This window comes from Aegilops tauschii, chromosome 5 (genome assembly GCF_002575655.3).
Source record: "Aegilops tauschii subsp. strangulata cultivar AL8/78 chromosome 5, Aet v6.0, whole genome shotgun sequence".
Classification (NCBI taxonomy): Eukaryota; Viridiplantae; Streptophyta; class Magnoliopsida; order Poales; family Poaceae; genus Aegilops; species Aegilops tauschii.
This window is the reverse complement of record NC_053039.3, coordinates 445,821,698-445,893,786: the sequence shown is the minus strand read 5'-3', so window position 1 is coordinate 445,893,786 and position 72,089 is coordinate 445,821,698. Positions and strand designations below refer to the sequence as shown.

Genomic DNA, 72,089 nt, shown 5'->3' with positions numbered 1-72,089 from the left:
CGACCCCTTCTTGCCAGAGCAACCAGGCAAGCCCCCCCCCCCTTGATCACCAGATATCGCCTATTCCTTCTCTCTACTGCTTGCATTAGAGTAGTGTCGCATGTTACTGCTTTCGGTTAATCCTATTCTGTTGCATAGCCTGTCATTGTTGCTGCAGTTGTTACCCTTACCTGCAATCCTAAATGCTTAGTATAGGATGCTAGTATTCCATCAGTGGCCCTACACTCTTGTCTGTCTGCCATGCTATACTACTGGGCCGTGATCACTTCGGGAGGTGATCACGGGCATATGCTATAAACTTTATACTGTTACATTACTTATGATACTGTTCGGAGATGGGGGCTGAAGGGGCAGGTGGCTCCATCCCGGTAGAGGTGGGCCTGGGGTTCCTGACGGCCCCCGACTGTTACTTTGTGGCGGAGCGACAGGGCAGGCTGAGACCACCTAGGAGAGAGGTGGGCCTGGCCCTGGTCGGCGTTCGCGGTTACCTTAAAATAACACACTTAACGAGTTCTTGGTATTTGATACGAGTCTGGCCACTGGCCTATACGCACTAACCAACTATGCGGGAACAGTTATGGGCACTCGACGTCGTGGTATCAGCCGAAGCCTTCTTGACGTCAGCGACTGAGCAGCGCGCGCCGGGTTGGACCGCGTAAAGCAACTTCCTTTGAAATGGAGGTTGCTAGGTCTGCTCTCCGGCCGCGTACGCAACGCGCAGGTGTGCAATGGGCGATGGGCCCAGACCCCTGCGTGCATAGGATTTAGACCGGTGTGCTGACCTCTCTGTTGTGCCTAGGTGGGGCTGCGACGTGTTGATCTTCCGAGGCCAGGCATGACCCAGGAAAGTGTCTCCGGCCAAAGGGGATCGAGCGTGTTGGGTTATGTGGTGCACCCCTGTAGGGAAGTTTATCTATTCGAATAGCCGTGTCCCTCGGTAAAAGGATGACCCGGAGTTGTACCTTGACCTTATGACAACTAGAACCGGATACTTAATAAAACACACCCTTTGAAGTGCCAGATACAACCCGGTGATCACTCTGTCACAGGGCGACGAGGAGGGGATCGCCAGGTAGGATTATACTATGCGATGATACTTGGTGAACTTACCATCTACTCTCTTCTACATGCTGCAAGATGGAGGTTGCGAGAAGCGTAGTCTTCGACAGGACTAGCTATCCCCCTCTTATTCTGGCATTCTGCAGTTCAGTCCACCGATATGGCCCTTTACACATATACCCATGCATATGTAGTGTAGATCCTTGCTTGCGAGTACTTTGGATGAGTACTCACGGTTGCTTTGCTCCCCCTTTTCCCCCTTTTCCTTTCTTCCTGGTTGTCGCAACCAAATGCTGGAGCTCAGGAGCCAGACGCCACCGTCAACGACGACTCCTACTACACCGGAGGTGCCTACTACTACGTGCAGGCCGCTAACGACGACCAGGAGTAGTTTAGGAGGATCCCAGGCAGGAGGCCTGCGCCTCTTTTGATCTGTATCCCAGTTTGTGCTAGCCTTCTTAAGGCAAACCTGTTTAACTTATGTCTGTACTCAGATACTGTTGCTTCCGCTGACTCGTCTATGATCGAGCACTTGTATTCAAGCCCTCGAGGCCCCTGGCTAGTATTATGATGCTTGTATGACTTATTTTATTTTTAGAGTTGTGTTGTGATATCTTCCCGTGAGTCCCTGATCTTGATCGTACACGTTTGCGTGTATGATTAGTGTACGATTGAATCGGCGACGTCACAGTGTGCGCGATAGAAGATACCCCGAGAGATATTGAGATAGACGTATGGATGGAAGGAGACAATACGTGTGTTCTTGATGGCTAGTGAGAGATAATCATACTTAGGGGGGGAGTGCCTGCGCCTATGATGGAGTGAGGGATTATGATACTTATTAGGGGGGTGCGTGTCACATAGAGAGAGAACAAGGGCGGAGAGTGTTGGATGGGTCTATATGTATAGCACGAGCGAGACATGTGTATGTGTGAACCAGAGAGATATAAAGTTTGAGAGAGATTGAGGAGCCCCGATAAGGCTGAGTGGTGCGTCAGATAGCTGAGAGGGGGAAGAGATATTCCATCCGCTCGATAATGCAGTGCATGTAACTTTTTTAGAAGTCAAACTTTGGAAACTTTGATCAGGTTTACACAAATGTTATTTATATCTTCAATACCAAAGATACATCATACAAAACTACATCTCATGGTGAATCTAATGGTATATGTTTGCCATTCCAGATGTAATTGTTTTTCTCCACGTACATGGTCAAACTCTGTGATGTTTGACTTCTCAATAAATCAATATGTTATGGACCGAGGAGAGTGCCTAAGTCAAGAGGGATCAAGTGCGTGTGAAGGAGAATGAGTAAGTGTGCAAAAAGAGTATGTGTGTGAAAGAGAAAGTGACAACAAATGATAAATTAGAGAGAGTGTGTGTTTTTTCGTTTCTTAGGCGAACATATCACACATGCATCTCCGAGATAGAAAAGCGAGGCGAGGAGATACACGAAGATAGCTAGTGTGTGATTGTTTGCAACGGAGAGAGACACCCCTATAGCACATGTCCAATAGAGGTCTGGCCAACAAGGAACAAAGGTCGAGAGGGACACATGGAGAACATGGACGCACGGGGAGGGCGAGAGGGTGTGTTTGTGATAGAGAGACCCCCTCGAGATCGTGAGGGGACTATATGGGTGGGAGATCGAGGGAGGTGCGTGCGCGATAGAAAGATGCCCCGAGAGAAATCGAGATAGACCATGCACATGTTTGTGATGGAGACTAAGATTAGCTAGTCATATACATATAGGGGGGACTGCGTGTGCCTACAATTGAGTGAGAGACCATCATACTTGGGTAGCTAAGCATGAGATTGTGTGTGTGTGCGTGTGAGATGGAGAGAGAACGAGGGAGAGAGATAGAGTTTTAGATGGGCCTATCGAGTGCGAGTGAGATATGCATGTGTATGTGTGACCCAGGTAGATGGAGAGTTTGAGAGAGAGGGGGAAGAGCTCCAAGACGACGGAGTGGTGCATGAGAGAGTTACGGGCAACGAGCCAAGGAATTTGTGTGCGTACGATGAGTGCACCCAAGATATCTAGCTTGGACTAGAGAATCATACATAGTGTGCGAGAGAGACCTATAGATGGAGTATATATGCATGCGAACTAGAAAGACCCCCCACCCACGCACACACACACACACAAAGAGAGAGAGAGAGAGAGAGAGAGATGGAGAGAAAGAGAGAGGACCAACAAGGTTTGTGTGTTGGATGCGTGCGACATAATTGAAGATTGTCGGCGAGAGAGAGAGAGAGAGAGAGAGAGAGAGAGAGAGAGAGAGAGAGAGAGAGAGAGAGAGAGAGAGAGCAGGAGTCCGGGAGAGGGGGAGGTCGCGTTTTATGCATTAAAGACTGATATAAACCATTTTTCGATATAAACTTGTATTCAAATATTTAAATTGGAGAACATGTTGTCTGCAATCCACACATGAATAGATATATGCGTATATCAAACAAGTTCATTAATTTGACTTTCAACATGTTCATGGAGTACTATAATACTGTACAACATGCTATTCGATTGAGGTGTTCAATTTTGGATTTAGTTCACTATTTTGACCTGGTGAACGAGCTATTTCATTGAATCAAGATATTTCATTTTGGGTTTGATTCCCGTTTTTGAGTGGGTCAACTATTTGTCATATAGTAAATCGCTAGCAACGAGCATGTAAAAACACATTACTCCTGAGCATCATCTCTCCATCTAAAAAAGAAGTGGCAAGCTAATATTTCTAAATTTGATTCGAATCGACTTTTTTTTGAGCTTGATTCAAATCGACTTGGTAAGGTAGACGTGGATGCTCCTTCTCGCAAATTTTGAACGAACCGTTAAACATCCTCTGCTCGGTGGAATTCGCCCGAGCAAATAAATGGGAGACGCGAAATTACCGTCCTATGTGGGAGACGCATTAATTGGCCTATTGTGCATCGAGGGTAGGTTCGTAACTTCATCCAAGCGCGCCTTCTCCTCGGCCGAAATGACATGTGCCGAATAATTCATAAACCATGGTCGGCAAAACACGCTCTCCTCGCCCGAAATAGCTCGCGCCCACTATTTCAAAACACGCTCTCCTCGCCCGAAATCGCTTGCGCCCACTATATTTCAAAACACGCCCTCCTCGCCCGAAATCGCTCCCGCCCACTATTTGGGGAGAAGCAAAGTTACTCTATTATCCCCGACCCTCAGTACACAGACCCAAGCCGAGAAGCCTAAAGGCAGGGGTAGAACTGTAACTCCCTCTCACATTTCAGACAAATGCGTCCGTATCCCAATTGCCCCCCCCCCATTCATACCTCGTGGGCGCCAAATCACCTTCTGCCCGGAAGCTCCCTTCTCCCGAGCCGCGAAACCTCAGACCCTCCTCCATGGCGCCCCCACCGCACCAATTTCACAGCCGCCATCCTCCCTAATGCCGGAGACGCTCTCCATTTGCCGTTGTGCACTGGACCGTGTGCCTCTTACTGCGTGCTGCTGGAGCTGCCTCGACGACGGCCGCGTGAACCGTACCAGAGCCGATTCACCCCCGCCGTTGTTCACGGCGCCGGAGCGGATCCAACTTTGGATCCGTCCAGATTCCCGGCGCTGCTTTCCCGTAGCTGTCGACCATCGCGACATAGCTGTTTCCCTGCCGCCGGTGGCCACCGCAACCGCGCCGGCCTCACCGACTCGGCAGCTGGACCTGCCTACTTCACCATGCCGCCAGATAGGTCGCACCCTCATCTCAAATCACTTTATTTAGGCATCAGTTGTCTAAATTTTTATTCTGGGCCAATCGCTTCCCAATGGGAAGCAGCACCCCTCGAGGCGGCGGAGCTCCTAGGCTGCCGGTTGGCTGGTGTCTAACGTAAGGGTGCGGGGCCGCAAGTTCGCCACGGTAGCAGTGCTTAGATGGCTATCTTAGAGTTGCGTGGGTTCAAGGTACTGCCGCCGCCGGATCTGGATGACGGAGAGTCTTTGTGGATTGGCCCGGGGGCGACGCAACCACGGCAGTGCGGTGGGGCGGGGAGCGAGGTTTTGGCCGGGGCCATGGACGGCGGAGGCAAGCTGCTCTGCCGTTGGACGCTAGCTCTTCGGGGAAGATTCCTAACAGTGTCAGCCGGGAGGCACAAGACGGCTATCAAGCCATCCGGCGTAGATCGGACAGTGCCAAAATAAAATAAAATCGTGTGACCCCAATTTAGTCTAAGTCAACAGACGTGTGACCACTCTCGTACCTTGTTGTTGATCTCTTAGTGTATTTCTTCAGATCAAAGAGATGTGTCGTTCTTAACATTATGCGTTATCTGCATCTTCAGCCACACCGTCTTCTGAATCACCGCAGCTGCTCCAACAAGGGAAGCATACACCAGAAGGGAGCTATAGTCCCCACTCAACAGTTCCCTGCATCGAATGCGCGTGCCCGACATGGACAGCCACAACAACTGCAGGGCCATCGACAAGTCAGCACATGATGCTCACTCCTATGGATGGCGGCCAGTTAGGTTGTACCCTCATCTTACTTGTGTGCAACATTTATGGCTTTGTTATTCATCTAAGCATGGAAAATAGATTATCACATTTCACTGTATATTCATGCTGATCTCTTACGGGTCTTGTTCAGGAGTTGACGCTGTTCCATAGTTCAGCTAAGATACTTGTTCTTTAGGTAACGCTGTTCCATCACTAGTAGAAAAGGGGGCTTTTGTCCCGGTTGGTAAGGGCCTTTAGTCCCGGTTTTTGAACCGGGACTAAAGGGTCGTTACTAATGCCTTCCCCTTTAGTCCCGGTTCTTACACGAACCAGGACTAAAGGCCGCGGCCACGTGGAGCTCCACCTTTAGTCCCGGTTGGTGTTACCAACCGGGACTAAAGGTAATTTTATGATATTTTTTTTGAAAAAAAATTTTGCGAATTTTTTTTTAATTTTTTTTTTATTTTCAAACTTCTGAATTATTTTAACCTCTAATCTCTAATCACCACCCCTCATCACTGCTCAATTTATCCTCTAATCTCTAATCACCCCTCATCATTCCAAATCATCTAACTTCCCGAACGGTCACCCATCCTCTCACTACTCCAGCCTGAGCACGCTTAACTTTCGGGTTCTATTCTCCCTCGTTTCCAAGTCTGCACTTGTTGTTTTCCTGACAATAATAAGATGTCAATTCTATTAACCCTCAGGAATTTAGCTTGAGCATGAAGTGACACATTTCACTGTTTGAGTTTGAAACTATTGTTTTAAAAAACAATAATTATTTAGTAACACTAAAATTTCTGGAATAATTAGTTTGACCATTGTTTGACCACTGTTTGACCAGATTTGACCAAAATTCAAAAAAACTGAAATAATTATTTAGTAACACTAATATTCTAGAATAATTAGTTTGACCATTGTTTGACCACAGTTTGACCACAGTTTGATATTTTTTGAATTTTTTTGCCTCTCCAGATCTTAAAAGCCCCATAACTTTTTTCTGTTAGGTTTTTGAGGATTTTGAAAATGTTTAACGGGGTTCCCCCGGTTAAATTCGGATGTAACTTTTCGAGTAGATGATTTTTCATATAAAAAACTTTTTCATCCGAGTTCGTATGCAAAAGTTATGCCCATTTTAAGAAATTCTAGAGAGATTTTGCAAATAAAGTCGAAATTCATATTTGTTAATTTTCCCAACAACTAGAGCATATATCACATGGGAAACTTATTTTATTTTATTTTTTTGACATTTCCATCATTTTCTTTTGTTTTTTCTATAACTGAAAAGGCGGTCCACAGGGGGGAGGGGGGGTAGAGTTTGAAAATGGGCCCTTTAGTACCGGTTCATGTCATGAACCGGTACTAATGCCTCAAAGCCCATTAGTACCGGTTGGTGGCACCAACCGGGACTAATGGGCATCGCACCCTTTAGTACCGGTTCGTGGCACCAACCGGGACTAAAGGGCCCAGGTGAACCGGGACTAATGCCTTAGCCGCACGAACCGGGACCAATGCTCACATTAGTCCCGGTTCGTGACTGAACCGGGACTAATGTGAATATTGCCCTGTGACGAAAGCCCTGTTTTGTACTAGTGCATAGTTATCATCCATCGGCCAATGCTATCCCACATGCTGGTGATTATAGTATTATACCACTTCTAGTATTACCTCTGTTGTTATTTAATACTTTTGTGTGCCATCTAGTTAATCTCGAGTACAAACGATACATATTCTGTAGCTTTCATCTGTGTTCTCCCTTTAGTTTTTGAGACATGTTGCTGCTAGTTAACCCCAGTCCTACTATTTATGTCGTCTCCTACAGGCACTCATTACATAAATCTAACTACTAGTTGTCTTCCATGCATGTCAGATATAATTGCACACACTGATATATCCACGAGAACCTCACGGAGCAATGTAAAGGCCACTAAACTTGATGTCAATAATACCCAATATGATGGAACATGTAAAGGCAGTTCTTCAGAAGACTTGCAGAAAGATGTTGAATCCTCTTCACCCCACAAGGTCCTTACTCTAACTTGGCCCGTGATATGGGTACAACATGCATATAATGTCCTGGAGTGTATGTACTCTGTTGCAATGCCATGTGCTTAGCATGCTGATCATGCATGTAAATATGTCATGCCTTCCTATTTTTCAGTACCTATTCCATTCATGATAACATGTTTTCAAATTCAAGTATTGTCATTCTACTCTATCACAATGCCATCTTCTTAATTTGTACATCATGCTTCTGAATATCTTATGCATTGTTATTCATCAGTACGTACTTCATCTGTCTACCATACCATGTTTTTTACATTGAAGTGTTGTTCTAGTGCTCTGTTGCAATGCCATCTTAGTTTCCCAATCATACACGTGTATGCTGCCTTAGTTTTTTCTGTACGTATTCCGCTAGCATACAGTTTTTCATTCAACTAGTGTTTTTTTACTGTGTTGTCCTGTCGTATCCCTAGCTCTTACATGATACTCCCTCTGTCCGGATTACATGTCGCAGAAATGGATAAAACTGGATGTATCTAGAACTGAAATACGCCTAGACCCATCCATTTATTTCTGGATGGAGGGAATACATGTCAATATGTCATGCCTTTCTATTCTTCAGTACCTATTCCATCTCTGTTGTAGCATGTTTTATAATTGAAGCACCATTCTTCTATATAAGGCATGCAGGGGGAAGACGGCTATGTTAGAATCTGAAGGGTTACAAACCAGGTCTTTGCAAAAGATCCAAACGCCAGGAGATAATAAACCAACTCCATTTTTCATAGATACTGCTCCAGCACAGAGAAACCCAACTCCCACTGATAATAAGCAGATTCCAGTGGCCAAAGAACTAGTCCGCTCCAGTCCAGCAAAAGAATGTCAACTCCATTCTAAGAAGCGTGTGCGTATCCTCGCATCATGAAATTTAATAGCATTTTGATCATATTTTCTACATGTTTCTTACCCATCTCTCTTTTAGAAAATAAGGTTAAATGATAGAAGATTTTCTTCATTGAGATTGCATTCGAGGAAAATATCTTGCGGTAATTCTCTGTGCTCCAATGCTGATGTAAGTACCTGTTGTTATATCACTATATTTTTACATCAGCATGTATTTTGTTAATCGGCATGAATCCAACCTTTGTCTAATCTAAAATTTGTTGTAGCAAAATGTTAAAGGCGCCAATGTTGATTTTTGTAAAGAAAACTGCCTGGTAGTTGTGCATACTGAGCTGCATGAGTGTACTATCTCATATCATGCACATTACTGAATTGTAGTGCTGCTCTGCTTGCCCATTCATTCATTGTGTCAATGTTGCTTTCGTATTACCTTACCTGGCTGATGATAGCTGTGCCATATTGTGTTAATTTGGTGTTGGCTAGTTGCCCAAACGTTCGTTGTGCCAATCTTGCTTTCCTATTATCTGACTTGGCCAATGATAGCAATGCTAGTGTCTTAATTTGGTGCAGGCTGCTGAAGATAAGAAGACAAACTCTGAAAAGAGCAATGCAACCCCATTGTTTCTTTCCAATAAATCTAGGCCAGGTAATATGCCAATAACTCATGATTAATCTGTTTGGTTCCCCTCCTAATTTATATTATGATGCAGTGGTCGAGACACTCTCCACTATCAATAATACAAGCCTGCCAAAATCGCCATCTGAATCTGTTCAGTATCCTCTGTGTCGAATGCAACGGAAAAAATGTATGTTTGTGAACCAATTAATGGCTGAAGGAATGATGGAAATGGTGGAGGAATCAGAGGTGCAGAGTCGTGCGACACCACAACGGATCAATGTTTTCAGAGACAGTGTAGCAAAGCAGCAAGAACTTGCCCACATGCTTATGGGCATCATCCGTGCTGAGGTTGCAGATTGTGACGTTATAGATCGTTAGGTTCTGTTCATTTATTTGCACTGGCATCAATCTTTGATTGCCCAGTGGATGTAATTTCCTGTAATATATGCTCGATGTGCAACATTTTTCCCTGTATGCCGTACCTTTGCTTGATCGGTTTTGGTCATGTGCATAATTGCTCGTCCCATTGCCACGTTTCCTTCTCTGCATAGCAGAGACTGGCCAATGGTCCAGTTTGTGTGTGACAGAGATTATTGCCATGCTCTGCAAATTTGGTTGATCTAGAGTTACCATGATCAGATGTGGCTGATTGGGATTTTCCTGTGGTCCACCGATATTGTTCCTGTACATTTTGCCATGCCATGTTGTGTGTGCTCGAGGAACTTACCATGCTGTCCTGGTATTGTCATTACAGATTATGCCCTGGACTATATGTCTATTTTAGAGATTTGCCATGCTATATTTTTTCCTTTTGTTAATGCATATTGTCAAGGTCTCATGTGTTCTGTTGTTGGTGAATTTACCCCCTTTTTGCCGTGCTCTCATTATATCGTTACTTTAATTTTTCCATGGAATAATATGGCTGTGACACAGGTTTTCCAATGCTCTCCGATATGGTGGTGCAATGTAGATTTGCCATGGCTTCTTTATGTTTGTGACGGTGATTTTCTGCGTGCTTTCATTACGTACCTAGTTTTATATTTTTGCCATCGAGCATTTGTGTGCACTACATATTTTTGGCATGCACTATTTTAATTTAATCACCTGTTAACGCAGAATTGCCATCGTCCAGTTATGTGTGTTCGCACAGTTTCCATTATATGATTGTGGTTACAGAATTGTTTTATGTGTTGGAGACCTTTTGCCATCAACTAATTTGTGTTAATCTTTTGTGCAAATTTCATTTAAAGATGATTAGGAATGGCTCAGCTGACGATGATGACGATTTCATGGATATGAGAGGGAAGAGTGTCGCAATTGGCAGTCGGCCTCGAAAGGAGGCATTGATGCTTTTCACTCCCAATGTTGATGCTACTTTTTACCTACCTAGTTGTTTCATGGCAATTTTGTTGTTGGTGTTTTTGTATACACCATGGCAATTTTTAGCCCTCATTTGCACAACCCATATGCTATTGTTTTTGCCATGTCATCCTATGATATATCTGATAACTGCACCTATTTAGCCACATCATGACATTTTCAATTTACTAACACCTGGCAACTTGGTCTAACGACTGACGACAAATTGACCATTATTATCCTACCTTTTTCGGTTTTCTTCTTTCCTTTTCTTTTTCTTCCATTTTGGTCTTTTCTTCAGTTTTCTTCATTTTTCCTTTCTATTTGTTGTTTCTTTTTTCCCTTGTTTTCTTTGTTGCTTTCTTGGGTTTTTGTTTCTTTCTTCGTTTTCACCGATTTTCTATGTTTTTTTTCTTTTTCAACACATGCCTACATTTTTTTGTATGCATTAGGACCCTTTTTTACACACCTTTAACATTTTTAAAATACATGATTAAACAAATTTCTAATATATGTATTGATGTCTATTTTTTCATACACATTATACATTTTTTTCGTACACATGTAAAATAGTTTTTTAATAAGTGTTTCATATTTTCCAAATACATGTTTAACATTTGTTCAAAAACGTCTTTTGAACATTTCACCAAATACATGTTTGTCATTTTTTAAAATACACATTGGAATGTTTTTAATGATAAAAGCATTTTTTGTGAGCTATGCAAACTTTTTTTTGCATTGTACAATGATTTTTAGTGCGATGAATACACTTTTGAAACTTGTGAATATTTTAAAAATGTAACACACATTCTTTTAATGAACGAATCATATTTTTTAATTAAACAAATGTTTTTTACATTGTATAACCATTTTTTAAAATGTCACATACATTGTTTCATGGACATTGTACATATTTCATATACATCAGAAAATATTTCTATACATGTTGAACATTTTTCGAATACAAGATCAACACTTTTAGGGTTTATGTAAATTGTTTTTTGTAATATGTATATTTAGAATGTTTTGAAATATAAGAAAGGTTAAAAATAAGCAAAAAAATTGTGAACAAAAATTAAAAGAATAAACAAAATAAATAACATGACATCAGCATGATGATGTGACGCGGTTACTAGGCCGACCCAATACATGCACCCTGCAGGCGAGCCATGGTAGGGCTCGCAGCACGCGGAACTAGCCATGCCCCAGCTAGGCAAACCCTTGCCCCTACACCCACAGCCCGGCTACGCCGCCGGGCATACTCCAACGCGTGCGCCTCCCTCCTCCTCGTCCCAGATTGACGTTACTCGTCTTCGGCGCCATCCATGACTAGTACGTCGACCGTGGTAGCGCGACGGCGGGAGATCTGGAATGTATAGGAGGCTATGATAGAGGAAGGGCCGATTTGGCAGTGTTCGGGCAAAGCATCCACGGGAACATGAGGATGTGGGGTAGTGTTAGTTTTTAAAAGTAAATAAAATAAAATGTGGTAGTGCTAGTTGTTCAGCCCATGCAATGGGGGTCCAGAAATGAGCCTGCACCAGCGACTGGACTGAGAAGAAAAGCTTTCCTTCTTCTTTAGAATGAGCCCAAGCCCACACCCTCAGGAATAGTTAATTCCATGCAATTTGTCTAAAAAAAGTCAATTCCATGCAAGCCTTCATCTAGAAAGGAAAACTAATTCCATGTAATAGAAAAGGAAAAGTTTGGGTGATGCAGTAATAAAGTTCAGGTGTTCCACTAAAAAAACTAATTCCATGCAATAAAAAAGGCAAGTCCAACTGGATTTTCAACAGCTATGATTGATCCTCTCTCAAGTCTAGCTGGATTTTTAAGCGCTATGATTAATCATGTCTCTTTCTCCCATACTAGAAGGGCTAGGCGTGCTTTGCTGCATCGTTGTTGTTGTTGTTGTTGTTGTTGTTGCTGCTGCTGCTGTTGTTGTTGTTGTTGTTGTTGCTGTTGTTGTTGTTTTTTTTAATGATTACTCACTCTATTTCAAAATATAAGGTGTATTTTTAAGTCAAACCTTTAAGTTTAATCAAATTTATAAAGAAATATATCAAAATACATAATATCAAATCGGTATTTTTTGCTCTGAACTTGGTCAAAGCTAAATAAATTTGACTTTCCAAAAAAAATACCCCTTATATTTCGTAACTAATGGAATATTTAGTTTGACGGGTGGGGAGATGATGGAGTGTGTTTTGTTTCTATTTATAATGCAGTGATTTGATATGCCTTTTGTGGTGTGGTTCAGTGTTATCCGCTAACCAACATATATTTATATGGAGATATTTCTGCGTCGGTGACTGCATGTATTATATTGGTGCTATAGTATCACATGGTGACACTTATTTTCTCTAGGTGGTGAGAGGGTGCATGGGATTGATATGTTTTTATAGGCCATTTGCTGCTGATTGATTTGAAAAATCGTTTGCCCAGTTAAAATTATAAACCAAATCCAAAATTAAATGCATCAATTAAATGAAAGAGCTTCAGAACGGTAACACAAAGAATTAAAATAATTGAATGTGAGGGCCCTTGAGATATTATGGGCCCGGTCAAAATCGGGCTGAACCATTGAAGACTTCAATTTGTTTCTGTTGGGGAACATAGTAATTTCAAAAACATTCCCACGCACACGCAAGATCATGGTGATGCATAACAACGAGAGGGGAGAGTGTGTCCACGTACCCTCGTAGACCGAAAGCGGAAGCGTTAGCACAACGCGGTTGATGTAGTCGTACGTCTTCACGATCCGACCGATCAAGCACCGAACGCACGACACCTCCGAGTTTAGCACATGTTCAGCTCAATGATGTCCCTCGAACTCCGATCCAGCCGAGCTTTGAGGGAGAGTTCCGTCAGCATGACGGCGTGGTGACGATGATGATGTTTTACCGACGCAGGGCTTCGCCTAAGCACCGCCTACGATATTATCGAGGTGGATTATCGTGGAGGGGGGCACCGCACACGGCTAAGAGATCCAAGGGATCAATTGTTGTGTCTAGAGGTGCCCCCCTGCCCCCGTATATAAAGGAGCAAGGGGGAGGCCGGCCAGCCTTGGGGCGCACCAAGGAGGGGAGGAGTCCTCCTCCTAGTAGGAGTAGGACTCCCCTCTTTCCTAGTCCAACTAGGAAAAGGAAGGGGGAAGGAAGGAGAGGGAAAGGAGAAGGAAAGGGGGGCGCGCCCCCTCCCTAGTCCAATTCGGACCCCCTATAGGGAGGGGGCACAGCTGCCCCTTGTGGGCTGCCTTCCCTCTTCCCTATGGCCCATGTAGGCCCAATAGTCCCCCCGGGGTTTCTGATAACCCCCCGGCACTCTGATAAATGCCCGAATCACTCGGAACCTTTCCGATGTCCGAATATAGTCGTCCAATATATCGATTTTTATGTCTCGACCATTTCGAGACTCCTCGTCATGTCCATGATCTCATCCGGGACTCTGAACTACCTTCGGTACATCAAAACACATAAACTCATAATATAAGCGTCATCAAACTTTAAGCATGCGGACCCTACGGGTTCGAGAACTATGTAGACATGACCGAGACACGTCTCCAGTCAATAACCAATAGTGGAACCTGGATGCTCATATTGGCTCCCACATATTCTACGAAGATCTTTATCGATCAAACCGCATAACAACATACGTTGTTCCCTTTGTCATCGGTATGTTACTTGCCCGAGATTCGATCGTCCGTATCTCAATACCTAGTTCAATCTCATTACCGGCAAGTCTCTTTACTCGTTCTGTAATACATCATCTTGTAACTAACTCATTATTTACAATGCTTGCAAGGCTTACAGTGATGTGCATTACCGAGTGGGCCCAGAGATACCTCTCCGACAATCGGAGTGACAAATCCTAATCTCGAAATACGCCAACCCAACAAGTACCTTCGGAGACACTTGTAGAGCACCTTTATAATCACCCAGTTACGTTGTGACGTTTGGTAGCACACAAAGTGTTCCTCCGGTAAACGGGATTTGCATAATCTCATAGTTATAGGAACATGTATAAGTCATGAAGAAAGCAATAGCAACATACTAAACGATCAAGTGCTAAGCTAACGGAATGGGTCAAGTCAATCACATCATTCTCCTAATGATGTGATCCCGTTAATCAAATGACAACTCATGTCTATGGTTAGGAAACTTAACCATCTTTGATTAACGAGCTAGTCAAGTAGAGGCATACTAGTGACACTATGTTTGTCTATGTATTCACACATGTATTATGTTTCCGGTTAATACAATTCTAGCATGAATAATAAACATTTATCATGAAATAAGGAAATAAATAATAACTTTATTATTGCCTCTAGGGCATATTTCCTTCGGTTTTGAGGCTTTAAAAATTAAGAAGCATGGTGTATAGTATAAAAGAATTGAATGAGATAGCTTTGGATTGCATGCTGCTTTTTTTAAGAGGTTTTGGGTCATGTTAGAAGAGGACTTGGTTAAGGAGGTGTTGGAGGCCGTGAATAATTCTGTTATACCAGAAGGTTGGATTGACACGGTTATAGTGTTAATTCCGAAGGTGGATAATCCAGAGAAAATATCGCAATTTCGGCCAATTTCTTTATGTAACGTTGTGTACAAGGTGGTCAGTAAAATGCTAGCTAAAAGATTGAAAGCTATATTACCAGAGGTAATTGGAGAAGCCCAAAGTGCTTTTGTCCCTGACAGATTAATAACTGATAATGTTTTGGTGGCTTATGAGAGTGTTCATAGAATAAAGAAGAAAAAAGGGAATCATGGTCTTTGTGCGGTGAAACTAGATATACACAAGGCTTATGACCGTGTGGAATGGTGTTTTCTTGAAGGTATCATGCTGAAGATGGGATTTGATGTGAGATGGGTATATCTAATTATGGCATGCGTTAAATCTGTGACTTATTCAATGAGGTTTAATTCACTGGTAACAGAAAGGTTTACTCCATCTCGAGGCCTACGACAGGGCGACCCACTTAGCCCATATCTATTCCTATTGGTGGCAGAGGGTTTATCTATCTTACTTTCGGATGCAGAAGAGAGAGGAATGTTAGAAGGGGTGAAAGTTTGCCGAGATGCACCCTCGGTTTCACATCTTCTATTTGCCGATGATTCTTTGATTTTGATGAAAGTGGATGGGGTCAATGCAAATTCTTTAAGAGATGTTCTGCAATCATACTGTAGTGCGTCTGGACAATTGGTAAGTGAAGCCAAATGTAGTATATATTTTAGTCCAAATACAACAATTGAAAAAAGAGTTGAGGTGTGCACAACCCTTAATATTCTTGTGGAGGCTTTGACTGAAAAATACCTGGGTCTACCATTGTTGGTGGGGGCAGACAAGAGTGATAATTTCCAATACCCGGTGGATAGGATTTGTCAATTGGTGCAAGGGTGGAAAGAAAAAACTTTATCTATGGGGGGCAAAGAGGTTCTACTTAAAGCTGTAGCCCAAGGTCTTCCGACATATGCAATGTCTGTATTCAGGGTTCTGAAAAAAATATGCAAAGGAATCATGGATGCAATAGCGCAGTGTTGGTGGGGTGATGACATCAGTAATAAAAAGATGCACTGGTTTGCCTGGTGGAAGCTTTGTGTCCCAAAATCTCAGGGAGGGATGGGGTTTAGAGACCTTCATTGTTTTAATTTGGTGATGCTTGCGAAGCAAATTTGGAGATTACTAGAGGCACCAGATAGCTTGTGTGCAAGAGTTCTGAAGAGTAAGTATTACCCTGATGGTAAGATTCTTAATGCAAAACTTAAACCTGGTTCTTCCTTCACGTGGCAGAGTATATTGTCTGGTCTCAACACTTTAAATAAAGGGGCGATGATACATCTCCGTCGTCTCTATAATTTTTGATTGTTCCATGCCAATATTCTTCAACTTTCATATACTTTTGGCAACTTTTTATACTATTTTTGGGACAAACATATTGATCCAGTGCCAGTTCCTGTTTGTTGCATGTTTTTGGGACGGAGAATTATTTTGGAATTTTTGGGATTTTCCGGAGGAAGAATCAACTCGAAATGGTGCCCGAGGTGGCCAGGAGATAGGGGGCGCGCCCACCCCCCTGGGCGCGCCTGGCACTCTCCTGGGCCACCCGTAAGGCGGTTGACACTCTTCTTTTGCCGCAAGAAAGCTAATTTTACGAGAAAAATCTGGGCGAAAGATTCACCCCAATCGGAGTTACGGATCTCCGGATATAAAAGAAACAGTGAAGGGGCAGAATCTGAGAACGCAGAAACAAAGAGATAGATCCAATCTCAGAGGGGCTCTCGCCCCTCCCACACCATGGGAGCCAAGGACCAGAGGGTAAACCCTTCTCCCATCTAGGGAGAAGGTCAAGGAAGAAGAAGAAGAAGAAGAAGGGGGGCTCTCTCCCCCTTGCTTCCGGTGGCGCCGGAGCGCTGCCGGGGGCCATCATCATCACCGCGATCTTCACCAACACCTCCGCCATCTTCACCAACATCTCCATCACCTTTCCCCATCTATATTCAGCGGTCCACTCTCCCGCAATCCGCTGTACCCTCTACTTGAACATGGTTCTTTATGCTTCATATTATTATCCAATGATGTGTTGCCATCCTATGATGTCTTAGTAGATTTTCGTTGTCCTATTGGTGGTTGATGAATTGCTATGATTGATTTAATTTGCTTGTGGTTATGTTGCTGTCCTTTGGTGCCCATCATATGAGCGCGCGCGTGGATCACACCATAGGGTTAGTTGTATGTTGATAGGACTATGTATTGGAGGGCTAGAGTGACAGAAGCTTCAACCTAGCATAGAAATTGATGCATACGGGATTGAAGGGGGACCTATATATCTTAATGCTATGGTTGGGTTTTACCTTAATGAACGTTAGTAGTTGTGGATGCTTGCTAATAGTTCCAATCATAAGTGCATAGAATTCCAAGTCACGGATGACATGCTAGCAGTGGCCTCTCCCACATAAAACTTGCTATCGGTCTAGTAAAGTAGTCAATTGCTTAGGGACAATTCCACAACTCCTACCACCACTTTTCCACACTCGCTGTACTTACTTTATTGCATCTTTATCTAAACGGCCCCTATTTTTTATTTACATGTTCTTTATTATCTTGCAAACCTATGCTATCACACCTACAAAGTACCTCTAGTTTCATACTTGTTCAAGGTAAAGCGAACGTCAAGCATGGGTAGAGTCGTATCAGTGGCCGATAGGACTTGAGAGAGTATTTGTTCTACCTTTAGCTCCACGTTGGGTTCGACACTCTTACTTATCGAAACAGGCTACAACTATCCCGTATACTTGCGGGTTATCAAGACCTTTTTCTGGCGCCGTTGCCGGGGAGTCATAGCGTGGGGTGAATATTCTCGTGTGTGCTTGTTTGCTTTATCACTAAGTAATTTTTATTTGCTGTTCTAAGTTGTTCTCTATCTTTAGTTATGGATATGGAACACGAAATACCAAAAAAAATAGGTGTAGATGCTACTCATGGAGATGGGGAACCTCCTAAAACTTTCGATGCTCGTTACATGAAAGAAATTATGTACTACTTCAATAATCCTGAGAAAACCCCATTCAACTTTGTTATGGGAGACACATTGGATCAACGTGAATACTTTAGGGATTATCGCTTGACACAAAAAGGGAAAATATTATGGGATCAAATTTCTATATTACGTTGGTATGCTCGTCAACTATGCGTGATACATGATTATACTTGTTGCTCTAGGATGAAGGCTCCACACCTTCCCTTTTCATGCAAATTCAATGATAATAAAACCTTAGCTTCTTATGCTAATGGTGTATATGATTACTATGATGTGGAACAAATAGAAGAATTTGTTGCTTTTATGGGTGCTTATGAGATTGAATCTATGTTTAAAGTGTTTGACGATTTTGATGATTCAGTTTATAGACCAGAAAATTTTGCTATACTTAGATATTGCTATGAAAATTATGAATACAATTACAATATTAATGCATTTATTGAGAAAGGCTCCGCTGTCCAAGAAGAGACTAATATTTTGCAGGAAGCTATGGAGGAAGAAATTGATGAAACTGTGAGCTCATTGGATGAAAAAGATGATGAGGAGAGCGAAGAACAAAAGGAGGAAGAGCGGATTGATCACCCGTTCCCACCTTCTAAGGAGAGTAACTCTTCAAGTCATACATTGTTTAATTCCCCTTCGTGCTTACCGAAGGATGATTGCTATGATCCCGTTGATTCTCTTGAAATATCCCTTTTTGATGATGCTTGCTATGCTTGTGGCCAAGATGCCAATATGAATTATGCTTATGGAGATGAACTTGCTATAGTTCCTTATGTTAAACATGAAATTGTTTCTATTGCACCCACGCATGATAGTCCTATTATCTTTTTGAATTCTCTCGACTACACTATATCGGAGAAGTTTGTGCTTATTAAGGATTATATTGATGGGTTGCCTTTTACCATTGCACATGATGATTTTGATGAATATAATATGCATGTGCTTGCTGCTCCTACTTGCAATTATTATGAGATAGGAACTATATCTCCACCTCTCTATGTTTCCAACACGATAGAATTGCAAGAAACTGCTTATACTATGCATTGGCCTTTACTTGGTGTGCATGAATTGTTCTCTTATGACATCCGATGCATAGGAAGAGAGTTAGACTTCGTTGTTGCTTGATATATGTTACTTTGTGCTCACTACTAAATCACAAATCATTTTTAAATAAAATTGGCTTTGATATACCTTGGGATCCGGGTGGATCCATTAGTTGAGCACTATATGCCTAGCTTAATGGCTTTAAAGAAAGCGCTGCCAGGGAGACAACCCGGATGTTTTAGAGAGTCATTTATTTCTTTTGAGTGCTTTAATATAGTCTAAAAACAAAAAAAATAAAGAGGGGAACCCAAAACTTTTCAAAAAGGAAAGTGAAAGTGAGAAAGACAAGCATTGTTGAAGTGGGAGAGCTCCTTGAACTTTGTTCATGCTCACGGAAACTTTGTGAATCTTGATTACAGAAACTTTTCATCAAAAATAATTATCCCCTTATACAATTCCATTGTATTATAAAAATAATGTGCTAAGGTTTGCCTTTAGGATGTTTACAATGCTTGTTGGTTTGTACGGTGCAGGACAGAAACTTTGGCTGTAGTGCGAGATTTTACATTTTTAACGGGAACGTCAATTGGTTCTGATTCCTTTTGCACTGTATTGCTATACAACTTTTTTATTTTTCCTAATTTTGGTAGAATTTTTGGGGTACCAGAAGTATGGTGGATGTTCAGATTGCTACAGACTGGTCTGTTTTTGACAGATTCTGTTTTTGATGCATAGTTTGCTTGTTTTGATGAATCTATCAATTTATATTAGTGGATTAAGCCATGGAAAAGTTATATTACAGTAGACACAATGCAAAAACAAAATATTAATTGGTTTGCAACAGTACTTAGAGTGGTGATTTGCTTTATTATACTAACAGATATTACCGAGTTTTCTGTTGAAGTTTTGTGTGGATGAAGTGTCTAAACGAGGAGGTCTCGATATGAGGAAAAGGAAGAGAGGCAAGAGCTCAAGCTTGGGGATGCCCGAGGCATCCCAAGTAAATATTCAAGGAGACTCAAGCGTCTAAGCTTGGGGATGCCCCGGAAGGCATCCCCTCTTTCTTCAACAAGTATCGGTATGTTTTCGTATTCGTTTCGTTCGTGCGATATATGCAAGTCTTGGAGCGTCTTTTGCATTTAGTTTTCATTTTTATTTTTTGCACCATGCTGGTATGAGATAGTCCTTGGTTGATTTATAGAATGCTCATTGCACTTCACATAAATCTTTTGAGTGTGGCTTTATAGAATGCTTCTTGTGATTCACTTATATCTTTTGAAGTTTGGATTGCCTGTTTCTCTTCACATAGAAAACCGCCATTTGTAGAATGCTCTTTTGTTTCACTTATATTTGTTAGAGCGTGGGCATATCTTTTGTAGAAAGAATTAAACTCTCTTACTTCACTTATATCAATTTAGAGAGATGACAGGAACTGGTCATTCACATGGTTAGTCATAAAATCCTACATAAACTTGTAGATCGCTGAATATGATATGTTTGATTCCTTGCAATAGTTTTGCAATATAAAGGTGGTGATATTAGAGTCATGCTAGTGGGTGATTGTGGATTGTAGAGACACTTGTGTTGAGGTTTGCAAGTCCCGTAGCATGCACGTATGGTAACCGTTGTGTGACAAATTTGAAGCATGGGGTGTTTCTTTGATTGTCTTCCTTATGAGTGGTGGTCGGGGACGAGCGATGGTCATTTCCTACCAATCTATCCCCCTAGGGGCATGCGTAGTAGTACTTTGCTTCGAGGGCTAACAAACTTTTGCAATAAGTATATGAGTTCTTTATGACTAATGTGAGTCCATGGATTATACGCACTTTTACCTTTCCATCATTGCTAGCCTCTTCGGTACCGTGCATTGCCCTTTCTCACCTCGAGAGTTCGTGCAAACTTCGCCGGTGCATCCAAACCCCGTGATATGATACGCTCTATCACACATAAACCTCATTATATCTTCCTCAAAACAGCCACCATACCTACCTATCATGGCATTTCCATAGCCATTCCGAGATATATTGCCATGCAACTTCCATCATCATCATATACATGACTTGAGCATTCATTGTCATATTGCTTTGCATGATCGTAAGATAGCTAGCATGATGTTTTCATGGCTTGTCCGTTTTTTGATGTCATTGCTATGCTAGATCATTGCACATCCCGGTACATCGCCGGAAGCATTCATATAGAGTCATATCTTTCTTCTAGTATCGAGTTGTAATATTGAGTTGTAAGTAAATAAAAGTGTGATGATCATCATTATAGAGCATTGCCCCATGAAAAAAAAAGAAAAAAAAAGGAAAGGCCAAAGAAGCCTAAATAAAAAAGGGGGCCAAAGAAGCCCACCCAAAAAATGAAGAAAAGGAAAAAAGAAAAGGGGCAATGTTACTATCCTTTTTCCACGCTTGTGCTTCAAAGTAGCACCATGTTCTTCATATAGAGAGTCTCCTATGTTATCACTTTCATATACTAGTGGGAATTTTCATTATAGAACTTGGCTTGTATATTCCAACGATGGGCTTCCTCAAATGCCCTAGGTCTTCATGAGCAAGCAAGTTCGATGCACACCCACTTAGTTTCTTTTGTTGAGCTTTCATACACTTATAGCTCTTAGTGCATCCGTTGCATGGCAATCCCTACTCCTCGCATTGACATCAATTGATGGGCATCTCCATAGCCCGTTGATTAGCCGCGTCGATGTGAGACTTTCTCCCTTTTTTGTCTTCTCCATATAACCCCCACCATCATATTCTATTCCACCTATAGCGCTATATCCATGGCTTGCGCTCATGTATTGCGTGAGGGTTGAAAAAGCTGAAGCGCGTTAAAAAGTATGAACCAATTGCTTGGCTTGTCATCGGGGTTGTGCATGATGGGAGCATTTTGTATGACGAAAATGAAGCATGGCCAAACTATATGATTTTGTAGGGATAAGCTTGCTTTGGCCTTGTTGTTTTGAAAAGACATGATTGCTTTATTGGTACGCTCGAAGTATTATTGTTTTTATGTCAAATGATAGACTATTGCTTTGAAACACTCGTGTCTTAATATTCATGCCATGATTAGACATATGATCAAGATTATGCTAGGTAGCATTCCACATCAAAATTATCTTTTTTATCATTTAACTACTCGAGGACGAGCAGGAATTAAGCTTGGCGATGCTGATACGTCTCCGTCGTATCTATAATTTTTGATTGTTCCATGCCAATATTCTTCAACTTTCATATACTTTTGGCAACTTTTTATACTATTTTTGGGACTAACATATTGACCCAGTGCCCAGTGCCAATTCCTGTTTGTTGCATGTTTTATGTTTCGCAGAAACCCAATATCAAACGGAATCCAAACGGGATAAAAACGGACGGAGAATTATTTTGGAATTTTTGGGATTTTTCGGAGGAAGAATCAATGCGAAATGGTGCCCGAGGTGGCGAGGAGATAGGGGGGCGCGCCCACCCCCCTGGGCGCGCCTGGCACTCTCCTGGGCCACCCGTACGGCGGTTGACGCTCTTCTTTTGCCGCAAGAAAGCTAATTTTACGAGAAAAATCTGGGCGACAGATTCACCCCAATCGGAGTTAGGATCTCCGGATATAAAAGAAACGGTGAAGGGGCAGAATCTGAGAACGCAGAAACAGAGAGATAGATCCAATCTCGGAGGGGCTCTCGCCCCTCCCACGCCATGGGAGCCAAGGACCAGAGGGGAAACCCTTCTCCCATCTAGGGAGAAGGTCAAGGAAGAAGAAGAAGAAGGGGGGCTCTCTCCCCCTTGCTTCCGGTGGCGCCGGAGCGCTGTCAGGGGCCATCATCATCACCGCAATCTTCACCAACACCTCCGCCATCTTCACCAACATCTCCATCACCTTCCCCCATCTATATTCAGCGGTCCACTCTCCCGCAACCCGCTGTACCCTCTACTTGAACATGGTGCTTTATGCTTCATATTATTATCCAATGATGTGTTGCCATCCTATGATGTCTGAGTAGATTTTCGTTGTCCTATTGGTGGTTGATGAATTTCTATGATTGATTTAATTTGCTTGTGGTTATGTTGTTGTCCTTTGGTGCCCATCATATGAGCACGCGCGTGGATCACACCATAGGGTTAGTTGTATGTTGATAGGACTATGTATTGGAGGGCTAGAGTGACAGAAGTTTCAACCTAGCATAAAAATTGATGCATACGGGATTGAAGGGGGACCAATATATCTTAATGGTATGGTTATGTTTTACCTTAATGAACGTTAGTTGTTGCGGATGCTTGCTAATAGTTCCAATCATAAGTGCATAGAATTCCAAGTCAGGGATGACATGCTAGCAGTGGCCTCTCCCACATAAAACTTGCTATCGGTCTAGTAAAGTAGTCAATTGCTTAGGGACAATTCCACAACTCCTACCACCACTTTTCCACACTCGCTATATTTACTTTATTGCATCTTTATCTAAACAGCCCCTACTTTTTATTTACGTGTTCTTTATTATCTTGCAAACCTATGCTATCACACCTACAAAGTACCTCTAGTTTCATACTTGTTCTAGGTAAAGCGAACGTCAAGCGTGCGTAGAGTCGTATCAGTGGCCGACAGGACTTGAGAGAGTATTTGTTCTACCTTTAGCTCCTCATTGGGTTCGACACTCTTACTTATCGAAAGAGGCTACAACTATCCCGTATACTTGCGGGTTATCAAGACCTTTTTCTGGCGCCGTTGCTGGGGAGTCATAGCGTGGGGTGAATATTCTCGTGTGTGCTTGTTTGCTTTATCACTAAGTAATTTTTATTTGCTGTTCTAAGTTGTTCTCTATCTTTAGTTATGGATATGGAACACGAAATACCAAAAAAATTAGGTGTAGATGCTACTCATGGAGATGGGGAACCTCCTAAAACTTTTGATGCTCGTTACATGAAAGAATTATGTACTACTTCAATAATCCTGAGAAAACCCCATTCAACTTTGTTATGGGAGACACGTTGGATCAACGCGAATACTTTAGGGATTATCGCTTGACACAAAAAGGGAAACTATTATGGGATCAAATTTCTATATTATGTTGGTATGCTCGTCAACTATGCGTGATACATGATTATACTTGTTGCTCTAGGATGAAGGCTCCACACCTTCCATTTTCATGCAAATTCATTGATAATAAAACCTTAGCTTCTTATGCTAATGGTGTATATGATTACTATGATGTGGAACAAATAGAAGAATTTGTTGTTTTTATGGGTGCTTATGAGATTGAATCTATGTTTAAAGCGTTTGACGATTTTGATGATTCAGTTTATAGACCAGAAAATTTTGCTATACTTAGATATTGCTATGAAAATTATGAATACAATTACAATATTAATGCATTTATTGAGAAAGTCTCCGTTGTCCAAGAAGAGACTAATATTTTGCAGGAAGCTATGGAGGAAGAAATTGATGAAACTGTGAGCTCATTGGATGAAAAAGATGATGAGGAGAGCGAAGAACAAAAGGAGGAAGAGCGGATTGATCACCCGTGCCCACCTTCTAAGGAGAGTAACTCTTCAACTCATACATTGTTTAATTCCCCTTCGTGCTTACCGAAGGATGATGATCCCATTGATTCTTTTGAAATATCCCTTTTTGATGATGCTTGCTATGCTTGTGGCCAAGATGCCAATATGAATTATGCTTATGGAGATGAACTTGCTATAGTTCCTTATGTTAAACATGAAATTGTTGCTATTGCACCCACGCATGATAGTCCTATTATCTTTTTGAATTCTCTCGACTACACTATATCGGAGAAGTTTGTGCTTATTAAGGATTATATTGATGGGTTGCCTTTTACCATTGCACATGATGATTTTGATGAATATAATATGCATGTGCTTGCTGCTCCTACTTGCAATTATTATGAGAGAGGAACTATATCTCCACCTTCCTATGTTTACCACACGATAGAATTGCAAGAAGCTGCTTATACTATGCATTGGCCTTTACTTGGTGTGCATGAATTGTTCTTTTATGACATCCGATGCATAGGAAGAGAGTTAGACTTCGTTATAATGTTATAGATATAGGGAGTATAATGTTATAGATATAGAGGATACGCTCTCTTCTACCTATACTGTGTGTGTGTCTCGCAGAGTGCAATATCAATCTTGTGTTCCAGATTCAATTCGACTCCGTCCTCTCAAAACAAACGCATGCACCTATGGAGGGGAGAAGCGCTCTCTGCTTCCTCGTCGTGCTCACCCTTCTAGCAGCAAGCCCCGCTCTTGCAGCAGGTACTCGATTGCCTTGCCCTTGTCTTTTCCATCTCTCTTCCACGAAAAAATATCTCCTGCTAACTGCGTCCATCCATCCATGTATTTCTTTCCGCGCAGAGAGATGCGAGCAAGAGCAATTCTTCTCCCGGATATGCATGGACTGGTTGTGCGCGCAGGAGTGCGCCAGCCAGAACCCGGACATGAGGGTCAAGGCGGCCCACTGCACCGCCAAGGGGGTCAAGCGCTATTGCCACTGTACCATGTGCTATAAGTAAGAACTAGAATGTGGTTAGAGAGTAGTACTAGCTGCTAATAAATTGACAGTTTGAGATGTTCATCTGTATCGCTCATGGCAATGATGTTGCTGGTATGTTTCCGCTTGATCGCTAGTTTTAGGTGCGATGACCATGTTGTTGTGTTGTGTTTTACTTTACCTCTCCTGCCTTGGTTGTATATTGGTTGAATTCTTCACCGGTCCTCGCATCTCTATCTCTATATCCATCTCTACTCGCTATCTCTATATCTCTATCTATATGTATTAATGTAATAGAGCGAGTTGCTTAGATCCAACAAATCTCACTTATCTCTCTACTTCCTCAATCTTTGGGTGCGAAACATGTCCAACATGCTCAGCACTACTTGCGGACTGCTTTCACTTGGCTCATGGTGTTACATCAATATCGTTCAGTTTTTGTTCCAGGGAAGCGAATGGGCTGGCACATTTCTTGGCTAGGACTTGTTATGATTCTAAAACTAGCTATGTGGGTGGATGTTACTCCTGAATTCTTATTACCTCGTGTACTTTCATGATGTAACTCTGCCACGACATAAATAAAAGTGCCAGTAGGCTTTCTTTTCAAAAAAAATGTTGTAATTATTAATATTGTATTTTGATTGCCATGTAGTTATTACTTTCCAATGACTATAGTCCCGAAATTATAACTATACAATTAGTTAGGCTAATTGGTTTGATGCTAACATCTCATATTGACAAAATTTGAAACAAAAAAAATAAATCAAATGTTGCCAAAAAAATTGGTAACCAATCACTAGCCAATATTTTGCCTTTGTCAAATTTTAGCATCCCGGCTTTTGGCATCAAACAAAAAATGCTCATTCTCCCTTAAATGTCAATTATTTTTAATGTTACAAAAGGAGTAAGTGCAGACATCCAACGTATCTTCTTGATTTAATGGCCTATATTTCCTCGACTTTTAGCACGAAGCATGTCTAACACGCTCAATGTTATCATTATCATTAAGTTTGTAATTATTACTATCCAATTATTATTGTCTCATAATTATTACTTTCCCAAAATTATTACTATCCAATTATTGCCCATCTGCCGTACTTGAAATACGTAAGGTTATTCAATCATCGTTTCACAAAAAAAAGGATCTTTTGTGGAGAAAATGGGAATTTTATTCCATAACTACAGGGTTACAATCAAGATGCAGAAGTTATTCAAGGGTCAACGTAAGTTAAATAGTCATCATTCTAAATGGAGTGAATATATCGAGCCTTTTCCTTATGTCATCTTATACAAGAAGGGTAAAGAAAATGTCGTAGCGAATGCTCTTTCTTGCAAATGCATGTTAATCACCCAACTTGAACACTATGTTGTTGGCTTTGATCATATTAAAGATTTGTATGAGCATGATGCTTTCTCTGCGCCTTCTTTTGTTAATTGTCAAAATGGAACTTGTTGGGAACCACATATTACATGAAAGGTAGTTATCTAATGCGTGCTAACAAGCTTTATGTTCCCGAGAGTTCTTTACGTTTACTACTTTTGCAAGAATCACATGGTGGCGGACTCATGAGACACTTTGCGCAAGACAAGACTTATGTGACGTTGCCCACAAGTACTTTTGGCCAATGGTGTTTCGCGATGTTGGACGCTCCGTCAACCGATGCAATACATGCCGCAAAGCTAAGCTCAAAGCTCAATCCCATGGTCTTTACATGACATCGCCTATTTTATGTGCACCTTGGGACGACATAAGCATGTATTTCATATTTGGTTTGCCTAGCTAGGAATAAAAATAAAAAAGACTCGATATTCATTGTTGTTGATAGATTCTCTAAGATGACACACTTTATTCCATGCCACAAGACCGATGATGCTTGACATGTTGCAACTTTATTTTGTAGGGAAATCTTGTGTCTACATGGAGTGCCCAAGATAACCATCTAATACCGCGATGTTAAATACTAGAGCTAATTTTGGAAGACTCTTTGCGCCAAGCTAGGAACCAAGCTCTTGTTCTCATTGGTGTATCATCCTCAAACTGATGGCCAAACGAATCTGGTCAATCACACACTATCCATCCTACTTTGCTTACTCATTAAAAAACGTCAGGGAGTGGGAAGAGTGCTTACCCATTACCGAGTTCGCCTACAATCGTGCAAGACATTTGACAATGATGAAGTCTCCCTTAGAAGTGGTCTATGGCTTGGATATCCTTCCGTTTCCTCTACAGGAGTGCACCAACAATGGATTTTCAAGTGCTCGAGCCAACTACATGAAGAAGATGCACGAAGACACAATACTCACCATCGAGCGCAAGTGCAAAGGCATGCAAGATCAACGCCAAAAAGAGACCCATGGTGTTCAACCTCGGAGATCTTGTGTGGCTACACCTTTGATAGGATCGCTTTCCGGAAGAATGCAAGTCCAAGCTTCTACCCAAGCCGATGGCCCCTTCAAGGTTCTATAAAGGGTCAATAACAACGCCTACAAGATCGACATCCTTCGTGACAAGTACTCGCAGAGCGACAATTTCAGTGTCATCGACTTGGCACCTTACCATGGTGATGAAGTTCACGATCCGAGAGCAGATCCCCCCCCCCCGGATGGGGGGGGAGATGGTGCGGAGCGCCCCACGAACATCCCCATGGATTCTACACCAACACCTGAAGTGTTAAGTGAACCGATGACTAGAGCACATGCACGCGCCATCGAAAAGGAGGTTAACTCGCTCCTCTTTGAACTACCCTTAACTTCATATGAGACATGGCTACTACCTCAAGCGGAGACCTTGTGCATACTTAGTTACCATGGAAATGACCATGTAAAAGAAAGGGAGCAAGACCAAGCTAGGACGTGAGAGGTGTAGGGTTAAGGAGAGAAGTTCGGTCCAAGTGGCCATCCATACATCTAGGCCCTGCCCACGAGCAGTTCATCCCAAGTGACCATGTATCGCTCTCTCTCACCCCTGTCACTATAAATAGTCGTCCCCTTCCCTCTCTGTAGGGTTAGCAAAGTATACTGAAGGATACTGAGAGAGTTTTGCTCCTTGTACCTCCTCCTAGAGGAACAAGACCTCCATCTTGGAGAGGATCTCTCTAGATCTCAAGACCTCAATCTAGGAGAAGGATCTCATCATAGGTCTTCAAGAGCTCCTAAGGGAGAAGGATGCATCATATCATCAAGCCGTCATCTCCACATGTGGATTTGGGAAGAACTACCCTAGCTGCTCTGTCTCTTAGTTGATTGTGGATCTTGCTACCTAGCGTGAATTTTTGTGGAAGGAGTGCATGTGTGATCATATTTTATTTGAGTGTTTCTTTTCCTTGTTTTCTCCTTATTCCTCTTGATCCATCTTCAAGTGTGAAAAGATTGGCCCACCTAGGGCTTTCCCTACATCAAATGCACATGATCAGGAAAACATGATCATCATTAATGCGTGAGCTAGTCTTAGGGGCATGACTAGGGACCATATTGGTGTTTATGTTTCCATACATGCAATTGAGCCATGCTTCGAATTCATATTCAAGAATCAATGCAATTATAGAACAGAAATATAAACTTGATTGTGAACATGAAACTAGAATAATATATTTATTATTTTCTTCATGGCATATTTCTAATAGAAAAATTCAACACTCATCAGCATGACCTTCAGACCTATCCTAGAGCTCAAAAGCAAGTGGCAAGAAATCTCTAGGTCTGAGGCACCTAGCAAGCAGTTGGCGTTCATATCGCATATGAAGTCCATATCAAACCATGCAAACAATTGAGCTCCATCCTCATTTAGTCGTGCACACGTTGGGCATAATGCATCGTCGATCTACACCCATACATCGGTGTTGAATCCCGAAACTAGCAGGAAGGCTGTTGTGTGAAATACACCATAGAAACTGTTGTTGGGGAACGTAGCAATAATTCAAAATTTTCTATGCATCACCAAGATCAATCTATGGAGTCATCTAGCAACGAGAGAGGAGTGCATCTACATACCCTTGTAGATCGCGAGCGGAAGCGTTCAAGAGAACGGGGTTGATGGAGTCGTACTCGTCGTGATCCAAATCACCGATGATCCTAGCGCCGAACGGACGGCACCTCCGCGTTCAACACACGTACGGAGCAGCGACGTCTCCTCCTTCTTGATCCAGCAAGGGGGAAGGAGAGGTTGATGGAGATCTAGCAGCACGACGGCGTGGTGGTGGTAGTAGCGGGATTCCAACAGGGCTTCGCCAAGCGCTGCGGGAGGAGGGAGATGTGTCACGGGAGGGAGAGGGAGGCGCCAGGGCTTGGGGTGCGGCTGCCCTCCCTTCCCCCCACTATATATAGGGCCAAGGGAGAGGGGGGCGCAGCCTTGGCCCTTCCTCCAAGGAAGGGTGCGGCCAGGGAGGAGTCCATCCTCCCCAAGGCACCTAGGAGGTGCCTTCCTCCTTTAGGACTCTCCCTTCCCTTATCTCTTGGCGCATGGGCCTCTTGGGGCTGGTGCCCCTTGCCCATATAGGCCAAGGCGCACACCCCTACAGCCCATGTGGCCCCCCGGGGTAGGTGGACCCCCTTGGTGGACTCCCGGACACCTTTCGGCACTCCCGGTACAATATCGATAATGCGCGAAACTTTTCCGGCGACCAAAACAAGACTTCCCATATATAAATCTTTACCTCCGGACCATTCCGGAACTCCTCGTGACGTTCGGGATCTCATCCGGGACTCCGAACAACTTTTGGGTTACCGCATACTAATATCTCTACAACCCTAGCGTCACCGAACCTTAAGTGTGTAGACCCTACGGGTTCGGGAGACACGCAGACATGACCGAGACGACTCTCCGGTCAATAACCAACAGCGGGATCTGGATACCCATGTTGGCTCCCACATGCTCCTCGATGATCTCATCGGATGAACCACGATGTCGAGGATTCAATCAATCCCGTATACAATTCCCTTTGTCAAGCGGTATGTTACTTGCCCGAGATTCGATCGTCGGTATCCCAATACCTCGTTCAATCTCGTTACCGGCAAGTCACTTTACTCGTACCGTAATGCATGATCCCGTGACTAACTCCTTAGTCACATTGAGCTCATTATGATGATGCATTACCGAGTGGGCCCAGAGATACCTCTCCGTCATACGGAGTGACAAATCCCAGTCTCGATTTGTGCCAACCCAACAGACACTTTCGGAGATACCTGTAGTGCACCTTTATAGCCACCCAGTTACGTTGTGACGTTTGGTACACCCAAAGCATTCCTACGGTATCCGGGAGTTGCACAATCTCATGGTCTAAGGAAATGATACTTGACATTAGAAAAGCTCTAGCAAACGAACTACACGATCTTGTGCTATGGTTAGGATTGGGTCTTGTCCATCACATCATTCTCCTAATGATGTGATCCCGTTATCAATGACATCCAATGTCCATGGTCAGGAAACCATAACCATCTATTGATCAGCGAGCTAGTCAACTAGAGGCTTACTAGGGACATGTTGTGGTCTATGTATTCACACATGTATTACGGTTTCCAGTTAATACAATTATAGCATGAACAATAGACAATTATCATGAACAAGGAAATATAATAATAACCATTTTATTATTGCCTCTAGGGCATATTTCCAACAACTGCTTGGCTGTCATGGTGCATGGTGTATTCCATATGTTAAATTCATTTTTTCCGGTGTACAGGAAAATTCGGTTTCCTGTGTTACTCACCAAAAAAATTCGGTCAGTTTGGTATTTTAGCTGGTTAATCAAAGAAGCCGAATTCATCCCGCCCCACATGTTGAGTACAAGCCCTCCCGGCCCAATTAGAGATGCCTGGATGGCAAGGCCCAACCGCCTGGCGTTCTTTCAGTCTTTGTTCACCAGTAATGACATGTATCACTCATTGTGAGCATTAAAACTCCAATCGCCCACTAGCATAGGAACAAGAGCCAACCCATTAGGAATCGTAACGAAGCATGCGTCGAACCACTAGGAGAGGTGCAGATTAGTTTTAGAAATCTTTGAAGGTTTCCGAACCTTTTTTTACTCATTTTTCGGTTTACCTTTTATTTATTTATTTTAGATTATTTTCATTTTTCCTATGTTCCTTTCCCTTTTTATTTTCTTCTCTTTTTTGTTTTAAAAACTTCATAAATTTAAAAAATGTGAAAAATCTCGAAAAATTATTCAAAATTACAAATTTTGTTTGTTTTAAAAAAATGTTCATAATTAAAATTTTCTTCATGCTTTTAAAAATTGTTCACGAATTTAAAATTTGTCAAGTGAATGAGATTTGAAAATGTCCGTAAATTTGGAAAATTTCATGAATTTGAAATTTTTTTGATTATTTCGAAAAAAATATTTAGTGAAGCATGTTTGTGAATCTGGAAATTGTTCAGCGACCGAGATTTTAAAAATGTCCAGTGGAAAATGTTCATGAATTTGAAAAAAAAAATAGAGAGTGAGTGGTTTTCAAGTCATGCAAAACTTCATGAAGAATTACACATTCACAAGATTTGAAAATTGTTTAGTGAAAAGTGTTCACGTTTTTTTTCAAGTTCATGTAAAACTTTATGAACTTGAAATTTGTACGATGAACGAGATTTGAAAATTTTCCAGTAAAAAAATGTTCATGAATTTGAAAATTATTCGGGTTTTCAATATTTTTTTCGAAATTTAGAAAAAGGTCATGAATTTGAAATGTGAACGATATTTGGAAAATATTTGTGAATTTGAAAGAAATGCAAAATCCCTACATTTTTTTGTTTGAGGAGCTTAAGGAATCTCGAATAGTTGATCGCTGGTGCTAGGGCCTCCCTTTTTCCCGTTAGAGATGACAACAAAGTATCATCATGCTAAATTCAGCCAAGAATCTTGCCAATTAAAGGCTATGATATGTAGTACTGAATCTTAGCAAGAATCTTTATCAATTAAAGGTTGAAGATCTTCTGTACTAGGCTTTTCAAAATGCAAACGAATTACCAGATACTTTATAGGGAAATCACCTACTACACACTAAACTATATCCGCAAAAGCATGTAATTCACTAGTATCCATGTTAATAGGCACCAAAGCAGTCTTGTGATAATTAACCCCCATTTCAGAAACTTGTTCAAAAGAAGCCAAAATCCACTTATGGCTAAGAGATATTCAATGACCATTCTCCAAAAAAGGAGGGTGTGTCTCCATATTGCAGGCACATGACCCCCTCCACTAAATTAGGAGATAACCCCACTAATCAAACTTGCTTGAGAGCCTTTGAGTAACATTCCAGAGAAGGCATCTACTATCAGGTTAAGCAAGAGAGGAGACAAAGGGTCGCCCTGTCCTAAACCTTTACCAGCATAAGAAAGAAAGCCATTCTCCTCCTTATTTAACAAGTTTAGCCGTGCACACATTGGGCACAATGCGTCGGTCTCCATCCATATCTTGGCATGAAACCGCGAAATGCATAGACAGGCTGTGTGTAGCAATTATGTCATAAAAGCTGTTTTGTTGACGGTATACATGGTGCGTCCCATTATCATTATCATGGCATAACATTCGATTTTCCATTTCTTAGATGGAATAATATTCGGGTTTTCGGTGCACAGGAAGATTCGGTTTCCCGTGTTACTATTTTTTTTAGCAAAGTTTGCTGTGTTACTGGGACTGACCAAACAAAATTCAATCGGTTCGTTATTTTAACATTAACACACACATGTTTTTTTTTAAACAGAAATCGTTATTTTAGCAGGTTATAACCGAAGAAGCCGAATTCATCCCGGCCCAATTAGAGACGCCGCCTAGGTCACGCCCCCACCCCTGACCCCGACTCAGCCGCCGCAACCGCATCTTTTTCCCCATCCTCACCCCGACTCCCGACGGCCGACGGGCCATCATCCCGATCTCCACGCCCCCCCCCCCTGCTCGCTCGGCGCCCGCCACCCCCATGGCGATGAGGCCGCCGGCGCCGGTCGACGACGCCATGCGCGCGGTCTTCATGCGCCTGCCGGCGGACGACCCCAGGAGCCTCGTCTTCGCCGCCGCCGTCTGCAGGAGCTGGCGCGCCATCCTCTCCGACCCCGGCTTCGCCCACGGCTACCGCGCGCTCCACGGCGGGCCGCCCATGCTCGGCTTCCTCCACAACGAGTACCGCGCCGGCAACCGCTTCGTCCCCACTTCGACCTTCCGCCGGCGGGCGTCCCAGGACCGCCCAGACTGCCAGGTCCTCGACTCCCGGCACGGCCTCGTCCTCCTCTACGCCCCTGCGTACGACCCCCCTCTTGAGGCCCGCGACCTCGTCACCGGCGACTGGTGGGACATCGACGACGACCCCAAATGCCGCGACATCATGCACTGGCCGGGCGACGGCCCCGACGACTTCTTCAGCGGGACTGGGGTACGCTGTAATGCCACGGTGCTCTGCGCCAAAGATCGGTGTGACCATCTCGACTGCCATGGCGGCCCTTTCCTCGTGGCCTTGGTGGGCTCTGTGGAGGAAGGAGGCATTGCCCTCGCCACTGTCTACTCGTCGGAGGCTCGTCAGTGGAGCCACATGATCTCTGTTCAGAGTCCTGGTTTGCTCACCGATGACGGAGGGCACACTGCTGTGGTGGGAGATAAGGTCTATGTCCCCAGTTATGAGTGTGACAGTGTCGTGGAGTTCAACATTCGTGAGCAACAACTATCTGTTATCAATGTGCCAGAGAACCTGGGCCAGGGATTCCTTTACCTCATCGGTGTGGAGGACGGCATGCTGCTGTTTGCGTCCGTGCTCAAGCCTAGACTCTATCTATTGTCAATGGAGGCTGGTCCTAGAGGAGCTGCGGCATGGGCACGACGCAGGGTCGTCGAGCTCGAGCCATTGCTCCCTCCCCGTGCCCTCTTGGACATGTCGGAGTCGAACATCTGGGCGGTTGGTTTTGCGGAAGGGGTTAGCGTCATCTTCCTCAGAACACCGGCTGGGTGTTACGCAATTGACCTTAATTCAGGCCGAGCCAACAAGGTGGGTGAATTTAGCATTGAAAAGGTCATGCCCTACGCGAGGTTCTGCACTGGAGGTACATACAGACTAGCCAACAAGGTGCATGATGAACAGGGCATTGAAAAGGTCATCACCCCCATGGCGATGCCGCTGAGTCCGCCGGCGCTGGTTGACGACGCCATGCGCGCGGTCTTCATGCGCCTGCCGGCGGACGACCCCAGGAGCCTCATCCGCGCCGCCGCCGTCTGCAGGGGCTGGCGCGCCATCCTCTCCGACCCCGGCTTCGCCCGCGGCTACCGCGCTCTCCACGGGGCGCCGCCCATGCTGGGCTTCCTCCACAACGAATACCGCAGGGGCAACCGCTTTGTCTCCACCTCGACCTTCCGCCGGCCGGCATCCCATGACCACCGGGACTGCCACGTTCTTGATTCCCGGCACGGCCTCGCCCTCCTCTACGCCCCTGGGTACCATGCCCCCTTCGATGTCTGCGACCTCGTCACCGACAACTGGCGGGAGATCGACGACGACCCCAAGTGCCACGACATCATGCACTGGCCGGGCGACGACCCCGACGACTATTACAACGGCAGCATACACTGTAATGCCACGGTGTTCTGCGCCATAGACCGATGTGACCACCTCGACTGCCATGGTGGCCCTTTCCTCGTGGCCCTGGTGGGCTCTGCGGATGAAGGAAGCATTACCCTCGCCACTGTCTACTCGTCGGAGACTCATCAGTGGAGCGACATGATCTCCGTTCAGACCCCGGGTCTTCAAATCGATACCGGGGGGCGCACTGCTGTGGTGGGAAATAATAAGGTATATGTCCCCAATTATGAGGGTGACAGTGTCGTGGAGTACAACATTCGTGAGCAACAACTGTCTGTGATCAAGGCGCCAGAGATCCTGGACCAGGGATACCTTGACCTCCTGGGTGTGGAGGATGGCATGCTGCTGTTTGCGTCAGTGCGCAAGCCTAGACTCTATCTATGGTCAATGGAGGCTGGTCCTGGAGGAGCTGCGGCATGGGCACGACGCAGGGTCGTCGAGCTCGAGCCGTTGCTCCCTCCTCATGCCCTCTTGGACATGTCGAGCTCGGATGTGTGGACGGTTGGTTTTGCTGAAGGAGTTAGGGTAATCTTCCTCAGAACTCCGGCTGGGTTGTACGCAGTTGAGCTTAATTCAGGCCGAGCCAACAAGATGGGTGAATTTAGCATTGAAAAGGTCATGCCCTACACGAGGTTCTGCATTGGAGGTACATACAGACTATCTCGTCTGTTTTTTCAAACACGTGCACCAAGATATGAATGCTAAACATGCCATTGACTAGAATTTCAGTGTTTTTGCTTGTGGCTTACATTGTTGAGTAGTTTAAGTTCAAGAGCGCCCAAATACGTCGATGAATATGTTCTACGTTGCTTTATTCTTCTCATTTTCTGCTTAGGTAGATAGATATTTGTATTCAGGTCTGCTCGCCTTCTCTGGTTTTCTGCGTCTAGATATATGCAGTACTGCTACATTATTCTGATGCTGAGTCATACCGCAGAGTTGCCTTATTGTAGTCAACCACGAGTAGTCTCTGTGATTTTTCCTGTCATGCCGTCTTTGATGTTGATACAAGCCAGAGGAAAGAAAGAGTAGTTGGTGCTGATTAAGTAGGCAGCTGACCAGATAACTCAATGGTGAATGTGTAGTAGGGGCTGTATCCTGTATGTTTTTGTTTGGATGCTCTAGTATATATGGTTTTTGCTGGTTATGCTCAAGAGTTAGTTAGCTTAGTCAAAGCTTTGCTAATCAGGACCCCTTAGCAGTTTTCGTTGTTGTGTACCTCCAATCGCGGATGCATTACATCTTCTATATATACGACGTGTTTGGTTCGGCCAAAAATGCGCGGCTTCCGATTAGAGCGATTTGCGAAACCATAGCTAGCGTTTGTTTCACTGCCAACGTTTTCCGTAACAGCGCTTTCCGATACAGCGTTTCAGAAAATCGAAACCGCTCGATACAGAGGTGATTAGAAAATCATCAGGACTCTGGTCGCATCAACCAAACAAACAGCATATTGCGAAAAATTAATCGGAAGCAGCGGGTCTTGTTACGGCAAAGCGAATACGTTACCCGGGCCGAACCAAACGCGTCGATAGTTTGGTTGATATGGACAGCTAAAGATGAAATTATTTTGAGGGGGCAAAGTGCGCTCCTTTCCCTGTTTTGTTCGTCATGTTATCTGATCAATCCTTTGTTACGGTGCAGCATGGGGCCGGTTGCCGGCCTCTGATGAAGCCCCACAAGCAGTTGCTGGTGGTACGATGATGTAACCAAATGGCGTCAAGAAAGATGGTCTCTCTACTTTTGCCTCCCAGAAAGACTTTGAAGATGAGCTGCCTTCTGCTGCTGGCTGCGTTGGATGGTTTGGTTAGGGTTATTTACAAGAACAAGAGCTCTTTGTATCTGCTACCTCTGTCTTTGTGTCTTCGTGTCGGGGGTCATCCTCCTTTTCAGAAAAAAAACTTCTGTCTTCGTGTTTTAGGAGTATGTCATGCTATGAAATTCAAATTTCAAATACAGCCCATGTCTTAACAAAGACAAGCTTGGTTTCGACCAGTGGTATTAATGTGGGTGGATTTACAGCTTATTATGATGAGTAAGCTGCTACTCAAAACTGGATTGCCTTTGTTTTCACTTGAGTTATGGATCGTGCTTACATTTCAAAACATTGTGAATGGCAGACATATGCTATTCATTTTAAATAAGCACGGCTTTTTACAAGCAATGTCATGGCAAGCATCGCAAGATCAGGAGCCGATGCATTCAGTGAAGTTTGTTGAATCTTTGTTTTTCATGTATTTATCCTCAGTTTCTATCATTTCTTTTCTTAGGGTAATTTATATCAATTCTAGTAGCACGAAAAACATAAATTTAAAGGACTACTAGTCTGACATCAATCTCTGAATAAATAAATTTACAGATCTCCATCTTCCATCTAACTTATATGATACTTTGAAGATTAACAGTAGCAAGGAGCTGCTAATAGTACAAGCAAGCAGAGTAACCAAGTGACAACAACACATCAACACCACAGCATTGCATTGCACCATATGGGGTACTTCTTCCAGGCCCCAGACTTGGTTCAGGCTCTGGTGGCCCAAACTCACCAGTAGTGTGGATCCCTTGACCTTCATCGGTGGCGCACCGGAGTTGTCGTGGTTTTTTCTCAACACTGTATTCCTGTTCCATGTCCATCTCATACATGATCATTAAACACCATTATTGTAAGATCTCCATAAAACCGCTGATTGCAGCTGCTCAGATGGCATAAAATGCCATACCTTATTGTACTATAAGCCAAGAAGTAATCAAATGATTGAGCCCCACATTTCTTCAGAAAAGAAATCATGGCCTACACCAATTAACTTACTGAGGAACCCAGAATCCAAACCAATTAACTAGTGAAAAAAACATGAGTGGTTGGACCTGGTGAAGCACCTGAATGGCGAAAATCTTCCAGTACTCTGGCAATGGCTCTATTTCCTCAGGGTTGGGCAATCAGCATTTTCCCAACCTCAAATTTTTCTAGCAAAAACAAAAGAAGCACAATCAGTCCATCCAATAGAAAGAGCATATCAACGCTGATTTTCGTATATATGATAACCCAATACACCCATTTATATTGGCCAAACATCATCCTAAACAAAAGTGAGGATATTATACAAGGGAAAATTGGGAAGCAAAGAAGATGTAAAGCCAAAGAGGAAGTGCACAGATTTTGTGGATATGATATTATCGCACATTCACATTCTTAATCACCATTCATCTTAGAAACTATACATATTTGTTGTTGGATTGTAGAATGACATTATAAATAGTGAGAAATGGAGCACATTTTTCTTTGCTGCCTCTGATTATGCTACCAAAAACAAGACAACAATTGAACCAATTTTTAAATGACGACAATTATCACAAAGGCGGCAGGGTATAATTGGCAGAGGAAACTTGCATCAAACTCAGTTCTAGTAGACTTCTATCTAGTGCCACGTTTGACTAAGGCAACTGCAGCCTCATTACACTACATTACAGAGAAGTAAACTGCTAGGACCATGACGAGAGTTGTTTAACTACAGAAGAAGAGAAGTTACAGCCGTGTCGATATCTTTATGTGCAGAACAAGTTATAAATTATATAAGAATGTTGCTGAAGAAGATTCTGAAGATAATGATGGCACCCTTCACATTCAAGACCGGGCCAAACTGTGAACTGCTGATATTATAGTATTGCAGCAAACTTCAGACAGCGAAATTATACTTCAGTGATTTAACCTCTGATGTGCGTAACCAGAAGACAAAGGTGGTGACATTTCAGATGAGGAAGAGCACTTAGTAAAATGCTTAACTACTTGCGGTTAAAAATTTGAGCAGTTTCAACAAAGCATTGGTAATTGATCAAGGAAGTTGGCTTTTATCAGCATATTCTCTGTACCCAACAACTACACAGAATCAAGTTGTATTGGTTCAGATAGTGCATATGGTCCAACGTCACAAGTGGAGGTGCTTCTTCTGGCTATTAAAACAAGTTAAAAGGAACTACAGAGATGATTTGCAAAAAAAGTAGGCCATTAACAAAGTTTCTAGTAATCTATAAACAAGTACTACCAAATTTTTTTTTAGGGCGACTTTGTTTACGGTCAAGAACACACTTTACCTCTCCCTCAAACCAATTCTATCTCAACTGAGTTCCGATTTGGGTCTGTTCCACGGATTGCTTTCCTCTTTCGATCTATAGACTGAACAGCAGATCGTTGGTCCGATCGACCATTCTCGTAAATTAATGATGCATCTTTTCAAGAAAAACCTCTGGGAGTTAAATGATATCTCTGAGAGTTAAGTTTTTATCTGGTACAGCAATTAAAACTTCACACCACTGGAAAGGCGCCAAATGTGTTGCATTTCTGCAGTGATCTAGCAGGATCCATGTTGAAACAATTAGGTTCACATTTTGAAGATGGCATGTGTGCTCTTCTTACAGTAGAGCAGAGAGATCATCATGTTGGCATATAATAAAGATTTTGAATCAGTTAAAATTAGATCTGAACTTACTTCTCTAGAAACTGTCAATGTAAAAAGAATATATCCTTGTACGAGAAGATTTTCCACTTTTTTCTATTCATATCTTTTTTATTTTTGAAAACTTCACAAATTTCAAAAAATTTAAAAGTCTTCAAAAATTGTTTGAAGTTACAAAATTTGTTTGCTTTTTCAGAAAATATTCCAATTTCAAAGTTATTCAGGCTTTTCAAAAATTGTTCGGGAGTTTAAAAATTATCCTGTGAACGAGATTTGAAAATTATCCAGTGAAAAATGTATGTAAATTTGTTCAAGAATTTAGAAATTGTTCGCTTATTTCACAAAAAAATGTTTAGTGAAAAATGTACGCGAATCTGAAACTTGTTCGGTGAACGGGGTTTGAAAAAATGTCGAGTAAAATTTTTTCCTGAATTTGAAAATTGCTCCGTGGACAAGATTTGAAAAAATCTCACCTTTTTTCAAAATCTTGGAATTGTTCAGTACGAGATTTGAAAATTTCAGTGAAAATATGTTCATGAATTTGGAAAAAGTTCATGAATTTGAAAAATTGTCTGCATATTTAAAAAATCATGATTTTTTTAAATCACAAATTTGATTTTTGGATATGATTTGAATTTTTTTATGAATTTTAAAAAACTCGTGAAACCCCTACAACATTTTGTATGAGCGATACAGTCGCTACAAGAAGCTCAAATAGTTGACCGCTAGCATTAGCGCTATAATGGCCTCCCTTTTTCCAGTTAGAGATGACAACAAAGTATCATCATGCTAAATTCAACCAAGAATCTTATCAATTAAAGGCTATGATCCGTAGTTCAATCTTATAATTTAGCCTCCTTTGGTTCCTAGGGTAGGAAAATCATAGGAATACGATAAAAGGTTTTTTTTACGATAAAGGGAAAATCATAGGAATAGAATAGTTATAGGAAATGAGATGACATGTATCTCAAATCCTCTGAATAGTTATATGAAAGGAGATTTTCTTTGGTTCACATGTCAAGAGTTTTTCCATTGAGTCTAGGCTAATGTTTATTTTTCTATGAAATGTGGAGGATAGAAAGAATTCCTCTATAGAAATAAGATTCTATTCGTACAAACCAAAGAGCTCTGCAAGAATTTTTCCTATAGAAATCTTATCCTATGAAATTCCTACAATATGCCTCCAAACCAAAGGAGTTCTAACTGAAAATCCTTAAGCTTTCAAAATGCAAAGGAATTCCTAGGTACTTGACAGGGAAATCGCCTACTACACATTGAAAAATATCCACAAAAGTGTCTAATTCATGAGTATCCATGTTAATAGGCGCCAAATCACTCTTGTGATAAGTAATCCTCATTGTAGAACTTGTTCAAAACAAGTCAAAATCCACTTAAGATTAAAAGATATTTTACGATCATTCTCCAGAGAAAGCAGGGCGTCGTCTACATATTGCAGGCACATGAACCCCCCCGCCCCCCCCCCCCCCCCTTACTCACTAAATTAGGATATAACCCCATAATCAGGCCTACTTGAAAGCCATTGACTAACATTATAGAGAAGACAAACACTGCCAGGTTAAATGAGAGAGGAGACAAAGGGTCATCCTGTCTTAATTTTTTACCAGTAAGTAAAAAAGTCATTCTCCTCCCCATTTAATAAGTTTAGCCATGCTCACATTGGGCACAATTCGTCGATCTCCATCCATTCCTTGGCATGGAATCCCGAAACGTGTAGACAAACTATGTGTGACAATACGCCATAAAATTTGCTTTATCGATGGTGTACATGATATGTCCCATATATCATCATACCATAAAAATCCAGTTTTTCAGTGCACATGAAAATTTCGTTTCCTGTGTTACTGACCAAACAAAATTCAACCGTTTAGTTATTTAAACACATGTTAACCTCAGTGACACTCCAGAATAGGTAGCGACCATGTTAGGCCAAGGAAAAATCAATGTGACAATTGTTGTGGGGTTTTGGTATCTATGGTGGGAACGCAGGAAGCTTGTCCATGATGAACAACTACAATCTACAAGGCAAGTGGCAATATCTTTCATAGCACTCTTATCAAACTATGTAGCGGGAGCCTTGCCTAGAGCAGCAATTAAACGAGGGGGATTGGTTCCTCCGCGAAGTGGATATGTGAAACTGAACATTGATGCGGACTTCGATGATGGGATGCTCAGAGGTACAACGGGTGCTATCATCTGTGACAAGTTAAGAAAGTTTATAGCCGATGGGGAAATAGCTGTATAGATTGGTGCTCAAATGTTCTTTCCGCGGAGGTTCAGGCATTAAAGTATGGACTAACTTTGGCACGGTCCATTGGATGCAACAATTTGGTGGTTAATTCTGGCAATCTTTGCAGGGGCTTACCACAATGAAAGAAGGTGCAAGCTTTGCAGGGGCTTCGGCTTCAATTTTCGACGACTGTTATGACAATGTCATGCGACTTTCCTCATATTATTTCCGAGCATTGTCCTAGAGAGGCTAACTCGGTAGCCCATGAACCGGCTATATTAGCGAAGTTCTGTGATTCTGGTGTTTGGATGAATGAAGCTCCTGTTTCGATCACCCATCTTCTTGTAACCGATGCAACACTTATTATAAATGAATAGAGAGGAGGTTTTTAGTTAAAAGCACATGGGTTACCTTTTTATTTTGAGTGCTTAACACAGGTTTTTCTTTGAGGCAAGAGTCCTTTTTTTTAGCAAATGGGGCAAGAGTGCTTGACACAGGTTAACCGAAGGAGCCGGATTCATCCCGGCCCAGACGTTAAGTACAAAGCCATCCCGGCCCAATTAGAGACGCCTGGACGGGCACGCCCCCACCCTGGCCGCCGGCGCCGCATCTTCTGCCCCATCCCTGACCCCGACGGCCGACGGGCAATCCTCGCGACCTCGACGCCCCCCTGCTCGCCCGGCGCCCGCCACCCCCATGGGGATGGCGATGAGGCCGCCGGCGCTGGTCGACGACGCCATGTGCGAGGTCTTCACGCGCCTGCCGGCGGACGACCCCAGGAGCCTTGTCCGCGCCGCCGCCGTCTGCAGGAGCTGGCGCGCCATCCTCACCGACCCCGGCTTCGCCCGCGGCTACCGCGCGTTCCACGGTGCGGCGCCCATGCTGGGCTTCCTCCACAACGCGTACCGCAACGGCAACCGCTTCGTCCCCACCTCGACCTTCCGGCGGCGGGCTTCCCAGGACCGCCCAGACTGCCAGGTCCTCGACTCCCGGCACGGCCTCGTCCTACTCTACGCCCCTGCGTACGAACTCCCCTTTGACGCCTGCGACCTCGTCGCCAACAAGTTGTGGGAAATCGAAGCCTTCCCCAAGTGCCGCGACACCATGCACTGGGAGGACATCTACGAGGGCGTGCTACACTGCAATGCCACGGTGCTCTGCGCCAGAGACCAGTGCGACCACCTCGACTGCCATGGCGGCAGCCCTTTCCTGGTGGCCTTGGTGGGCTCTGCGGACGAAGGAGGCATCGCCCTCGCCACCGCCTACTCGTCGGAGACTCGTGAGTGGAGCGACAAGATCTCCGTTGGGAGCCCGGGCTTGCAGATCGACGACGGAGGGCACACTGCTGTGGTGGGAAACAAGGTCTATGTCCCCAGCTATGAGTGTGACAGTGTGGTGGAGTACAACATTCGTGAGCAACGACTATCTGTGATCAATGTGCCAGAGAGCCTGGACGAGGCACACCTTGACCTCATAGGCGCGGAGGACGGCATGCTGCTGTTTGCGTCCGTGCTCAAGTCTAGACTCTATCTGTGGTCAATGGAGGCTGGTCCTAGGGTTTCCAGTTGTGTACCTCCAACGCGGATGCATTCCAGTTTCCATCTATATATGTAGTTTGGTTGATATGGACAGCTAAAGATGAAATGATTTTGAGGTGCCAAAGTGTGCTCCTTTTCCTCTTCTGTTGGTCATATCATCTGATCAAGCCTTTGTCTGTTACGGTGCAGCATTCCGCCGGGTGCTGGCCTCTGATGAAGCGGCACGCGCGGTTGTCGGTGCCGGTACGACAGTGTGACCAAGTGGCATCGAGACGATGGATCTGTCCACCTTTTCCTCCCAGGAAGACTTTGAAGATGAGCTCCGGCGGGTGTCTTCTGCTGCCGGCTCTGTTGGGTAGTTCGGTTATCTCTATGGTGTTGCCTGAACTCAAGTTAGTTTTGCTTAGTTGTCCGTAGTTTGAGTGTGTGTGACCCAGCAGAGCAGGGCATCTATGGTTCTACCTTGCAAGTTAACACAAACCCGGTTTCAATAGTACTACTATTATTGTGGGTGGATTTACAGCTTATTATGATGAGTAAGCTGCTATTCAAAACTAGATTTCCTCTTTTTTTCTACTCAAGTTATGGATCGTGTTCAGATATCAAAACATTGCGAATTGCAAGGTGCATTGCTTTTTTGCAAGCGACGTTATTGCGAGCATCTCAGGATGAGGAGCTGATGCATGACATGAAGCTTCAAATTTTTGTTTTCGGATTCAGTGTGTTCAATAAGGATACAATGGAATTCATGTATGCTTCCTCGGTTTTTATCATTTCTAGTAGCAGGAAACACATAAATTGAAGTGCTGCTCGTCGACGATCAAATTCTGAATGCATAAATTTACAGAGCTCCATCTTCCATCGTAAATTTACATGAAACTTTGAAGACTGATAGTAGCAACAAACTGATAATAATACATGAAAGCAGCATAACCAGTGACAACAACACATCAACATCACAACATTGCATTGCACCAGAAGCCAGAAGGATACTCTTCCAGATTACAGACTTGGTTCCGTGCTCTGGTGCCTCAGACTCACTAGCAGTGTGGATCCCTTAATCTTCATCAAAGGCGCACCAGAGTTGTCGTGTTTTTTTGCGACATTGTATCCCTGTTCCATGTACAAACCATACATGGCAATTAAACACCATTATTGCAAGATCTCCATAAACGGTCTGTCGCAGCTGCGCAGATAGTACTAAGCCAGTAAGAAAAATTAAATGATGATCTGAGCCCCACTTTTGTTCCGGTAGGAAATCACAGCCTACACCAACTAGCTGACTGAGGCACCCATCATAACCCAAACCAAGTAACTAGTGAGAACAAACATTAGTAGTTGTACCTGGTGAAGCACCCGAATGGCTAGATCTTCCAGTACTTTTGGCAGTGGTCTTTGTTCCTTAAGATTAGGCAAGCAGCATTTTCACAACCCTCACAGTTAGTTTTCTAGCAAAATCAAAAGAGGCACAATCAGTCCATCTGATAGAAAGAGCATATCAACACTAACTTCCGTATAAGATGACAACCAACTACACTCATTTATATTGGCTAAAAATCATTCTAAACAAACGTGAGGATATTATGAAAGGGAATATTGGAAAGCAAAGAAGATGTAATGCCAAAGAGGAAGTACACAAATATGTGGATACGATGCATTATCTCACACTCGCATTCTTAATCACTGTTCATCTTAGAAAACTATTCATCTTTGTTACGGATGGTAGAATGGCATTATAAATAGTGAGAAATGGAGTCTTTGCTGTCTCTCATCATGCTACTAAAACAAGAAAATAATTGAACCAATTTTTAAATGATGACATTTATCACAAAGGCAGAAGGGTGTAATTGGCAAAGGAAACTTGCATCAAATTCAGTTCTAGTGCGCTGTTTCACTAGGCAACTGCAGAGTCACATTACATTACAGAGAAGGAAACTAGGAGACCATGACGAGAGTTGTTTAACTACAAAAGAAAAGTTACAGGCATGTCTGACGTATTTATGTGCAGAACTGCAGACGAAGTTAGAAATTATCATGTTTAAGTGTTGACGGATGAAACTAAGGCACTGAATTTTAGCAGCAAGGATAGTAGTTAAATTGGCTAAAAGTTTGTAGGCTTGTAGTCTGCAAAGAATGTTACTGAAGAAGATTCTGAAGATCATGATGGCACCCTTTACATTCAAGACCGGGCCAAACTGCCAACTGATGATATTATAGTATTGCAGCCAACATCAGACAGCAAAATATACCTTAGCAATTTAACCTCTGATGCATGTAAACAGAAGACGAAGGTGGTGATATTTCAGATGAGGAAGAATGCTTAGTAAATGCTTAACTTCTTGCAATTAAAATTAGAGCAGTTTCAACAAAGCATTAATACTTGATCAAGAAAATTGGATTTTATCAGCATATTCTCTTTACTAACAACTACAGAATCCAGTTGTGTTGGTCCAGATAGGGCATATGGTCCAACGTGAGAAGTGGAGGTGCTTATTCTGGCTATTAAAACAAGTTAAAAGGAACTACAGAGAAAATTTGCAGCGAAAGTAAGTCATTAACAAAGTTTCTATTTATCTGTGAACAAGTACTACCAACATTTTTTTGTGAGGGCAACTTAGTTTACGGCCAAGAACACATTTTACCTCTCTCTCAAACCAATTCTATCTCAACTGAGTTCCGATTTGAGTCTGTTCCAGATTGCTCTCCTCTTCCGATTCATAGACTGAAGGGCAGATCATCGGTCCAAGTGACCATTCTCGTAAATTCATGATGCATCTTTTGAAGAACATCTGGGAGTTATATAACTTTACACCATTGGAAAGGCACCGCGAGGTGTTGTATTTCTGCAGTGATCTAGCAGGATTCATGTCGAAACAATCAGGTTCTCATTTTGAGGATGACATGTGTGCTCTCCTTACAGTACAGCAGATAGATCATCATGGTGGCATATCAATAAAGATTCTGAATCAGTTGAAAGCAGTTCTGGACTTGCTACTCTAGAAACTGTCAATGTAAAAAGAATGTATCCTTGTACAAGAGTGACCCATAGTATGTCGAGAGGTAGTCCCATCTGATCTGACAACCAGAGCTAGTGCCCTGTACCACTGATTCAAGCAATCTTGAGTGTTACACCTTCTGAGAGACTCTAATTTTGCAATCTCACTATTTGAAACTCCTTCTTTCACTAGAATTGGTTTTAGTGCCTTGAAAGTTACATCGTTTGGTGGTGTGCTCGATGCCAACATCTTCTGAAATATTTTCACAGCCTCCTCCATTTTCCCACCAGATACATACATCTGAATCACAGAATTATAACTTAATGCTTGAGTTAGAAGCCCTAAAGCTTGCATTTCCTTGGAGATCCTGTGAGCTTCATCATAGCGAGCAACTTTCTTGTACAAGCACACCATCATCGCATATGAAAATTCATTTGCACTTCCCGTAATCTTCAAATTCTCAAAAAGCTCACGTGCTTCGTTCACCATACAATGATCACTGTAGAGGCCAATCATGCAGTTGGATGCATAAAGGTTGGTGTCAGTATCTAATGATTTCAGAAGCTTGTACGTTTTTTGGGCCTCTGCCAGATACCCTGCTTTCGTGTAGAGTTTGATCAAAGAATTGTAGATCGAAGCACTCTCACATAAACCAGCCTTTGTCACTAAACCAAAAAATGCTGCAGCTTGCTGGACATTTCCAACTTCAGCATATGTATCAATTAAGATAGAGTAAACATATGCATCCGCGTGGACCCCCAAAGTGACCATTTCTCTAAATAGGCATTCAACCATGTGCAAATTCCCATTCTTAGTAAAGCTGTCAATCACCACAGAATATGGAACACAGTCAATCGGCATTTTAGCTGCTTGCATCTTTCTCAAGTAGTAGAGAGCTTTCTCTGGCAGTTTAGCAGTTGACAGGAGTTGAATGAGAGAACTGTAAGTCAAGTAATCAGGTAGTATGCCGTACCTCTCCATGCCAGCAGCTATCTCACAGGCCTCACCAAGCTTCTCTGCTAACCCATATGCTTTGATCATAACATTGCACACAGAAACGCTAAGCATCTTCCTCTCCAGGCAACACATAAAAGCCTTTTCCGCGAGGTTTATGTACCCTTTCTTCCCAAATGCATCAATATTTGCAGAAAAGCACTCGGAGTCCATTTGATTACAGAACCTCTCAAACCAACACCACGACTGCTCAAGCATCCCAGCATTAACATACATCCTCGTTAGAGCTGACTGCGTGTATTCATCGATCACCAGGCCACTCTCGTCCATTTCTTTAACAAGGGCTTCTGCTTTACTGACCATTCCCCTGGTACAGTACCCGTACAATAGGGTGCGGCAGCTCACAACATCTGGCACCAATTTTTCGGCTTTCATCTTACAGAAGTAGTGCTCTGCAACATCAATTTCATTGCTTTCTCTGTATAGTGAGATCAGTGTGTTGTAAGTCCTGGTGTCAGGAAGGCACTGAAACTCCTCCATCATCCTCACCAAAGAAGCCACCTGCTCCATCTTATGGTGTTTGCCCCAAACATGAATCAGTGTGTTGAAAGTAATAATGCTCGGTGCAACACCTTCCCTCAACATTTGGTTGAACATGTCTGACACTTTCTCAAGCTGCCCAGCCTTTCCATAAGTATCAATCAAGGTGTTGTAAGTATACAAGCTATAGCAAAGATGTCCATCCAACCCTGTATCTGATTCAGAAGACCATCTTTGAAAGAACAGCTCCGCCTTCTCATACTCTCCAGCCTTCTTATGCGCATGAAGGACAGTGCTCATGGTGACCTCGTCAGGCACCAAGCCGCGCTTGCACATGTCCCCGAGCCACAGCAATGCCGCCGTCTCTCTGCCCCCTTTGCAGTACACATCGATGAGCGTACCGTACGTCGCGTTATCCGGCGCCACGCCGCAGGAATGCATCTGGCGCCACAGGCCGGCGACAAGGTCCCATCGCCTCGCGCGCCCGACCGCGCAGAGCACGACATTGTAGTGGATGACATTGACCTCGTGGCGCCTCTGCCCGCGGAACCAGTCGAAGATCTCGACGGCCCGCCGCCAGTCCTTCTGCTCCTTGAGGATGATGGTCCTCTCCCGGCTGCTCAGCGTGTCCCTCCACGGCCACAGCGCCTCCCCGACGTCCCGGACGCGCTCCAGCGCGTACAGCATCGCCGGGATGGACCCTCCGTAGCCGGCCAACCTGCCCCTGCCCTTCCCCCTTTGCGCAGCAGCACTCTGTCCGGTGGTGCCGGCGACGGTGGGTGGAACCACCACCACATTGGGGCAAGCCTCGGCGGTTCTCGCCGGCGCCGCCGAGACCGCGTTGCTCTGGAGCGCGAGGCCTTTGTCCCTGCGGCTGGCGCCGGGCACCGAGGCCGCGAGGCTCGACTGCGGATTCAGCGGCGGCGGCGCGGGAGCACGGTGGAGGAGCCGGTCGCACGGGCTCAGCATCCCGCCCTGCGAAACAGCCGGGCGTGAGTTCCGCCGGTATTTGGGTCCAGAAATCGTGGATGGAAAGAAAGCCGCGAGCTCATACCTCGAAATCAATGGCGGGGGACTGCGGACCGGGCGAGGGAGGCAGCGGGAGCGCGACGAGCAAAAGGGGGGAACGGCGGCGGCAGCGGCGGCGCGGGTGTTTCAGGCGTCGGCGGTGGGCGGCGCCCAGGTGCGGCACGGCCACGGCAGGCGGTGGCGGGCTAGAGGAGAGATTTTGGAGCGGCTTTGGGCTGGGTCGGCAGCCCGAGGAAGGAGATGAGTTTGGGGGGATGTGGATGTGGATGTCAAAATCACCTCTTTCAGTCACTCTACCTGACCCTAAGTCTGCCCTGCTATTTCACCCTAAAATTTCGAAAGTTGCTTCCAAATTTTTGAAAACTCGTCATGAATTTTACGAGAGGTGGTCTCCTTTAGTCGACCCATAAATCAGAATGTTTATCCTAATCTTTTGACAAATTACTCTATTTAAAAAAAATACGACAAAGATTTCAAAAATATATGACAAACTTCATGAAAAGAGCGTCTGGGTTGTGAAAGCGGGAGAGTGAGTGAGGGCGATCTTACACCATCACTTGCCACAAACCTTTATTTATCTATAAGAATACCAGGCTACAACTTTTCCCGACCATTTTATTTAAAAAGGTTTTATCATTTTTATGACACTAGTTGTATCTCACTATTGAGTTTTCTCGTTAGAAGTTATACTTGCTCAAAAATATAGTCATTTCGTGAGATGGTCGCTCAAATTTCACATTAGACAACTCAAAGATTCCATCGTTCCGTTAGGTATTTGCTCAAAAATGCCATTAGACAGTGTTACTATCAGGTCAAACCCATTGACAATGTTATATGACCAAAATACTCCTAGACACACATGTCATCTCTCTCTATCTCACAATGATAACTGTGAAGGAAATATGCCCTAGAGGCAATAATAAAGTTGTTATTTATATTTCCTTATATCATGATAAATGTTTATTATTCATACTAGAATTGTATTAACCGGAAACTTAGTACATGTGTGAATACATAGACAAAACAGAGTGTCCCTAGTATGCATCTACTTGACTAGCTCGTTTATCAAAGATGGTTATGTTTCCTGACCATAGACATGTGTTGTCATTTGATGAACGAGATCACATCATTAGAGAATGATGTGATGGACAAGACCTATCCGTTAGCTTAGCATTATGATCGTTGAGTTTTATTGCTATTGCTTTCTTCATGACTTACACATGTTCCTCTGACTATGAGATTATGCAACTCCCGAATACCGGAGGAACACCTTGTGTGCTATCAAACGTCACAACTTAACTGGGTAATTATAAAGATGCTCTACAGGTGTCTCCGATGGTGTTTGTTGGGTTGGCATAGATCAAGATTAGGATTTGTCACTCCGATTGTCGGAGAGGTATCTCTGGGCCCTCTCGGTAATGCACATCACTATAAGCCTTGCAAGCAATGTGACTAATGAGTTAGTTGCGGGATGATGTATTACGGAACGAGTAAAGAGACTTGCCGGTAACGAGATTGAACTAGGTATTGAGATACCGACAATCGAATCTCGGGCAAGTAACATACCGATGACAAAAGGGAACAACGTATGTTGTTATGCGGTTTGACCGATAAAGATCTTCGTAGAATATGTAGGAACCAATATGAGCATCCAGGTTCCGCTATTGGTTATTGACCGGAGACGAGTCTCGGTCATGTCTACATAGTTCTCGAACCCGTAGGGTCCGCACGCTTAACGTTTGGTGACGATCGGTATTATGAGTTATGTGTTTTGATGTACCGAAGGTAGTTCGGAGTCCCGGATATGATCACGGACATGACGAGGAGTCTCGAAATGGTCGAGACATAAAGATCGATATATTGGATGACTATGTTTGGACATCGGAATGGTTCCGGATGAATTCGGGCATTTACCGGAGTACCGGGAGGTTATCGGAACCCCCCGGGGAGTCAATGGGCCTTAATGGGCCATAGTGGAAAGGAGGAGGAGGCGACCAAGGTGGGCGCCCCCAAGCCCAATCCGAATTGGGAGGGGGGCCGACCCCCCTTTCCTTCCTCCATCTCTCCTCCTTCCTTCCTCTCATACTCCTACTTGGAAGGAGGGAATCCTACTCCTGGTGGGAGTAGGACTCCCCTAGGGCGCGCCATAGAGAGGGCCGGCCCTCCCCCTCCTCCACTCCTTTATATACGGGGGAGGGGGGCACCCCATAGACACACAAGTTGATCATTGATCTCTTAGCCGTGTGAAGTGCCCTCCTCCACCATAATCCACCTCGGTCATATCGTTGCAGTGCTTAGGTGAAGCCCTGCGCCGGTAGCTTCATCATCACTGTCATCACGCCGTCGTGCTGACGAAGCTCTCCCTCGACACTCTGCTGGATCGTGAGTTCGTGGGACGTCACCGAGCCGAACGTGTGCAGATCGCGGAGGTGCCGTACTTTCGGTACTAGGATCGGTCGATCGTGAAGACGTACGACTACATCAACCACGTTGTCATAACGCTTCCGCTTACGGTCTACGAGGGTACATGGACAACACTCTCCCCTCTCGTTGCTATGCATCACCATGATCTTGCGTGTGCGTAGGATTTTTTTTAAAATTACTACGTTCCCCAACAATGGATCCTTTCTAGAGAAGGAGTTTCTCTCGAAAGAAGTGAGTGGGAGGAAAGTAGAACTTGACGAGGTAACTGTACCTGCTCCCTTATTGGAAAGTAGTTCATCACAGAAATCTGTTCCTGTGACTCCTACACCAATTAGTGAGGAAGCTAATGATGATGATCATGTAACTTCAGATCAAGTTACTACCGAACCTCGTAGGTCAACCAGAGTAAGATCCGCACCAGAGTGGTACGGTAATCCTGTTCTGGAGGTCATGTTACTTGACCATGACGAACCTACGAACTATGAGGAAGCGATGATGAGCCCAGATTCTGCGAAATGGCTTGAGGCCATGAAATCTGAGATGGGATCCATGTATGAGAACAAAGTGTGGACTTTGGTGTACTTGCCCGATGATCGGCAAGCCATCGAGAATAAATGGATCTTCAAGAAGAAGACTGACGCTGACGGTAATGTTGTTGGAAATATGCCCTAGAGGCAATAATAAATGGTTATTATTATATTTCTTTGTTCATGGTAATTGTCTATTGTTCATGCTATAATTGTATTGTCCGGAAATCGTAATACATGTGTGAATACATAGACCACAACGTGTCCCTAGTAAGCCTCTAGTTGACTAGCTCGTTGATCAACAGATAGTCATGGTTTCCTGACTATGGACATTGGATGTCATTGATAACGGGATCACATCATTAGGAGAATGATGTGATGGACAGGACCCAATCCTAAGCATAGCATAAAAGATCGTGTAGTTTCGTTTGCTAGAGCTTTTCCAATGTCAAGTATCTTTTCCTTAGACCATGAGATCGTGCAACTCTCGGATACCGTAGGAGTGCTTTGGGTGTGCCAAACGTCACAACGTAACTGGGTGACTATAAAGGTGCACTACGGGTATCTCCGAAAGTGTCTGTTGGGTTGGCACGGATCGAGACTGGGATTTGTCACTCCGTGTGACGGAGAGGTATCTCTGGGCCCACTCGGTAATGCATCATCATAATGAGCTCTATGTGACTAAGGCGTTAGTCACGGGATCATGCATTGCGGTACGAGTAAAGAGTCTTGCCGGTAACGAGATTGAACAAGGTATTGGGATACCGACGATCGAATCTCGGGCAAGTAACATACCGATTGACAAAGGGAATTGCATACGGGATTGATTGAATCCTCGACACTGTGGTTCATCCGATGAGATCATCGTGGAACATGTGGGAGCCAACATGGGTATCCAGATCCCGCTGTTGGTTATTGACCGGTGAGGCGTCTCGGTCATGTCTGCATGTCTCCCGAACCCGTAGGGTCTACACACTTAAGGTTCGGTGACGCTAGGGTATTAGAGATATGTGTATGCGGAAACCCGAAAGTTGTTCGGAGTCCCGGATGAGATCCCGGACGTCACGAGGAGTTCCGGAATGGTCCGGAGGTAAAGAATTATATATAGGAAGTCAAGTTTTGGCCACCGGGAAAGTTTCGGGGGTTACCGGTATTGTACCGGGACCACCGGAAGGGTCCCGGGGGTCCACCGGGTGGGGCCACCTATCCCGGAGGGCCCCGTGGGCTGAAGTGGGAAGGGAACCAGCCCCTAGTGGGCTGGGCGCCCCCCCTTGGGCCTCCCCCCATGCGCCTAGGGTTGGAAACCCTAGGGTGGAGGGGCTTCCCACTTGCCTTGGGGGGCAAGGCACCCCCTTGGCCGCCGCCCCCCACCCTAGATGGGGTTTGGCTGGCGCCCCCCCTCCCAGGGGGCCTATATAAAGGGGGGGGGGAGGGCAGCAACATCTCAGCCTTGGGCGCCTCCCTCCTCCCCTGCTACACCTCTCTCTCTCGTAGAAGCTCGGCGAAGCCCTGCCGGCATCCTGCTACATCCACCACCACGCCGTCGTGCTGCTAGATCTCCATCAACCTCTCCTTCCCCCTTGCTGGATCAAGAAGGAGGAGACGTCGCTGCACCGTACGTGTGTTGAACGCGGAGGTGCCGTCCGTCGTCACTCGGTCATCGGTGATTTGGATCACGACGAGTACGACTCCGTCATCCACGTTCATTGGAACGCTTCCGCTCGCGATCTACAAGGGTATGTAGATGCACTCCTTTCCCCTCGTTGCTAGTATACTCCATAGATGCATCTTGGTGAGCGTAGGAAAATTTTAAAATTATGCTACGATTCCCAACAAATGTTACTGTCTACGAAGCTCGACTTGTTGCAAAAGGTTTTTGACAAGTTCAAGGAGTTGACTACGATGAGACCTTCTCACCCGTAGCGATGCTTAAGTCTGTCCGAATCATGTTAGCAAATTGCCACATTTTATGAAATCTGGCAAATGGATGTCAAAACTACATTCCTTAATGGATTTCTTAAAGAAGAGTTGTATATGATGCAACCAGAAGGTTTTGTCGATCCTAAAGGTGCTAACAAAGTGTACAAGCTCCAGCAATCCATCCATGGAATAGTGCAAGCATCTCAGAGTTGGAATATACGCTTTGATGAGTTGATCAAAGCATATAGGTTTATACAGACTTGCGATGAAGACTGTATTTACAAGAAAGTGAGTGGGAGCACTACAGCCTTTCTGATAAGTATATGTGAATGACATATTGTCGATCGGAAATGATGTAGAATTTTCTGGAAATCATAAAGGAGTGTTTGAAAGGAGTTTTTTTCAAAGAAAGACCTCGGTGAAGCTGCTTACATATTGAGCATCAAGATCTATAGAGATAGATCAAGACGCTTGATAAGTTTTTTCAATCAGTACATACCTTGACAAGTTTTGAAGTAGTTCAAAATGGAACAGTCAACGAAGGAGTTCTTGCCTGTATTGCAAGGTGTGAAGTTGAGTAAGACTCAAAGCCCGACCGCGGCAGAAAATAGAAAGAGAATGAAAGTCATTCCCTATGCCTCAACCATATGTTCTATAAAGTATGCTATGCTGTGTACCAGACCTATTGTGTACCTCGCCATAAGTTTGGCAAGAGGGTACAATAGTGATCCAGGAGTAGATAACTGAACAATGGTCAAAATTATCTTTAGTGGAATAAGGATATGTTTCTCGGTTATGGAGGTGACAAAAGGTTCGTCGTAAAGAGTTACGTCGATGCAAGCTTTGACACTGATCTGGATGACTCTAAGTCTCAATCTGGATACATATTGAAAGTGGGAGCAATTACGTAGAGTAGCTCCATGTAGAGCATTGTAGACATAGAAAATTTGCAAAATACATACGGCTCTGAATATGGCAGACCCATTGACTAAACTTCTCTCACAAGCAAAACATGATCACACCTTAGTAATCTTTGTGTGTTAATCACATAGCAATATGAAATAGATTATTGACTCTAGTAAAACCCTTTGGGTATTAGTCACATGGCGATGTGAACTAATCACATGGTGATGTGAACTATTGGTGTTAAATCACATGGCGATGTGAACTAGATTATTGACTCTAGTGCAAGTGGGAGACTGAAGGAAATATGCCCTAGAGGCAATAATAAAGTTGTTATTTATATTTCCTTATATCATGATAAATGTTTATTATTCATGCTAGAATTGTATTAACTGGAAACTTAGTACATGTGTGAATACATAGACAAAACAGAGTGTCCCTAGTATGCCTCTACTTGACTAGCTCGTTTATCAAAGATGGTTATGTTTCCTGACCATAGACATGTGTTGTCATTTGATGAACGGGATCACATCATTAGAGAATGATGTGATGGACAAGACCTATCCCTTAGCTTAGCATTATGATCTTTGGGTTTTATTGCTATTGCTTTCTTCATGACTTATACATGTTCCTCTGACTATGAGATTATGCAACTCCCGAATACCGGAGGAACACCTTGTGTGCTATCACACGTCACAACGTAACTGGGTGATTATAAAGATGCCCTACAGGTGTCTCCGATGGTGCTTGTTGGGTTGGCATAGATCGAGACTAGGATTTGTCACTCCGATTGTTGGATAGGTATCTCTGGGCCCTCTCGGTAATGCACATCACTATAAGCCTTGCAAGCAATGTGACTAATGAGTTAGTTGCAGGATGATGCATTACGGAACGAGTAAAGAGACTTGCTGATACGTCTCCGTCGTATCTACTTTTCCAAACACTTTTGCCCTTGTTTTGGACTCTAACTTGCCTGATTTGAATGGAACTAACCCGGACTGACGCTGTTTTCAGCAGACTTTCCATGGTGTTATTTATGTGCAGAAACAAAAGTTCTCGGAATGACCTGAAACTCCACGGAACATCTTTTTGGAAAATATTAAAAATACTGGAAGAAAAATCCACGTCATGGGGCCCACACCCTGTCCACGAGGGTGGGGGGCGCGCCCCCTGTCTCATGGGCCCCCTGACGCTCCACCGACCTTAATTCCAACTCCATATATTCACTTTCGGGGAGAAAAAAATCAGAGAGAAGGATTCATCGCGTTTTACGATACGGAGCCGCCGCCAAGCCCTAAAACCTCTCGGGAGGGCTGATCTGGAGTCCGTTCGGGGCTCCGGAGAGGGGAATCCGTCGCCATCGTCATCATCAACCATCCTACATCACCAATTTCGTGATGCTCACCGCCGTGCGTGAGTAATTCCATCGTAGGCTTGCTGGACGGTGATGGGTTGGATGAGATCTATCATGTAGTCGAGTTAGTTTTGTTAGGGTTTGATCCCTAGTATCCACTATGTTCTGAGATTGATGTTGCTATGACTTTGCTATGCTTAATGCTTGTCACTAGGGCCCGAGTGCCATGATTTCAGATATGAACCTATTATGTTTTCATGAATATATGTGAGTTCTTGATCCTATCTTGCAAGTCTATAGTCACCTACTATGTGTTATGATCCGGCAACCCCGAAGTGACAATAATCGGGACCACTCCCGGTGATGACCGTAGTTTGAGGAGTTCATGTATTCACTATGTGTTAATGCTTTGGTCCGGTACTCTATTAAAAGGAGGCCTTAATATCCCTTAGTTTCCGCTAGGACCCCGCTGCCATGGGAGGGTAGGACAAAAGATGTCATGCAAGTTCTTTTCCATAAGCACGTATGACTATATTCGGAATACATGCCTACATTACATTGATGAATTGGAGCTAGTTCTGTGTCACCCTATGTTATGACTGTTACATGATGAACCGCATCTGGCATAATTCTCCATCACCGATCCAATGCCTACGAGCTTTTCACATATTGTTCTTCGCTTATTTACTTTTCCGTTGCTACTGTTACAATCACTACAAAACCCAAAAATATTACTTTTGCTATCGTTACCTTTACTTCCATATTACTTTGCTACTAAATACTTTGCTGCAGATAGTAAGTTATCCAGGTGTGGTTGAATTGACAACTCAACTGCTAATACTTGAGAATATTCTTTCGCTCCCCTTGTGTCGAATCAATAAATTTGGGTTGAATACTCTACCCTCGAAAACTGTTGCAACCCCCTATACTTGTGGGTTATCAGGACTATTTTCTGGCGCCGTTGCCGGGGAGCATAGCTCTATTCTTTGAGTCACTTGGGATTTATATCTGCCGGTCACTATGAAGAACTTGAAAGACGCGAAAACAAAAATTTATCCCTCAACTACGAGGGGAGGTAAGGAACTGCCATCTAGTTCTGCACTTGATTCACCTTCTGTTTTGAGTAAGCTTGCGACACCTAAACCTGCTTCTGCTATTAATTCTAATATGTCGCATGTTATTGATGATGCCACTTCTGTTATGCATGATACTTATGATGAAACTACTTCTATGCTTGATACTACTGTGCCACTTGGTGAATTTCTTTATGAACAACTTGCTAGGGCTAGAGAGAATGAAATTATTGAAACTGATAATATTGAAGATAGTGATGATGAAGACTCTCCCCCTAATAAATATGAATTGCCTGTTGTGCCTGAGGGTTATGTTTTGGATGAAGAATCTGCTAGAGCCATTCTTGCTTGCAATTATAGAAGTGATCTTAAGAAATTATTAGCTAAATGGAAGCAGCGATCTCTTAATGCTAGAATGAAACCTGACCCTGCTTTTGCTACTTCACCTATCTGTGTTACTGATAAGGATTATGAATTCTCTGTTGATCCTGATATAATTACTTTGGTTGAATCTGATCCTTTTTATGGCTATGAATCTGAAACTGTTGTGGCACATCTTACTAAATTAAATGATATAGCCACCCTGTTCACTAATGATGAGAGAACTCGCTACCTTTATATCCTTAAAATATTTCCGTTCTCATTAAAGGGTGATGCTAAGATATGGTTTAATTCTCTTGATCCTGGTTGTGTGTGTAGTCCCCAGGATATGATTTATTACTTCTCTGCTAAATATTTCCCCGCTCATAAGAAACAAGCTGCTTTGAGGGAAATATATAATTTTGTGCAAATTGAAGAAGAGAGTCTCCCACAAGCTTGGGGGAGGCTTCTCCAATTACTTAATGCTTTGCCTGATCATCCTCTGAAGAAAAATGAAATACTTGATATCTTTTATAATGGACTAACCAATGCTTCTAGAGATTACTTGGATAGTTGTGCTGGTTCTATTTTCAGGGAAAGAACACCGGATGAAGCTGAAATTCTATTGAATAATATGTTCACAAATGAAAATAATTGGACACTTCCTGAGCCAATTCGTAAACCAACTCCGAAGAAGAGGGGTGTTCTATTTCTCAGTGCTGAAGATATGCAAGAGGCAAAGAAATCTATGAAAGAAAAGGGTATTAAAGCTGAAGATGTTAAGAATTTACCTCCTATTGAAGAAATACATGGTCTTAATTTACCGCCTGTTGAAGAAACATATGATCTTGAAGAAACTCATGGTCTTGATAACCCGACACAGGTAGTAAAGGTAAATTCTCTCTATAGATATGATAAAGCTGAAATCCCTCCTACTAAGTTTGCTAGCCAATGTTTGGATGAGTTTGATAACTTTATGGTTAAGCAAGAAGATTTTAATGCTTATTTTGGTAGACAATTAAAACAAAATGCTTATATGATTGAACACTTGGGTGATTATATGTCTAGAGTTAAAGGTGAACTTAAACTCATTAGTAAACATGCTTGTATGATTACCACTCAAGTAGAACAAGTGCTTAAAGCTCAGAATGATTTGCTCAATGAATTGAATAGTAAAAATAATGATTTTGCTGTTAGAGTGGCTACCAGAACTGGTAAGATGACTCAGGAACCTTTGTATCCTGAAGGCCACCCTAGGAGAATTGAACAAGATTCTCAGAGAAATAATATTGATGCACCTAGCTCTTCTAAAAAGAAGAAAAAGAAAAATGATAGGACTCTGCATGCTTCTAGTGAACCTATTGCGGAAACACCTGAGAATCCAAATGATATTTCTATTTCTGATGCTGAAACACAATCTGGTAATGAACATGAATCTAGTGATAATATTAATGATAATGTTCATGATGATGCTCAACCTAGTAATGATAATGATGTAGAAATTGAACCTGCTGTTGATCTTGATAACCCACAATCAAAGAATCAACGTTATGATAAGAGAGACTTTGTTGCTAGGAAGCACGGTAAGTAAAGAGAACCTTGGGTTCTGAAACCCAGGCCTTTTCCTCCCAAACCATCCAAGAAAAAGGATGGTGAGGATTTTGAGCGCTTTGCTAAAATGATTAGACCTATCTTTTTGCGTATGCGTTTGACTGGTATGCTCAAAATGAATCCTTATGCTAAGTATATGAAAGAAATTTTCACTAATAAAAGAAAGATACCGGAAGCTGAAATTTGCACCATGCTTGCTAATTATACTTTTAAGGGTGGAATACCTAAGAAACTAGGAGATCCAGGAGTACCAACTATACCATGCTCTATTAAAAGAAACTATGTTAAAACTGCTTTATGTGATCTTGGAGCCGGTGTTAGTGTTATGCCTCTCTCTTTATATCATAGACTTGATTTGAATACGTTGACACCCACTGAAATATCTTTGCAAATGGCTGATAAATCAACTGCTATACCTGTCGGTATTTGTGAGGATGTGCTTGTTGTGGTTGCAAACGTTACTATTTTAACGGACTTTGTTATTCTTGATATCCCCGAGGACGATAGTATGTCTATTATTCTTGGAAGACCTTTTTGGAACACTGCAGGGGCTATTATTGATTGCAACAAAGGCAATGTCACTTTTCATGTTAATGGTAATGAGCATACGGTACACTTTCCGAGGAAACAACCTCAAGTTCATAGTATAAATTCTATTGGAAAAGTTCCATCAATTATTTTTGGAGGTTTTGAATTTCCTCTTCCTACTGTCAAGAAGAAATATGATATTCTTATTATTGGGGATGTGCATATCCCCGTTGAGGTAACATAGTGTTATTCGAAATTTCTCTGGTTCCATGTTATTCGGAATGAGTTTGTTAACAAGACTTGATCAACCTTGTTAATGGATTCCTTTTGATGAGCATGAGATGGATGAAGTTAGAAGGCACAACCTTCTGTACCCTTCTTTTACCTTCTGTTATTTAGTTGAAATAAAGCAAAAATAGTATTTTTCTGTCTGTTTTTTGATTTATCCATGCAATATAAAAATACCCCGAAAATAAAAGTTCTCTAAATGCCCTGAAAATGGAATATGATTTTTTCTGGAATATTTGAGAATATCTGGCACTGAGAACACAGCAGGGGGAGCAAGCACCTGGCCACGAGGGTCCAGGGCGCGCCCACCCCTACAGGGCGCGCCCCCTGCCTCGTGGGCCCATGGTGGCCCCCTCCGCTTATTCCTGCATCCACACACTTCTTCCTCCCAAAAAAAAATCACCATCCAGCTCAAGCACGAGTTCTAGCTCAGTTTGCTGCGATTTTCGATCTCCTTGCTCAAAGCACCTCTCACAAAACTGCTTGGGGATATTGTTCCTTGGTATGTGACTCCTCCATTGGTCCAAATAGTTTTTGTTCTAGTGCTTTATTCATTGCAAATTTTTGTTGCCTAGGTGACCATGTTCTTGAGCTTGCAGGTCAAATTTATATGGTTCCAAGTAGTTCTAATGCTTGATATAGGCTCTAGGCACTTGTAGGAGTAGTTGCTATCAATTTTGTTGAGCTTGGTTCACTTTTATTTTGAAGTTACTAAAAATTTCAGAAAATTTTCAGTGGAAGAAATATGCTTAGGAAAATGTTCCATGGTGGTCCTTCAAGGAAGCAAGGACCCAGGCTTGCAATGCGTGATGCTGACGATGAGGCACCAAGGGACGTTCCAGTGCGGCCTTGTGAATGGCCTTCAGAAAACTTTATGGATCGAGCGGGAATCAAGGAAGAATTTAACGCATATTTGCGTAACGCTGATCTTGTGAGCTTCGAGGAAGAAAAGTGCCGCCAGTACTACTATCTCACTAGTTCCTTTGTGAGGAGGCAAAAGGAAGACATTTTATTACCAGAGAGGAGGCAGATGAGTACGAGAGGAGGGCGGAAGCAGCTTGTCGCCACACTGCAGCCCAGGAGGCAACAACTGCCGCATCGCAGTACGACCCCGACTACAACTATGGATATGTGCCAGGCCATTCGTGGCAATAAACCAACTTAGGCCAAAAGCCTAAGCTTGGGGGAGTACGTATTTCCCACCGACATTACATTTATGTTCACACACACTCATTGCTAGATGTCGGTGCTCATACTCTTTCACTGTAATATCCATGCTAGTTTATTTTCTTTTCTTGCTTTCTTCTTGTGTGTTTAATAAACCTTAAGAAAAACAAAAAAAAATTAGTGTAGCTTTTAGTTAGTTTACTTTTCTTGCTGTAGTAGTAGTAATTAAAAAGAAAACCCAAAAAGATTTCCCGTTCTTCTTTTGCTTGTTGGGAGCTTTCCCGTGTAAATAGTTTTATTTCTTTTCTTTTCTTTGGGGGTCGATAGGAGAAGACCATGATTAAATTGTTGAAGTGGCTCTTATATGCATTATTGTTGATTTAACCAAGAGCCCATATTGCCTTGTCTTCTCCTGTTTATTGAATGCTCGCAGATTCCAGCTTAGTCCAATGCACGTGCACTCTTATTATTTTCACATCGTTCGGTCGTGCAAGTGAAAGGCAATTATGACGATATATGATGGACTGACTGAGATGAGAGAAGCTGGTATGAACTCGACCTCTCTTGTTTTTGTAAATATGATTAGTTCATCGTTCCTGATTCAGCCTATTATGAATAAACATGTTTGCAATGACAATTAGAGATCATAGTTGCTTATGCCATGCTTGATTAGCTATGAGTTATAATGGTTTACCTTGCGTGCCAACATGCTATTAAAATGTTTGTGATGTGGTATGATGGGGTGGTATCCTCCTTTGAATGATTTAAGTGACTCGACTTGGCACATGTTCACACATGTAGTTGAAACAAAATCAACATAGCCTTCACGATATTTATGTTCATGGTGGATTATATCCTACTCATGCTTGTACTCAATGCCTATTAATTTTAATGCATGTTCATGACTGTTGTCACTCTCTAGTTGGTCGCTTCCCAGTCTTTTGCTAGCCTTCACTTGTACTAAGCGGGAATACTGCTTGTGCATCCAATCCTTTAAACCCCAAAGTTATTCCATATGAGTCCACCATACCTTCCTATATGCGGTATCTACCTGCCGTTCCAAGTAAATTTGTATGTGCCAAACTCTAAACCTTCAAATGGAATTCTGTTTTGTATGCTCGAATAGCTCATGTATCAACTAGGGCTGTCCGTATCTTCCATGTTAGGCGGGTTATTCTCAAGAGGAGTGGACTCCGCTCCTCACTCACGAGAAAATGGCTGGTCACCGGGATGCCCAGTCCCATGCTTTATGCTAACTAAATCAAAATAATTGCAAACAAAACTCCCCCGGGACTGTTGCTAGTTGGAGGCACTCGTTGTTTCGAGCAAGCCATGGATTGATGCTTGTTGGTGGAGGGGGAGTATAAACTTTACCATTCTGTTTGGGAACTGCCTATAATGTGTGTAGCATGGAAGATATCGCCAACTCTTGGTTGTTATGTTGACAATGAAAGTATGCCGCTCAAAATATTATTTATCTCTATTTCAAAATCGAGCTCTGGCACCTCTACAAATCCCTGCTTCCCTCTGCGAAGGGCCTATCTATTTACTTTTATGTTGAGTCATCACCCTCTTATTAAAAAGCACCAGCTGGAGAGCAATGCTGTCATTTGCATTCATTACTATTAATTTATGTTGGGTATGACTATGACTGGATCTCTTTTACCATGAATTACAATGTCTAGTCAGTCCTTGATCTTTAAAGGTGCTCTGCATTTATGTTTTGCAGTCTCAGAAAGGGCTAGCGAGATACCATCCTGTTATATCATATCATGATTGTTTTGAGAAAGTGTTGTCATCCGAGACTTATTATTATTGCTCGCTAGTTGATTATGCCATTGACATGAGTAAACATGAGACCTAAGAGTTATTGTGAATGTGGTTAATCATAATCTTTGCTGAAAACTTGAATGCTGGCTTTACATATTTACAACAACAAGAGCAAACAGCGTTTGTAAAAGTTTTTCTTTATCACTTTCAGTTTATCAACTGAATTGCTTGAGGACAAGCAAAGGTTTAAGCTTGGGGGAGTTGATACGTCTCCTGATGGGGATCGTAGCAGAAATTTAAAATTTTCTACGCATCACCAAGATCAATCTATGGAGTCATCTAGCAACGAGGGAGAGGAGTGCATCTACATACCCTTGTAGATCGCGAGCGGAAGCGTTCAAGTGAACGGGGTTGATGGAGTCGTACTCGTCGTGATCCAAATCACCGATGACCGAGCACCGAACGGACGGCACCTCCGCGTTCAACACACGTACGGAGCAGCGACGTCTCCTCCTTCTTGATCAAGCAAGGGGGAAGGAGAGGTTGATGGAGATCCAGCAGCACGACGGCGTGGTGGTGGAAGTAGCGGGGATCTCGGCAGGGCTTCGCCAAGCTCAGCGAGAGGGAGAGGTGTCACGGGAGGGAGAGGGAGGCGCCAGGGGCTGTGGTGCGGCTGCCCTCCCTCCCCTCCACTATATATAGGGGCCCTGGGGGGGCGCCGGCCCCTGGGAGATCCAATCTCCAGGGGGGTGGCGGCCAAGGGGGGTGGCTTGCCCCCCAAGCCAAGTGGGGCGCCCCCCACCCCTAGGGTTTCCAACCCTAGGCGCAGGGGGAGGCCCAAGGGGGGCGCACCAGCCCACTAGGGGCTGGTTCCCTTCCCACTTCAGCCCATGGGGCCCTCCGGGATAGGTGGCCCCACCCGGTGGACCCCCGGGACCCTTCTGGTGGTCCCGGTACAACACTGGTGACCCCTGAAACTTTCCCGGTGGCCGAAACTGGACTTCCTATATATAATTCTTCACCTCCGGACCATTCCGGAACTCCTCATGGCGTCCGGGATCTCATCCGGGACTCTGAACAACATTCGGATTTCCGCATACTAATATCTCTACAACCCTAGCGTCACCGAACCTTAAGTGTGTAGACCCTACGGGTTCGGGAGACATGCAGACATGACCGAGACGACTCTCCGGTCAATAACCAACAGCGGGATCTGGATACCCATGTTGGCTCCCACATGTTCCACGATGATCTCATCGGATGAACCACGATGTCGAGGATTCAATCAATCCCGTATACAATTCCCTTTGTCAATCGGTACGTTACTTGCCCAAGATTCGATCGTCGGTATCCCAATACCTCGTTCAATCTCGTTACCGGCAAGTCACTTTACTCGTACCGTAATGCATGATCCCGTGACCAACCACTTGGTCACTTTGAGCTCATTATGATGATGCATTACCGAGTGGGCCCAGAGATACCTCTCCGTCATACGGAGTGACAAATCCCAGTCTCGATCCGTGTCAACCCAACAGACACTTTCAGAGATACCTGTAGTGTACCTTTATAGTCACCCAGTTACGTTGTGACGTTTGGTACACCCAAAGCACTCCTACGGCATCCGGGAGTTACACGATCTCATGGTCTAAGGAAATGATACTTGACATTGGAAAAGCTCTAGCAAACGAACTACACGATCTTTGTGCTATGCTTAGGATTGGGTCTTGTCCATCACATCATTCTCCTAATGATGTGATCCCGTTATCAATGACATCCAATGTCCATAGTCAGGAAACCATGATTATCTGTTGATCAACGAGCTAGTCAACTAGAGGCTCACTAGGGACATGTTGTGGTCTATGTATTCACACATGTATTACGATTTCCGGATAACACAATTATAGCATGAACAATAGACAATTATCATGAACAAGGAAATATAATAATAACCATTTTATTATTGCCTCTAGGGCATATTTCCAACAGTCTCCCACTTGCACTAGAGTCAATAATCTAGTTACATTGTGATGAATCGAACACCCATAGAGTTCTGGTGTTGATCATGTTTTGCTCTAGGGAGAGGTTTAGTCAACGGATCTGCTACATTCAGGTCCGTATGTACTTTACAAATATCTATGTCTCCATTTTGAACATTTTCACGAATGGAGTTGAAGCGACGCTTGATATGCCTGGTCTTCCTGTGAAACCTGGGCTCCTTGGCAAGGGCAATAGCTCCAGTGTTGTCACAGAAGAGAGTCATCGGGCCCGACGCATTGGGAATCACCCCTAGGTCGGTAATGAACTCCTTTATCCAGATTGCTTCTTGTGCTGCCTCTGAGGCCGCCATGTACTCCGCTTCACATGTAGATCCCGCCACGACGCTTTGCTTGCAACTGCACCAGCTTACTGCCCCACCATTCAAAATATACACGTATCCGGTTTGTGACTTAGAGTCATCCAGATCTGTGTCGAAGCTAGCGTCGACGTAACCCTTTACGACGAGCTCTTCGTCACCTCCATATACGAGAAACATATCCTTAGTCCTTTTCAGGTACTTCAGGATATTCTTGACCGCTGTCCAGTGTTCCATGCCGGGATTACTTTGGTACCTTCCTACCAAACTTACGGCAAGGTTTACATTAGGTTTGGTACACAGCATGGCATACATAATAGACCCTATGGCCGAGGCATAGGGGACGACACTCATCTTTTCTCTATCTTCTGCCGTGGTTGGGCATTGAGCCGTGCTCAATTGCACACCTTGCAATACAGGCAAGAACCCCTTCTTGGACTGATCCATATTGAACTTATTCAATATCTTGTCAAGGTACGTACTCTGTGAAAGACCAATGAGGCGTCTTGATCTATCTCTATAGATCTTGATGCCTAATATATAAGCAGCTTCTCCAATGTCCTTCATTGAAAAACACTTATTCAAATAGGCCTTTATACTTTCCAAGAATTCTATATCATTTCCCATCAATAGTATGTCATCCACATATAATATGAGAAATGCTACAGAGCTCCCACTCACTTTCTTGTAAACACAGGCTTCTCCATAAGTCTGTGTAAACCCAAATGCTTTGATCATCTCATCAAATCGAATGTTCCAACTCCGAGATGCTTGCACCAGCCCATAGATGGAGCGCTGGAGCTTGCATACCTTGTTAGCATTCTTAGGATCGACAAAACCTTCCGGCTGCATCATATACAATTCTTCCTTAAGAAAGCCGTTAAGGAATGCCGTTTTGACGTCCATTTGCCATATCTCATAATCATAGAATGTGGCAATTGCTAACATGATTCGGACGGACTTCAGCTTCGCTACGGGTGAGAAAGTCTCATCGTAGTCAACCCCTTGAACTTGTCGATAAACCTTAGCGACAAGTCGAGCCTTATAGATGGTCACATTACCATCCGTGTCTGTCTTCTTCTTAAAGATCCATTTATTTTCTATGGCTCGCTGATCATCGGGCAAGTCAGTCAAAGTCCATACTTCGTTTTCATACATGGATCCTATCTCGGATTTCATGGCTTCTAGCCATTTGTCGGAATCTGGGCCCGCCATTGCTTCTTCATAGTTCGAAGGTTCACCGTTGTCTAACAACATGATTTCCAAGACAGGGTTTCACTTTCGGGGAGAAAAAACCAGAGAGAAGGATTCATCGCGTTTTACGATACGGAGCCGCCGCCAAGCCCTAAAACCTCTCGGGAGGGCTGATTTGGAGTCCGTTCGGGGCTCCGGAGAGGGGAATCCGTCGCCATCGTCATCATCAACCATCCTCCATCACCAATTTCATGATGCTCACCGCCTTGCATGAGTAATTCCATCGTAGGCTTGCTGGACGGTGATGGGTTGGATGAGATCTATCATGTAATCGAGTTAGTTTTGTTAGGGTTTGATCCCTAGTATCCACTATGTTCTGAGATTGATGTTGCTATGACTTTGCTATGCTTAATGCTTGTCACTAGGGCCCGAGTGCCATGATTTCAGATCTGAACCTATTATGTTTTCATGAATATATGTGAGTTCTTGATCCTATCTTGCAAGTCTATAGTCACCTACTATGTGTTATGATCCGGCAACCCCGAAGTGACAATAATCACGGGCAAGTAACATACCGATGACAAAGGGAACAACGTATGTTGTTATGCGGTTTGACCGATAAAGATCTTCGTAGAATATGTAGGAACCAATATGAGCATCCAGGTTCCGCTATTAGTTATTGACCGGAGATGAGTCTCGGTCATGTCTACATAGTTCTCGAACCCGTAGGGTCCGCACGCTTAACGTTCGGTGCGGATAGATATAATGAGTTTATGTGTTTTGATGTACCGAAGGTAGTTCGGAGTCCCGGATATGATCACGCACATGACGAGGAGTCTCGAAATGGTCGAGACATAAATATCGATATATTGGATGACTATGTTTGGACATCGGAATGGTTCCGGATGAATTCGGGCATTTACCGGAGTACCGGGAGGTTATCGGAACCCCCCGGGGAGTCAATGGGCCTTAATGGGCCATAGTGGAAAGGAGGAGGGGGCGGCCAAGGTGGGGGCGCCCCCTCCCCAAGCCCAATCCGAATTGGGAGGGGGGCCGGCCCCCCTTTCCTTCCTCCCTCTCTCCTCCTTCCTTCCTCTCCTACTCCTACTTGGAAGGGGGGAATCCTACTCCCGGTGGGAGTAGGACTCCCCTAGGGCGCGCCATAGAGAGGGCCGGCCGACCCCTTCCTCCAATCCTTTATATACGGGGGAGGGGGCATCCCATAGACACACAAGTTGATCATTGATCTCTTAGCCGTGTGCGGTGCCCTCCTCCACCATAATCCACCTCGGTCATATCGTTGCAGTGCTTAGGTGAAGCCCTGCGCCGGTAGCTTCATCATCACTGTCATCACGTCGTCGTGCTGACGAAGCTCTCCCTCGACACTCTGCTGGATCGTGAGTTCATGGGACGTCACCGAGCCGAACGTGTGCAGATCGCGGAGGTGCCATACTTTCGGTACTAGGATCGGTCGATCGTGAAGACGTACGACTACATCAACCGCGTTGTCATAATGCTTCCGCTTACGGTCTACGAGGATACGTGGACAACACTCTCCCCTCTCGTTGCTATGCATCACCATGATCTTGCGTGTGCATAGGAATTTTTTTGAAATTACTACGTTCCCCAACAAACTGTGGGCCCCACTTGTTAGGAGTAAACAAGCGAATAATTTTAGAGAAGAATAAGAACGTTGTCGGGGATCGAGTGGGGCACACACTATCGTAGTAGATAGAAGGAGAGCTGACATGTTGGTCCATGGGTATTTTGATCATTTAACATGGTAAACGGGCTTTGAACTGACATTAATGGTTCAAATTTACTTATGCGGGAGCCGGCCATTGATACGTCCATTTGCATCATGATTTTATGTCGATATTTATTGCATTATGGGCTGTTATTACACATTATGTCACAATACTTATGCCTATTCTCTCTTATTTTACAAGGTTTACATAAGGAGGGAGAATGCCGGCAGCTGGAATTCTGGGCGGGAAAAGGAGCAAATATTAGAGACTTATTCTGCACAACTCCAAAAGTCCTGAAACTCCACGAAAGTTATTTTTGTAAATAATAAAAAATAATGAGCGGAAGAAATACGTCAGGGGGGCCTCCACCTGTCCACGAGGGTGGGGGCGCGCCCTACCCCCCTGGGCGCGCCCCCTGCCTCGTGGGCCCCCTGTTGGCCCTCCGGTGCCCATCTTCTGCTATATGAAGTCTTTCGTCCGAAGAAAAATCATAAGCAAGCTTTCGGGACGAGACTCCGCCGCCACGAGGCGGAACCTTGGCGGAACCAATCTAGGGCTCCGGCAGAGCTGTTCTGCCGGGGACACTTCCCTCCGGGAGGGGGAAATCATTGCCATCGTCATCACCAACGCTCCTCTCATCGGGAGAGGGCAATCTCCATCAACATCTTCACTAGCACCATCTCCTCTCAAACCCTAGTTCATCTCTTGTATCCAATTCTTGTATCTAAGTCTGGGATTGGTACCTGTAGGTTGCTAGTAGTGTTGATTGCTCCTTGTAGTTGATGCTAGTTGGTTTATTTGGTGGAAGATCATATGTTCAGATCCTATATGCATATTAATACTCCTCTGATTATGAACATGAATATGCTTTGTGAGTATTTACGTTTGTTCCTGAGGACATGGGAGAAGTCTTGCTATTAGTAGTCATGTGAATTTGGTATTCGTTCGATATTTTGATGAGACGTATGTTGTCTATTCTCTAGTGGTGTTATGTGAACGTCGACTACATAAAACTTCACCATTATTTGGGCCTAGAGGAAGGCATTGGGAAGTAATAAGTAGATGATGGGTTGCTAGAGTGACAGAAGCTTAAACCCTAGTTTATGCGTTGCTTCGTAAGGGGCTGATTTGGATCCATATGTTTCATGCTATGGTTAGGTTTACCTTAATACTTTTGTTGTAGTTGCGGATGCTTGCAATAGAGGTTAATCATAAGTGGGATGCTTGTCCAAGTAAGGGCAGCACCCAAGCACCGGTCCACCCACATATCAAATTACCAAAGTACCGAACGCGAATCATATGAATGTGATGAAAACTAGCTTGACGATAATTCCCATGTGTCCTCGGGAGCGCTTTTCTCTATATAAGAGTTTGTTCAGGCTTGTCCTTTGCTACAAAAAGGATTGGGCCACCTTTCTGCACTTTATTTACTTTTGTTACTTGTTGCTCGTTACAAATTATCCTATCACAAAACTATCTGTTACCTATAATTTCAGTGCTTGCAGAGAATACCTTGCTGAAAACTGCTTATCGTTTCCTTCTGCTCCTCGTTGGGTTTGACACTCTTACTTATTGAAAGGACTACGATAGATCCCCTATACTTGTGGGTCATCAAGACTCTTTTCTGGCGCCGTTGCCGGGGAGTGAAGCGCCTTTGGTAGGTGGAATTTGGTAAGGAAAATTTTATATAGTGTGCTGAAATTTACTGTCACTTGTTACTATGGAAAGTAATCCTCTGAGGGGCTTGTTCGGGGTATCTTCACCCCGACCAGTAGAGCAAAGAGTTGCTCCTCAACCTACTGTACCTACTGAAAATGAAAATGTCCACTTTGAGATTCCTTCGGGTATGTTAGAAAAACTGCTAGCTAATCCTTTTGCAGGAGATGGAACAAAGCATCCTGATGAGCACCTAATATATGTGGATGAAGTTTGTGGATTATTTAAGCTTGCAGGTATACCCGGTGATTTTATTAAGAAGAAGGTCTTCCCTTTATCTTTGAAGGGCGAAGCATTGACATGGTATAGGCTATGTGATGATACGGGATCATGGAACTACAAATGATTGAAATTGGAATTTCATCAGAAATTTTATCCTATGCATCTTGTTCATCGTGATCGCAATTATATATATAATTTTTGGCCTCGCGAAGGAGAAAGCATCGCTCAAGCTTGGGGGAGGCTTAAATCAATGATATATTCATGCCCCAATCATGAGCTCCCAAGAGAAATAATTATTCAAAAAATTTATGCTCGGCTTTCTGATAACAATCGCACCATGCTCGATACTTCTTGTGCTGACTCTTTTACTATGAAGACTATTGAATTCAAATGGGATTTATTGGAAATAATTAAACGCAACTCTGAAGATTGGGATCTCGACGAAGGTAAGGAGCCAGGTATGGCACCTAAGTTTGATTGTGTTAAATCTTTTATGGATACCGATGTTTTCCGTAAATTTAGCACTAAATATGGACTTGACTCTGAGATAGTAGCTTCTTTCTGTGAATCTTTTGCTGCTCATGTTGATCTCCCTAGGGAGAAGTGGTTTAAATATCATCCTCCCATAGAAGTAAAAGTAGCTGCACCTATTAAAGTTGAAGAAAAGACTATCACTTATAATGATCCTATTGTTCCTACTACTTATGTTGAGAAACCACCTTTCCCTGTTAGGATAAAGGATCATGCTAAAGCTTCAACTGTGGTCCGTAAAAGCAATATTAGAACTTATACACCTCCTGAGAAAATTAAAGTTGAACCTAATATTGCTATTGTTAAAGATCTCTTGGCTGATAATATTGATGGGCATGTTATTTATTTCTGTGATGAAACTGCTAGAATTGCCAAACCTTGTGCTAAAGATAAACATAGACCTGTGGTAGGCATGCCTGTTATTTCTGTTAAAATAGGAGATCATTGTTATCATGGCTTATGTGACATGGGTGCCAGTGCTAGTGCTATACCTCATGACTTATACAAAGAAATTATGCATGACATTGCACCTACTGAGTTAGAAGAAATTGATGTCACAATTAAACTCGCTAATAGAGATACAATATCACCCATTGGAATTGTTAGAGATGTTGAAGTCTTGTGTGGGAAAACTAAATATCCTGCTGATTTTCTTGTTCTTGGCTCCCCACAAGATAGCTTCTGTCCCATTATTTTTGGTAGACCCTTCTTGAACACAGTTAATGCTAGGATAGACTGCGAAAAGGATGTCGTTACTATTGGCTTGGGTGATATGTCTCATGAGTTTAATTTCTCTAAATTTAGTAGACAACACCGTGAAGAGGAATTGCCTAGTAAGGATGAAATTATTAGTCTTGCTTCTATTGTCGTACTTCCTAGTGATCCTTTAGAACAATATTTGCTAGACCATGAAAATGATATGTTTATGAATGAAAGAAGGGAAATAGATGAAGTATTCTTTAAACAGGAACCTATCCTGAAACACAATTTACCTGTTGAAATCCTAGGGGATCCTCCTCCACCCAAGGGTGACCCCATGTTTGAGCTTAAACCGTTACCTGATACTCTTAAATATGCTTATCTTGATGAGAAAAAGATATATCCTGTTATTATTAGTGCTAACCTTTCAGAGCATGAAGAAGAGAGATTATTGAAAACTCTGAAGAAGCACCGCGCTGCTATTGGATATACTCTTGATCGTCTTAAGGGCATTAGCCCCACTCTATGTCAACATAAAATAAATTTGGAGAAAGATGCCAAACCAGTTCGTGATCATCAATGACGGCTGAATCCTAAAATGAAAGAAGTGGTAAGAAAGGAAATACTAAAGCTCCTTGAGGCAGGTATAATTTATCCCGTTGCTGATAGTCAGTGGGCAAATCCTGTCCATTGTGTCCCTAAGAAGGGAGGTATTACTGTCATTCCTAATGATAAAGATGAATTGATTCCGCAAAGAATTATTACAGGTTATAGGATGGTAATTGATTTCCGCAAATTAAATAAGGCTACTAAAAAGGATCATTACCCCTTGCCTTTTATTGATCAAATGCTAGAAAGATTATCCAAACATACACATTTTTGCTTTCTAGATGGTTATTCTGGTTTCTCTC

The 72,089-nt window shown here is 43.5% G+C and overlaps 3 protein-coding genes and 1 long non-coding RNA gene across 5 annotated transcripts; 3 read left to right on the top strand and 1 right to left on the bottom strand.

Moving 5' to 3' along the window:
- Positions 1-25,069: 25,069 nt before the first annotated feature.
- On the top strand, positions 25,070-25,695 carry LOC141022425 (uncharacterized). The gene is made up of 2 exons (XR_012183725.1): positions 25,070-25,247; positions 25,347-25,695. It is a non-coding gene; the product is annotated as an uncharacterized lncRNA (long non-coding RNA).
- A 7,513-nt stretch (positions 25,696-33,208) lies between these two features.
- Positions 33,209-37,087, top strand: LOC109784833 (uncharacterized). The gene is made up of 2 exons (XM_020343439.4): positions 33,209-35,680; positions 36,679-37,087. Exons 1-2 carry the CDS (start codon positions 33,391-33,393, stop codon positions 36,741-36,743), a joined length of 2,355 nt encoding a protein of 784 aa, XP_020199028.3. The 5' UTR covers positions 33,209-33,390; the 3' UTR covers positions 36,744-37,087.
- Positions 37,088-42,429: 5,342 nt separating this feature from the next.
- LOC109784818 (uncharacterized) lies at positions 42,430-43,528 on the top strand. The gene is made up of 2 exons (XM_073499269.1): positions 42,430-43,282; positions 43,461-43,528. The coding sequence occupies exons 1-2, from the start codon at positions 42,430-42,432 to the stop codon at positions 43,526-43,528; spliced, it is 921 nt and encodes a 306-aa protein (XP_073355370.1).
- A 556-nt stretch (positions 43,529-44,084) lies between these two features.
- On the bottom strand, positions 44,085-49,064 carry LOC109784832 (pentatricopeptide repeat-containing protein At3g23020). 2 transcript variants are annotated; one of them, XM_020343437.3, is made up of 4 exons: positions 48,816-49,064; positions 45,914-48,736; positions 44,616-44,719; positions 44,085-44,384 (listed from the first exon to the last, which is right to left on the bottom strand). In XM_020343437.3, the coding sequence occupies exon 2, from the start codon at positions 48,728-48,730 to the stop codon at positions 46,268-46,270; it is 2,463 nt and encodes an 820-aa protein (XP_020199026.1). In that variant the 5' UTR covers positions 48,731-48,736; positions 48,816-49,064; the 3' UTR covers positions 44,085-44,384; positions 44,616-44,719; positions 45,914-46,267. The 2 variants fall into 2 exon arrangements, with proteins under 2 accessions (XP_020199026.1, XP_040246689.1); XM_040390755.2 differs by lacking the exon at positions 44,085-44,384 and adding an exon at positions 44,469-44,537.
- Between the last annotated feature and the right edge of the window lie 23,025 nt (positions 49,065-72,089).

Coding starts and splice junctions, on each gene's coding strand:
- LOC109784833 (XM_020343439.4), top strand. CDS start 33,391: ATGGCGATGAGGCCGCCGGCGCCGGTCGACGACGCCATGCGCGCGGTC. Junction 35,681..36,678: donor CACGAGGTTCTGCATTGGAG/GTACATACAGAC, acceptor GTTACGGTGCAG/CATGGGGCCGGTTGCCGGCC.
- LOC109784818 (XM_073499269.1), top strand. CDS start 42,430: ATGGGGATGGCGATGAGGCCGCCGGCGCTGGTCGACGACGCCATGTGC. Junction 43,283..43,460: donor TCTGTGGTCAATGGAGGCTG/GTCCTAGGGTTT, acceptor GTTACGGTGCAG/CATTCCGCCGGGTGCTGGCC.
- LOC109784832 (XM_020343437.3), bottom strand. CDS start 48,730: ATGCTGAGCCCGTGCGACCGGCTCCTCCACCGTGCTCCCGCGCCGCCG.